Source organism: Coffea eugenioides, chromosome 9, assembly GCF_003713205.1.
Source record: "Coffea eugenioides isolate CCC68of chromosome 9, Ceug_1.0, whole genome shotgun sequence".
NCBI classification, from domain to species: Eukaryota; Viridiplantae; Streptophyta; class Magnoliopsida; order Gentianales; family Rubiaceae; genus Coffea; species Coffea eugenioides.
In genome coordinates, this window is record NC_040043.1 from 8,763,640 (window position 1) to 8,834,625 (window position 70,986).

The 70,986-nt window shown below is 34.7% G+C and overlaps 5 protein-coding genes and 2 non-coding genes across 13 annotated transcripts; 4 read left to right on the plus strand and 3 right to left on the minus strand.

Moving 5' to 3' along the window:
* Positions 1 to 3,370: 3,370 nt before the first annotated feature.
* On the minus strand, positions 3,371 to 8,121 carry LOC113783621 (B3 domain-containing protein REM8-like). 7 transcript variants are annotated; one of them, XM_027329810.1, is made up of 8 exons: positions 8,075 to 8,121; positions 7,889 to 7,925; positions 7,701 to 7,741; positions 5,630 to 5,928; positions 4,411 to 4,513; positions 4,025 to 4,316; positions 3,818 to 3,942; positions 3,371 to 3,711 (listed from the first exon to the last, which is right to left on the minus strand). In XM_027329810.1, the coding sequence occupies exons 4-8, from the start codon at positions 5,902 to 5,904 to the stop codon at positions 3,436 to 3,438; spliced, it is 1,071 nt and encodes a 356-aa protein (XP_027185611.1). In that variant the 5' UTR covers positions 5,905 to 5,928; positions 7,701 to 7,741; positions 7,889 to 7,925; positions 8,075 to 8,121; the 3' UTR covers positions 3,371 to 3,435. The 7 variants fall into 7 exon arrangements, 6 of the variants coding, with proteins under 6 accessions (XP_027185611.1, XP_027185614.1, XP_027185612.1 ...); XR_003469929.1 differs by lacking the exon at positions 8,075 to 8,121 and having other exon boundaries at positions 4,891 to 5,928; positions 7,889 to 8,068; XM_027329813.1 differs by lacking the exon at positions 8,075 to 8,121 and having other exon boundaries at positions 5,630 to 5,799; positions 7,889 to 8,068.
* Positions 6,942 to 7,090, minus strand: LOC113748508. The gene has a single exon (XR_003464364.1). It is a non-coding gene; the product is annotated as a small nucleolar RNA snoR135 (small nucleolar RNA).
* Positions 7,419 to 7,551, minus strand: LOC113748499. The gene has a single exon (XR_003464356.1). It is a non-coding gene; the product is annotated as a small nucleolar RNA snoR74 (small nucleolar RNA).
* Positions 8,122 to 9,007: 886 nt separating the features above from the next.
* Positions 9,008 to 14,039, plus strand: LOC113783339 (ribonuclease H2 subunit C). Its single transcript, XM_027329444.1, has 5 exons — positions 9,008 to 9,234; positions 9,345 to 9,437; positions 11,547 to 11,722; positions 11,981 to 12,051; positions 13,590 to 14,039. The coding sequence occupies exons 1-4, from the start codon at positions 9,060 to 9,062 to the stop codon at positions 12,041 to 12,043; spliced, it is 507 nt and encodes a 168-aa protein (XP_027185245.1). The 5' UTR covers positions 9,008 to 9,059; the 3' UTR covers positions 12,044 to 12,051; positions 13,590 to 14,039.
* Positions 14,040 to 16,752: 2,713 nt separating this feature from the next.
* LOC113783241 (protein PHLOEM PROTEIN 2-LIKE A9-like) lies at positions 16,753 to 18,525 on the plus strand. The gene is made up of 3 exons (XM_027329327.1): positions 16,753 to 16,884; positions 17,321 to 17,409; positions 17,878 to 18,525. The coding sequence occupies exons 1-3, from the start codon at positions 16,828 to 16,830 to the stop codon at positions 18,233 to 18,235; spliced, it is 504 nt and encodes a 167-aa protein (XP_027185128.1). The 5' UTR covers positions 16,753 to 16,827; the 3' UTR covers positions 18,236 to 18,525.
* A 16,072-nt stretch (positions 18,526 to 34,597) lies between these two features.
* LOC113783248 (protein PHLOEM PROTEIN 2-LIKE A9-like) lies at positions 34,598 to 36,317 on the plus strand. Its single transcript, XM_027329333.1, has 3 exons — positions 34,598 to 34,686; positions 35,085 to 35,179; positions 35,661 to 36,317. The coding sequence occupies exons 1-3, from the start codon at positions 34,630 to 34,632 to the stop codon at positions 36,028 to 36,030; spliced, it is 522 nt and encodes a 173-aa protein (XP_027185134.1). The 5' UTR covers positions 34,598 to 34,629; the 3' UTR covers positions 36,031 to 36,317.
* A 20,749-nt stretch (positions 36,318 to 57,066) lies between these two features.
* On the plus strand, positions 57,067 to 64,772 carry LOC113782139. Its single transcript, XM_027328049.1, has 6 exons — positions 57,067 to 57,540; positions 59,140 to 59,210; positions 60,542 to 60,675; positions 61,688 to 61,776; positions 64,102 to 64,180; positions 64,276 to 64,772. The coding sequence occupies exons 1-6, from the start codon at positions 57,211 to 57,213 to the stop codon at positions 64,770 to 64,772; spliced, it is 1,200 nt and encodes a 399-aa protein (XP_027183850.1). The 5' UTR covers positions 57,067 to 57,210.
* The last annotated feature ends 6,214 nt before the right edge of the window (positions 64,773 to 70,986 follow it).

Consider the following 70,986-nt stretch of genomic DNA (forward strand, 5'->3'; position numbering starts at 1 on the left):
AGCCAGCAAAACTGTCCAAAACCTCAGAGGGGGTTTCTAAAATAATCCCTTTCTTAAAATACTGTTAACAAAAAGTCGGCAAAATGAATTGAGTGATGGGCCTGTTCTTCATTTAGGGGCACCCATATTGTCAACATTGACTCCATGGGGTCCCGCATATACTACATGTCGGGCTGCAAACAATGGGTTTGAATACGAACTCTAGTCGAGCTCGGTCAATATCGAGATTGAGTTGAGTTCGAGGTCAAAAATAATAAATTCGTTAACTCGCGAGTTCGATTATATATTTTTTATTATAATAATGAAATTACATATATATATTTCTAATATTTTATTATTTGTTAATAAAAATTATTATTTTATTTATTTTTAAAAATAAAATAATTATTATTTTTTATTTTTTTAATTCAAGCTCGAGGTCAAACTTAAGATTCTTCGTAAAATTAACTTAACACTCAATTCGATTAGATCAAAACTTGAGTCGATTCAACTCGTTTACACCTCTAACTACATGTAACATCCAAACACTTTTTTTTCAATTTTGAATTTGTTTTTGAAATGTTACTTTATTTTTTTTTTAATTTTCGAAATAGGGGGCCGCACGTACTACAAGTAGTCCTATATTGCAAAGGAGCCCCTCCAAGAGGGGCCCTTCTCAATAAAAAAAATGAATAAAGAATAAAATAGGGGGCTGTATCATACAACTTGTATGTACTGCACACGGCCCCACTCGGTTTTAACTTATGCATTCACAGAAATTTTTAACTCAAGTTCGGTGTTTTCCACATTTTGTTTTGTTGACTCCACGTTAATGTATGTACTTTGCGTAATAAAGACTTGATTCCACGTTAATGTACGTACACAAAACAGTTGATTCATATAATTGTTTTCCACATGTTTTTGATTGATTCCACGTGGATGTACGTACGTAATTAGTTGCGGCAGCCGCCTATTTATTTTAATACTCTCTCCGTCCCATTTTGATAGTCCTGTTTTCCTTTTTCATCTGTCCCAAATTGTAGTTCACTTTCCAATTGAAAAAATGTAGTTGTATTTTAATTTTCCTAAAATGCCCTTATTCAATGTAAGTTGTTGTTACTATAAACCTATCCCATTTAATGAGAGTTGATTCTTTTTTTACCAGCAATTCAAGTTCACATAAAGTTGTACTCTATTTAATGTGAGGGTATTTTAGGAAAATAGCAATCTAAATTTACTTTTCCAACAAAGTTAACTACTTTTTCTTAAACTGTGTGAAAAAAGAACCAGGACTATCAAAGTGGGACGGAAGGAGTACTAATAAGGCCTGATTGTGCGTGCCCACTCTAAAGTATTTAAGGGTAACAAAATTTGAAGGATTGTTTATGAGTTGAGTTTTATGTGTAAATATATTATAAAGAGTATCTTGATGCATTGTTTTGGTTAATAAAGGGAAAAAATTAGTTGTAAGAAAAAGCAAGTTTTAACTCATAAATAAAATAAAATAGATAGGAAAAGGGTATATCATGTTTGGTGGTAATTCCAGTTAGTTTTATACAGGTTTAACTGATGCTAAATATATTAAGACAATTTAAAATGTTGTTAAATATTAATGTATTAATAAATAAAAGTGAAAGAGAAGAATGTACAGTACGTTTGGCAGCAATAATAATCTTTATCTTTGTTATAAGTTGGATTCAATTTTAAATGTTTTTTCTGTCTTTGAAATTACATCTCTTTTATTTATATGCAATAATATAAATTTGAAATAATTTAATAGACTTTTCAAACTGTAAATTTTGGAGAAATATAATTCAATTGGAGTACCATTTATATGATCATTTCAAGTTATATTTGACAAATTAACTTAAGTTTTAATCGGATTATAGCATTATTATTATTATTATTTGAATTTATATTTATTTCAAGTTATATATAGTTTGAAAAGTCTATTAAAAATATTTCAACCTTATAAAACAATAAACCAATCCGAAATCCATAAAGAAAATAAAAGAGAAAGCTCAAAAATCATCCATAAAACAATCCCTTAGTTAACATTATAAAACAATCCCAAATCCATAAAGAAAATAAAAGAGAAAGCTCAAAAATCATCCATAATGCTACAGGTCAGCAAGGGAAGTTGCTACGGTAACTTTGCATCTTTGCTTATCTTATAGTAAGATATTGCAAAGCGTATTTGCTGCCCTTCAAAATATATTGTATCAAAACTTGGTCACTTCTTCTTTTTTTTTTTTTTTTGTTGGAAAAAAGGGAAAAAGGAAAAGAAAAGAAAAGAAAATGATGGATCTTGACCGTGCAGCATTATCACACTTCTTGCTAGACATAGACGTGTCTTTTGTCAATGTGCAGGAATCTGAGAAATCGTTGATGCCGTGTAGCATTTTCACACTTGCAAGTGACGACTTGGATCCATATCCAACTATCCATCCAATTAATCCAAGTTATAATGAATTTGGATGAGTCAAAAATTTTTAAATGATTTTAAATGGATAACCATTTAAATTCACCTAACCTTATCGATTCAAGTAGATTACCCCCCGTAAAAAGTCAATAATCCAAAGAACAGCACTTCCACAACGGATCAGAGGCTTGTGTCTTAGTGGTCCATGAGTCTTTTAAGACTTGCTTGCCATTTGTTTGCTTTAACACAACAATTTCATCCCAAAAAGGAAACAATACATGTTTGTCTGACACAGAAACTTGACAAGAAATAAAGCAAATTAGATCCTTTACAATGTGCTTGGTTGTATATATGTCAAGGCTAAAAAGATTAGGATCTTTGACCAGCTTCATTTCCACCTGTATATAGTTCTCAATTGCTGTTAATGGCCACCCTGAAAATGACCCACGGATGCAGGTGATGAATCCCAGTGTCCCCTAGTGCAGAACTGGTAGTGAACGTTGCCGACATACTTGACAAAATTACCAGAATAAAATGCTACTATATCCTTTTTCTTCGTATAGAAGAAATACCCATCTGATTGGAATTTATATGACTGTAACAATGGGAACACTCCTAGATGTTGCAGTTGGAGTGGAGCAGTACTATGTTGAAGATGAACCTTCAAGAATGATGGAGACATGCTTCTAAAATTTCCACGTACCTGAAAATTTTGGCCAATTGTTTTGGGAAGTCGGTTTGAAAATGAGACCCCTCGGAGATGGTAGAATTCTCCTATCAGGCAATTTCAAAGACCTAGTCAATAACAATTAGAAACATACTGGCAGGAGAACGCCGCGCATGCGCGAATGTAATGATGCCCAGTAATGTCCAGCTGAGTAATTAATTTTTTAATATTAATTAATTCAAAAAAAAAAGTAATGTATTAAGGATCGCGGGCCAGTGGCTGCATAGTTTAGCTAAGTAGAAGCGAAAATTACCAGCAATGTATTTAATTCGTAGGTATATTACACAGCATAGTTCAGCTAAATTCGTTAAGCATGTGAATAAATATTAAATGTGTGATACCAAGGAAAAATCTTTTCAACTCCGGTATCGTCGAAGATCAAAGCTGTAAATATATTTTCAGATTCCGGAACAAAGACAAGAGTTTCGTTGTGCTGCAGTTGATGCTCAAGAATGAAACCTCTCCAGTTTTGATGAAGGCGTTCATGTTTTACACCTATCTGAGTACTTTTATTTCCAGTATTGATAAGTAACTTGGGAGTCTTGGAACCATTGATGAAGTGATCAATAAAGCGTGGAATTTTCTGTCATGAAGAGGTGCAGATCAGAAGATATGCAGAAACAAAAGGAAATTGCTTCCAAGAAAGTTGAGACGACAAAGAGAATGCAGGTAAACATGGAATAGCTTACCAAACTGTTTGGAGTTGCAGAGTTAAATATTTGATAAAAGCAAATCGAATCAGATAGATCCTGGCAGAAATTCGGTCTCAGCGAGGAAGCAACTTGCTGTTGTCTAGTAGGTGTATGGATATCATCTGCAATTAGTGATTATGCGTTAAATTAAAAATTATATATGATATGGATGAGGATATGAGATAGATACAGTGATATTTTGACCTCGTGATGCGACGACATTCATGTGCAACAGGTCTGGTAGGGGAACTGTCCAGGGCAATAAAACTTGTTTTTGTAGTTCACAAAAGTGAATGACATCAAATATCAGATTCCCGCTATGTCGAAGCAACAACGTGTCATGTCTTTTAACAATGTTGTGTTCACAAAAAGCATCCCACCCTTCTTCGAATGAATGATCAGTAACTGTGATAGTCCATTGCCGCAGTCCAACCCTTAGAATGATTCTATTGCAATGATGCTGATGAAGCAACAATTCAAACTGAGTAGGTAATACCTTGAAAAAATGAGGCAGGAAAATAACGTCAAAGAATACCATGCTATTCAACTCTAAATGCTGCAATATAGGCGAACATGAACTAAAAGTTAACCTGTCCTCTGTGGATGCATTTGAGTAGAAAACAGCATGCTGGTAAAGAGCTATTTGTCGGATGAAAATTCGTTGGAGATACAGACATTGTTTCTGCCATTGATCTATTAGGAGGAAAGTTGAAGAATTGAAAAATCAGAAAAGTGGCTTGTTAATAGAAATTACAAGCACAAGTCTGGTAACCTTTAGGCCAAGTTTGGTGTTTGAAGGGGGTAAAAAACCAAAAACAAGAACGTCTAGTGTCAATTCATCTTAGATGCACATTGTAGCAAGTTTAACTGCATTAATGTGCCTGATTAAATGAGAGATGTAAATGTTCTTTCACAACAGCTGCAAAAGCGATTAATTGGTAATGTTTGATAAAGCAAAGTAAATGTACAAAACAGGATATGTGTCAATTTGCAGTGAAATAATCAATTCAAATTACAGAAAAAAAAATAGTTGCTGTGAAAATCAAAACTAGAAATGATTCTGTACAAACCCTGATCAATGGAGTCGCAGTCTTCTTGCCCATCCCCTCTAAATTCCTCGGGCACACAATGTTCTTCTTGCCAATTTTTCTTTAGGGACTGCCGGGCAGAGTAACAGTTAATTGTTCTAGTTTCAATGTAATTGTGCACCTAATTTTGGACTTTTGTGTCTAAACGTATATTAACTACAAAAACTGACTAATGATCTCAGGCGATGCAAGAACTGACTATGAACAACTACAAATCAAGGACGCCAAATATATGAACTACGGGCAAGCAGATAACTGACCTACAATATACATAGAAACATAAGAGTTCCAGATAACAGTATGAGCAATTTCAAAGACCTAGTCAATAACAATTAGAAACATAAGAGTTCCAGATTGCATGCACCAGATATAACTCAAGGTGTGGACGTATATTCTTCCCGTTTAAACACAAAAAAAATAAAATAAAATAAATTCTTGACTGGTTATAATGAAAATAAATAAGCAATTCGATAACCCACCAAAAACAAGTAGGCACTTAAACTGACAATCTAAGATCCTGATGCATGCACACATAGAAGCATACCAGAACTAGTAGACAAAGTAGAAGCCATGTGAAAACTAGAAACTTTTGCATTGTATGAAAGTCAGATGTAGGCCACATTCACCAAAATGTTAGTTCGCACAAAAATGAAGGCTTTAAAATTTAGCTAATAAACCTCCCATCACAAATATCCTAAGCAAAACTAGTCAAGTGACCTACTTCTTGCCAGCCTTCTTCTTTGAGCTAGTATTAGCAGACACCGGTTTGGGATGCTTCTCAGCTTCACTTGGGTCCAACCATTTGAGGGGATGGTGATTGAGAAAAGGCCAATTGGGAACAGTAATGAGAGAAGTCAATAGAACGCCAGCAGCATATATCAGCAGCATTATCTGAAATGAGCCCAAAACATAGCCTGAAATAAATGCCACCACAGCAGAGCTCACCAGCATTATCTGCATGAGCTGCTCTGCTAGCTTCTGCCCTTGCCAATCCATCTATCAATAGATAGCATAAGACGTCTATCACACAAAAAAAAAAAAAAACATTAAGAACGAGGATAGGAACTGGAGATAGATGACAACACATCCAAGAACGAAGTACACTAAGGCTGTGTGTGGTTCCCTGTCAAAATTGTTATTTTATCCAACAGAAATGTAGCTCAATTCCCTGGGACACAAATGCTATTCTAGCAGAGAACCACACGAGGCTTAAAGGTAAAATCCCATCTAATACTGCCCTAAAACAATTCGTTCATTCGAGGTTGGAAGTCAAATAAGTGGAATGCTTGCTCCAAAATGGGGAAATTTTCCACGTATCCGAGGTAATTGCAAACAAGAAACAGAAATTAAAGGAAAAAACACCAAATTTCTACTCAAATTCCTTCCACAATTCTCAGAAGTAGAGTGCTCTTCACTTTAACAAAATTGTAAAACAAAAAATCGTGAATTGGACTGAGCATATAGAATTAAGAAGAGGAAAAAAAGTGCCAAGAATTCTACACAGATATGATAAATAGAAAGAAGTACATAAACATGTATTGACATATAGCAGATAAATTGGGATCACATCAAAATTCAGATTGGCCCCCAATAGAGGGCGCCTAGCATACACACACACACATAATGAATCCGGAGACTGGGATCAAAATGGTAAAAGAATATCTTCATCTTGCACAGATTTTACATTATAAATTATGTACTGTTCCAAGGAAAAAAAAGGCGAACAACTCTAGCAAGGTAAGAACTCTAATACTACAAGAACTAAGATTCACATCTCTAGGCCCCAAACAAAAGCAACGACAAAGCAGAAATAAAAGTTGTAGTAAAAGGAACATAAAGCATAATAGTGGATCCAGTAGAATTAGTTACAACTTTCAAGTGCCCACTAGAAATTATTAACCATTCTCACCAGTATTCACTGTAAAACAAAATCAACGATATCTCCCTCTCCCAGGAACCTTTGAAGGCAACTAATGTTCACCAAGGATTGGAAAAGCTCATATGTCAGACTGGTTAGCAAGATGGATATATATAAATGTCGGGAAGATGATTGTTGAAGGTTTTCAACAAGATAAAGAAATACAACTGCCCATCTTCCCAAAAAAAAGATATTGCAGAGAACTCTTTCGAGCAAAGTGCAATGACAAATTAGCACAATGTCGATACACACAATCCCTGCTTTCTCTAACCATGAGATGTGGATACTAAAATCCCAACCCACATCGAAGTGAATCATAAAAGTATGTTAGGTTGAAAGATATGAAGACTTGTCATTTACTAAACAATTATCTTCCCCACATGCCAAGGGACAGAAAGCTCCCAATCTGCCAGCTTTTCTTCACTTCAAAATTGAGGGCTGTAAATAAGGTTGCAACAGTTTATCAATTTAAGAAATTAATACTAAAACATCCATGACAGACAAGCTAGTCTGAAGCCCACAAAATCACACTAGAAAACACAAGTTTTCCTTGGTTTGTTCTAATAATTAAAGAAAGACGACTATATAATCAAAATGTATCATCGTTTACTGAACCGTGGATCATGAAGCTCAGCAGGTTCACCCAATAACAATGCCAAGTTTTGTTCCCCTGAAGTTTACGAGAGACCCGTTCACATTAAACGGCAACAGGCCCCTGCTTTTTTCATCAGGTTACACTACCGACAAGTCCAGTCAAAAACTTAAATAGCCAAAAAAAACATACATATAGAGCAGGAAAAGAACTAAATGGCCATCAAAAAAGAAGATCAAAGCATCCATTTGTTTAAGTGATAAGAAAGAGAGCAATCGATACCTTGAAATGAACACGGAGATGAGATCCCCTAGCTTTGCAGGCTGCATTTTAAAAAATTTTAACAAAATTAGCACAAAATCCCTAAAAAATCGATGATAAAAAATTTTGAAACATATCTAAGAATGAAAAAACAAATAAAAATCTAGTTTAAAACCCAAAAAAAAAAGAGGGAGGAAAAGAGCAATTACACTTGGTAGGGTTATCGGGCTCGCTTTAGTACTTCACCTGAAAAAAGCACCCCCCAAAATACCAAAAGGCTGTTATAATTAGAGCATTTTGACATGAAAAATCAAAACCAAAGACGAAACTGATAATTACGCAAATTATTATAAGGACTAAAGCAGGAAGAAGCTGAGAGGAGGAGAGAGGCGAACCATCTTTTTCAGCGTGGGTGAAACGGATGGGAATATGCTTGTTTTTCAGCAGAAAGTCTTGTGGTGTTCTGCTGCACATTTTCTAAGGCTCCGTCAGCCCAAAGATTTCTTTCCAAAATTCCGGTGTACAATAAAGCATGTAAACGCAGCATTATGGACCGAACAAAGTCCGGTCTTATGGGCATTAACCTCACAGGACGAAGTACATATGGGCTGGGAAAAGGAGACCCAGAAGCCGAAACTAATCGAAATGGGCAATTGCCGCCAAGGATGGTTCCGCCGAGTCACTTTTTTTTTTTTTAGCAAGACTTATTGCGTTTGCATTTATTATTTGGACTAATCTTTTTATACTAAAAATGTAACTTTTGCATATACGTCATAAATATAATAACAGTGATACTATATACAATGTGTCCTCGTAGATATACTCTAATTGTTTTGTGAAATTTAAGCACTAGTTCCAAATACAATTTCTAAATCCCTTCTAGTTTTTGATTGAGGTTATCAGTAGGTTTGCATTTTTGTTATTAATTTTATAATTATTTCTTCCTTTTTATTTTACCAAATATTAGGTTATTTGGTAGATTTTACTTATTTTTTATAATTGATGTTGGTTGTAGGGATTTAGAGCAAAAAGGAATTAAAAGACGTGATTTTCACTGAATTTTTATACTAATCAAATGACGTGGTTCTAATTGTTCCTCTCTAATAAAGCGAAAAACTTGTTTTTATTTCAGTATTGGCCATAACTTGTAGTCCCAATATCACCCCAAGTGGACAGTGACTTTCACGTCGAAAATGTTTCAGTTGGTGGTGCCACCGTGGAAAGGATTTAATTGGATACAAAATTTAAATTAAATTACTAAATTAGGCTAAAACAAAGTTACATAAGTATAAAGTTGAATGATTAAAATGACCATTTCCCCTTAATAAGGGGGACTTGGGAAAGAGCAATTCTACCAGTGTTTCTGTTCATTATCAGGGAATGGACGGAGGAATTGACGGCGGCGGGAGTTCATCAACTTCAATGGGAACTGTCAATTTGAGAGGGAAAGGAGAATCTTTGCCGGATTTGACCGGTAAGGTTCATCAGTTGCCATGCTGCATCAAATACGATGGTCCGACCGCCGTCTCTCACTACTTCAAGCCCATACCCACCGGTATATGAAGTTGTTTATCACTACTATTATTGAAATTAACATTTTAATAGAGATTAATTGGTAGCAATTTTTTATCTGATTATTAATTTATAAAATGATGGTGATGATAGGGGTAGAAATTGATGGTTTGAGAGTGGAGGAAGCTTACTTCAGAGGCAGAAAATTACAGGGCACAACCGTTCCCCTTCCTCAAGGGTACTCTGGTAATTCTAACTCTTTGCATCTATTTTCCCATTATTTTTTTAAATATATTGAGTATATGTTGTGTCCCTAATTATTCTTGCTACAATAAGCATCATTGAAAAAAAAAATCATATTATTCTAAATGGAAAATGCAATGTAGTTTTGGCTGATTTATGGCTAAATGTTTTTTTCTTTGATTTTTTGGATATTACGCGGAAATGAAAGGACTTTATGTAGTGTATTTGTAGATAAGTGTTCTTGTTATTATCGGTTGGAGGTGTATATCCACTGAATATATTACAAAGTGTAACAAATTTTAGTTAAAATATGAAAAATAATGTTTGAAGTCAATTAGAAGATAATGCAGAAGTATCAAATTTGGATTAGCAAATTTCGAGTTCCTCGGTCCCCAACATGAATTAGATAGAGTCAGAGTTAGGCCTTGGTGCAGAGAGGAAATTTACGGATTCAGTAATGTGCAAGTTTATATTTGTTTCATCTATAAAAGAGGATTATCAGGAGGACAGAATAAAAGCTGAGGCTTACTGCACTATTTTGATAATTGTTGTACTAAGGAAATCTGCTGGATTGGTAGGTGGGAGCTTTTGGAGAGTTCTGGAGATTGTTGTGGCTGTCTGTTTACTGAAAGAGGAGTCAATAGTTGGAGTTAGAGCCAATGCTAATGATTATCATTGTTTTGGTCTTTTGTAATAAGTTGTTGCCTGTTGTTGATGGTGGTAAGAAAACTGGAATATAAAGTTCTCTGTCAAATTTGGTTCCAAGATTAGTGGCCTTTTTGGCAGCCCTGTAGCTTGGCAAGCTATCCTGTCTGCTTGCGGAAGCAGAAGATAAAGAAAAGGGAGAAATGTTATGAGTTGGTGTTACAATTGCAGAATAGATTACCCATTAATCATCTGTTATTACATTGTCCTGTAAACTGTAGCCCACTGCTGGAACTTTATTGTCTGGACATTCTGGTATATGTCAGAGAGTGTGATTGGCTAAATGCTGTGGGAGTATGAGGCTGAGAAAGTTGGTTTCTTTGTTAGCATAGCACCCATACTTTGTCCATTGGCTCATGGCTGGATACTTTTGCTCTAAATTTACTGGAACTTTTTTGGTAAAAACCTTGTGTCCAATGTTGGTTGCAAACAAATTCACTTGCTTATGAAACATTGGAAATCACCGTCCGATAGTGATTTATTTGAGAATATGACGTCCTGAATCAAAGTTTCTTTATAACCTCTGCATGTTTCTAAGAGGCACCAATGGTGTGTTAGAAATGATGCTTGTTCTTGCCAGTGTCAATAATAAATCCTAAAAAACCTGCTGAATGCTCTTCAAACTTAGAAGGGATGGAAACATCACTTCAGAGAACTATCTTAGAGGGCCTTAGTCATCTGGCCACATAGTAAGTTGTCTAATATCTTACTCCCAGAATTAGATGTGTCTCTCATAATCATCTGAGTTATTTTATGTGAACTTTAGGAAGATGTGTTCCGCTAAGGGCAATTGAAGTGTGAGGATTGGTTGCTAGCTTCTTCTTGTTGTAACAGCATGCATTCGTTGTTAACCAATATTTATGCGAAGATCAAAATAATCTTTTCTGTTCTGTAAAAAGGAAGCAAATCGTTGACAGCATAATCTTTAGCATAAGATGTGTGTACATCCTAATTTCCTTAGGTATGGGTTTTGTTGACTTATCTCCTGCAATTGTGGGTTGAGAAGAATTAGTGTTGTTTTCTAGTAGCATCTGAGCTTTCCTCTGATAGTCTTGCCATATTAAGAAGTGGCCTTGCTGCTATTTTCCTTGTCTAATTTCGATGCCATTTCAAAACATCAGTTGCCAAGTTATGGCTTTTATATTCTGTAAAAAGTTGATCTTGGCTACTTTGGTGTTTGCAACATACAAGATTGTAGTTGGCCAATGTATTCTGTAGTTTCCAAGAAAGATTTATGAAAATACTGGTAAAGGTTGTTGTAATTACCTTTTAGATTATTGATTTAAGAAATGCAAATATCTCTTGTATGCCCACTTCTTGTGCTTATGGTGAAATTGGACACTGGAATTTATGCATTTGACATTCTCTTTAACCGCTCTGAATACTCTTGGTGTTCATAATTTGCAGGGTTTGTCTTGGGAAAGACTAGTCTAGGCAAGCAAGCTAATATTCCCGAAGAAAATCCAAATTGCTGGGAAACGAAGGCAAAGTTTCAAAATGTAACAGTATGGAACCATGATAGTCTCCCTTCACAAAATGATGCTTTCTTGAGAGCTTTTCACTGGTTTGCTGTTGCAAAATCTGTAAGTGTTTTTCCTCTATTCCTGATCTTGAGAAGAATCAGCAATAAAGCTGGATACACATACATTGGTTGATAACAGTATAGTAGTAATATCCTTCTGCTTTTTCTTTTTCAAAATTTCCAATTTAGCATAGTTTTACTTACTCCATTGGACATTGTGCCTAGTTGCTGATCCAACTTGCACAAACAATTTCTTGAAAACAAGAGAAGAAGATTGCTGCAATGTTTGACCTCTTTTCCGATCTTTATATGAATGCAGCTACACCAACCTGTCACTGCTGAAGATCTTGAATCTTCATCCATCAGTCAGAAGCTGGAGTAACCTTTCAGGTGCAAAAACATGTCTAGTTGCTCTTTCATTTTATCTTCACTGGTGCATATGATGCATGTTTAGGTTTAATTTGCAAATTGAAGAATTTCTTGGGGTAAAATCACTCATTCACAGGCGTTATTCTCTGTCCCTGCCCCAATTAGAGTGAACTTTAATGTCTTTTAGGTTAACAAGCTCGCAATTAACTCATAAAGTGCTCTCTTGTCTGCTTGTGACCTGGTTGGTTATAGATAGCGCTGACCATTCCTGGGATTTTCTTGTCATGAAAGCCTCCTTTGATGCGGAATTGACCTATGCAGTTAGTATTTTCAGTTAATATGATGTGATCTTCTATAAGTATATTCTTACTTCTATCGTAGTTACCTTTCCTCCCAAACCTCAGGGCTTTTTAAAGCTATCTCTGAAATTGCACTAAACTTTATGAAGCTTCAATGGTGGTACTAACACATTCTATTGTTAAGGGAGTGTTACACAGAATTGTATTGATTCCAACTGGAGGTCAATATGATCTCAGGAATAAGAAACATATATATATATATATATATATATATATATATATATTTGAAAAGATCTTAGCGGAAGTAAGTTTGATTAATTTGTGTGGAAAACAAATCATGTTAGACCTCCCCACTTACTCAACACCCTCCAATCAAACAGAAGTATATATGCTCCAAAAGCCCTAGATCATGGAGTTCTTTTGGTAGAAATTTTAAGTGGAGTAATATAGGATTTAAAGACTTTTAAGATTACAAATATGATTATTCTGGTAATGAGGATTTCTTTTTTAAATATTTTTGAAGGTAAATAGATGTATTAGAAGTATAATGATAAAGACAGTGAATCAGTGGCTACCTTATTTTGTGGCATCTATAACCATATAAAGAATTTTGAAACTTATAGAAGATTCAAATCTCGAGTATCTCGAGAATATTGGTTTTTCCAAAGTGTTAGGCTTAAATTAAACTTCACAAATAACACTTAAGAATTAAACATAAAATACTACACCAAAATATTACAACCGTGGGATGCAACTAAAGACTCAAAGCTAGAACGCAAATTCACTAGGATCAACACCAAGATACTTGAAGCTTGGAGACTTACCTCACTTAGAGACTTCACCTCACAAATATTAATGTCCTAGGTCCTATTTATTCTATTACATTGTCAGTTATGATGTTTCTAGAAACCAAAAGATTATTTTCCTAACTTAAGTTGGTTAGGCACTTAATGGTCAAGTTTGAACGATTGAGGCGGTACTTGTTTTTTCCTAGAGAATTCTAGTCAAGCAACTAGAATATTCTATTTCCTCCAATATCTCTAGACTATTTGAGAAAGAGATTGTTGGTGACTTTCTCAACAGAGAATATGTTCATTGAGAATTTGATAGGCGCAACAATTACAGACTGATGTTCCATCCTCTGTAAAGGTCAAATGAACTTATTTTATAAGTAAAGTTTATTCCTCAAAAATACAAATGGATGTGTTCTACTTGCTACACAAAGTCCTCCACATTTAGTGAAAGTCTAGGTTGATGCAGGTGGCTATTTGAAATATGAGCTGCAGTCGTGCTATTTTGGGAATGCTGAACTGGATCCTGTTCGCAATGTGGCATAATCGCTCCAGAAGCCTGATGTTGTGCATAAGTGCTTGTAATGCGCCTTTTGTGGTATTCATTTTTTGTTATGGAATACTAATAACTTGTCAAAAGGACGACATGTAAGATCAGTGGGTGAGGCAAATTCTGCGGACTTGTAAGATCAGATACTGCAGGTACTGACAATGGCAAGTCAGAACCTAATCACTTTGTAGTTTGCATAGAGTAGGAAAAGAAAAAAAGAAAGATTCGTCCTTTCGAGTACTCTTTTGTTCTCTCTGGACAAGTTCGAAATATACTGTAGCAGCTTCGAAGTTGTCAAGTGAAATCAAATGTCATCCAATATGTCAGACTCTGTTCTTTTTGGTGCAGCACATTCACATAGTTCCCTTATTCAAATAGGCCACTATCAACAACCAAAATTCACGATGCCAGAATATTATGCCTTATCTGATGCAAAGTAAAGATGCTATATTTGGGGCTTTTAGCTTATATATATCAATCTGCTTTATTTTGTCTAGAAAGCTTGAGAGATTATAATGAATGTGCTTCATTTATCTGCATATGGAAAATGCTGCATACAGTAGTGGTTCTTTCTTTCAACTGTGAAAATTATGTTTACCTTTTTGTGTATGTAAAGCATGGCCAATGGTTGGTTACTTGCAACAAGGTGGTTGTATGATTTCCATATCACAAAAAATCCAATCAGGTCAAAGGTTCTGAAATCAATTTTAATGTCCATATTTATAGTGTTTATGCTGCCTCTGCCTATGAACATATTTAGGTCGAACATTGGGGGGTTGTCCTGCACTGATCAACATTAGTAATTTAATGTGTAAGGCTTATTCGACTCTTTGTGGCAATGTTTTTTTTTTTTTTAAGTTATCCTTTTCTTTGAACATATGTTCCCATAGGCTTTCGGCAGCACCTTCATTCGTCTAAGTTTGTGGCACACTTTCCGTACTTTTCTTTTTTCACATACATCAATGGAAGGTGACCGACAAATGTCAGCTGGATCAACATTTGGAGGTGAGGGAATAATATAGGGAGGTGAGGGAATAATATATTATACACACTTAATTAGAATAACATTTTATTTGACATGATAAAATATATAATGTACATTATTTATTTATTATAGTGTTAGGAAATACTAGAGAGATATATTCGGTGTATAGTAAGGAAATAGTGTAGGTTGATAATCATATATTTACACTATACACTTGATCTAATAGAGAAAATTATGATACAACATGACATAAGTGTGGGCTATTTGACACTTGCTGGAAGTAGGCTTCTTATGGTTTTCTTTGAACATATTCCTGTAAGATTTTGACAAGAACATATTATATAAGGTTTTAAAAGCTTTTGCTTCAAGAATAATGATGAACTTTTTTTTTTTCAGAATAATGGAAGTCAAAAATTAAAATTAAGTGTGTTTGGATTGTAAATTATTTGAGATATTTTTACTGTAGCATTTTTTGTGATGTGATGTATGTGAGATAAAAAGATAATTGGGAAGATAAAAAGGTGTATTGAAAATTGTAATGGTGATGTAAGCAAATATATTTGGGCAAATAATCTCCTGCCCAAACAATCAAATCGTTTGGATATAGTGCTGCTATATAAAAGTTTGTTCGACACAAATTTTTCTATTTTTATTTTTGTTCTTCTCATGATCAAATAATGATCAGCAACATTTGAGGCACTCGAATTAGATGCTAGGTGAATTAAGGTAAGAATGTGTGGAAATCACAAGAATTTGCTGTAAATGGTGATTCCACCGTGTGATGAGAGAAAAGGCCATGGAGATTGATACCAAGTACACAGAGGAGCTTTGGATATATTCTTTACGTGTTGCCTTAAAAATGTAGCTGCAATTCAATGTCTAGTGTAAAGAATCACTAAGTACTTCCAAACAGTCATATAACTCTTTCGGAATTATTGGAAAAATTACTTTGTCAACACGAAAATATTCCTAACAAAATTGTAAATGCCCCAAAAACCCTCATGGTATGGAGGAACATTACCAAATTATTACCTGCTTAAGCATCTTTAAGATTAATTTCGGTATGGAAAAGATTATCTTGGGCTAATGCTCTTTGATGGAAGTAATTGGATTTTCTTTTCTTTTCTTTTTATTTTTGATTTTTGATAAAATCGCATGGCATAGAATTTTATCAAATAACTATGTCCTCATGAAGAGTAGAAATTAGAAAAGCTGGTGGAAATGCATCCCACCTGGTTTCTGGGGAAATATATTGGGCATGACAAGCTAATAAATGAGCAACATTGTTAAGGGGTCTTGTGATCCAATTACTAACTTCCCAAACGGTAAAATGATAAAGCATACTGAAAATACTATAATTTTTTTTTTTTGGTTTAAAAATTCTGATTTAGCCCCAAAGCCTAAGCAATCTTTTCACTTTCTTCTGTTTCTTGCTTTATCAACAGAATAAAGTTTGGTTGTTTGGTTGGTGACACTTTAATTCATAGTGTATTTAAAGCCTAGTTCTCTCCATTCGAGTAAAATCATGACGTTAGGATTCAAATTGCAATCAACTGAGCGTTATATAGTCACACTTATTGAATCTTGAAAGTTGTCTGCGTAGACCATTTCACTAGACAAATCCTTTTTTAAAAAAAAAAAAAAAAAAACCTTTTCAATTGATATTGCATTAATTTAGATTTCTAAAATTAAAAATTTTTTTGGAACAAATTTAATACAATTCCCACGAAGATTCACAAGTCATGACGGTACAAATCCAAACACTCACAAAGAATTTAATCCGACTGCAACTAAATGAATTGTATAGCACTTAAATCCTAGATGAACAAGTTCACACCATTTACACCCTGTCTTGCGCCCATATATTCTTTACGTGTTGAGGGAATAAAACTATTGGCCTTCGTGGGGGCACTATTACTATCAGGCAACTTTCTTTATTGTGGTCTACAACTACATCCCTTGCTTGATTCCTTTTGGTCCTCGTTGTCATTCTTTTCTGCTCAGTGAAGCTGGAATATATCTTTTCTGTACACAAACATGCGTGGATTTGAAGATGCTTCTGATCATTTCCCACCTCCTTTATGTATGCATATAAAGAAGATGAGGTTTGACAAAAGAGGCTCATATCAATTCATTCTTTCTCAAAATTTTCAAGATTCCATCTGATTCAAAATGGCCTCAAGCAATCCTCATTATGAACGTGCACAGCAAAATGTTAAACCAAAGATGGTAAGAAGAATTGTCAATTTTTCATCATATCCTTCCTCTTCTGCTTCTTCTTGGCTCAGATATTCGCGTGTCCATTTATGGGAACATCCTAAAAGTCCAATTTCTCTTCTTTTCATACAATTTTTATCGACTAATGGCGATAATGCACATGATCAACGAAATAGATGATCAGCTATTTCATTATGTTTGTATGACGAAGTAGACGATTATGCTTTGCTTTCAATTGTGTTTTCTTGGAGAAATCAATTCATATTGCTAGCTAGACGATTTTTATAGCAAAATTTTTCAATTTAGAATGGGTTTTCTTTTACTTTTCTTTGTGAATATCAACAAGATAGACTGTTATAAGAAACAATACATTTAGTCAGAACAATAAAGGTACTAACAGGCGATAAGAAAAACAGAAAGTGCTCACAAGTGAATTTCATGTGGACAGGAAGGCGGGAAAGAGGTTATAACTGTTAAACCGAGAAATCTCAACATTGTTTGGGGCAATGATGACCGCTATTGGAACATACCCAACAAGTGAGTACCTTACAATGTTTTTTTTCCTACTCTCTTCATTTCTGCAACATATGAGTATTTGCAAACAACTATTGATTTTTATGTAAGATTTGCCAAAACACGTCCATCTATTGACCTTTTGCTTGTAGTTCCTTAGGCTTTTCATGGTACAAAAATTTCCCCACTTTATTTTTTAAATACCAGCCAACCACTCTTTTGCGCACTTGGTGGAAGCTCCATTTAGCTTGTTAATTGTGAAAGCAATCTAGAGCTCCATTTTATAGACCCAAAATCCAGTTCTCAATAAGTTCCTGCTATTAATTAGCCTTTTAATTTGTAGTAATGGATTCATTTTCTCCTTCTCCTTTGGTCATGTCAATAGTTTTCAACTAAACAGTCAAAAGTTAATTGCTAGTCTCATCTAATTGACTGTGGACCACATTCTTGTATGCCTAGAATTGACTCCCTGACAATGGACTTTCTATGCAGTGGTGACGATAAGCCTGCAGAGCTGCTACAAGTCTGTTGGCTTGAAGTAACTGGTTCTGTAGAGATTAATCCTCAAAAGAGATATGAAGTGAGCTTCAGACTATCTCTAACTCCAGATGCATTTGGTTGGGGTAGTTCTCTTCTCTACATTATGGTGAAGAGAGGAAACAGTGGGAAATTTGCTTGGAAAAAGGTATCCTTGGCTAATAAAGGGACAGATGTATTTCACATAATAGGAGAATTGGCGCAGGATGTTTTCCCAACAGACGAGAAACTGTACTTTGGTTTGTATGAAGTTTGGAGCGGGAAGTGGAAAGGGGGCCTCAAAATCCATGATGTGACTGTTAAAGAAATATAAGCTAGAGTGGAGAGTCAAATTCTTTTTTTTTTTTGTTCTTGGCAACCAATTGCTTTCATTTCTATTGATGTCCTTCATATCATAAACTATGATTTTTACATCATCGTAGTAGACCAAAAAAAAAAATTCTGTCTTGATGTAGTTTGCTATGGATATGTGGTTACAAGCTTGTGTATCTTCTAAATCGCTGGATTGTATTTTGAATAAGGTGACAATTGCTTCATGAGATTTTCACTTGATGTACTCTGTGACGAGGTCAATAATATTAAATTTGTGAGTTTTGCCAGCTTATATAAATTTCAGTAACATATGTTGACAAACTCTTACATTGGGATTTTTCTCATTCCTCAACATGAGCAAATTAATTAGATCACAATTCATTTCAATGATACAAATATGTTCATGTACATGCTGCACAATAGATTGTACACGCAAAATTTAACATGTAGTGGTCAAGCATCAACTGCTATTGAGTGCATGGTAAAAACCCCCACCCTCCATTCTCCCAAATGTCTCCTCCAATTTAGATTGATTGACCAGTTTTTGTGGCCTCTGTTCCAGGCCATTGGAACTGTTATAAAAAAATTTTGATTACAAGTCAATTGGCGCATAGGAATCTCTACTCAATCTGAATCAAGAGGGGAAGTCAGGTGGAGAATCTCAGAGCAGTTACTGGCCAGCTGAGCTGATAGTATAATCGGTTACTCAAATTGCAGTTGCATGGCATGTCTTAAGATGATATTGCAAGCACTTCATTGTAAAGGGAGATCTACACGACCTTATATTGATTCCAACTGGATACATAATCCCAAAAACAAGCACGTATCCCCCATCATATGGTTGGGTTAAACTTAATGTTGATGGGGCTGCAGCCGGAAACCTAGGTATGGCGGGTGGGGGCAGTTTCCTTAAAAACTAGCCAAGTGTTTGGTTTTGCAACAAGTCTTACTGCTGTGTTATGGGTACTTTGGAGAGGCCTACAAATGGCTTCAGATCTTAGTTAATTTTAGACATATTCAAGTGGTGCCTAACTCGTTAATGGTGGTTTCTTTAGTACTTCAAAGGAAGGAAAGTCAAGTTCATTCAAAACCCTTTATGGAACACAAGTGAGCTCTTAAGTCACAATTGGGAATGTGCTCTCAATCATTTTTAGTAGGAAGGGAACAATTTTGTAGATGTCTTGGCTAACATAAGTTTAAACTTGCAACCTAGTTTCATGATTCTTCCAGGTCTACCATCTGCTATAATGGAGTCCTTAGTAACGGATCTAATGGTTGTAGTAGATTAATTAGCTTGTAATGGGCATCTAGCCCTTATCTTGATGGGAAAAAATGATTTGTCCCTTTTTTTTTATTTTACAAATTCCATATTTTTATACGCTGATAATATATAATTTTTGGAGTACTTGAATAACAAAAAATTGGGATTTCTCAATTTTAAAATGGTGCGTGCATGTCCCTTAGGCAACTCAATCTTAGGTAGCTTAAACTTAACCTGGCTCACTATCAAAGGCTCTCATTCTAATTTTAGCTTTCGTATCATGGAATTTGGTTCACATTTTGTGGCATTTCCACTATAAAAAAGAATCCGTGATAAATGTAATGAAGATAAAGATGACGGTCAAATTACTCCCCTCATATTCTTATGCCCAAAAGGGTGAGCGAGTTCGGTTTGTGTGTTTGTCAATCGGATGGTTCAACTTGCTCTGGCCCAGGCCCTCCATGGGGAACTTGTACCCACAAAGCTCTCCTCCCTCCAATGGAAACTCCTATGTCAATATTTCAAGTGTGCTCGAATAAATTCTTATCCTATCCCTTCGTTCCCTTTTTGGGTCTATGTCTGTCTACTCGCTCAGTAGGGGAAGCAGTCCCTTGAATCCGCTCTTAGTGGTCTCATATTTGCTGGTCGAGTGAGCATGCCATAAAAAACTTGTACATGTATAGAGAGATGCCCTAAAACGGTTAGTGGCAGTTATAACTGAGTATTGAAATCTTATCGAATTTAGATGTATGTCACATGTGTAGAACTGCATTTTAAATTTAAATTAATATTACTTATTAAGCATTTAGACGGGTAGTGTATACACTATATGTATGTTGATGATTAATTCAAAAAAAAAAAAGAATTATAGATGTCCCGACAATGAGTCCTGTGTTCTTTAGGTAGAAGTTCTAAGTGGAGTAAATCTAAGACTATAAATTCAAAAATTCTGGTAGAGAAATATGTTTAAACATTAAAGTTATAATAGAGGCTTTGGAAGCATAATATAAAGGCAGCAATTCGACGGCAAGCATAATTTTGTGGCATTAACAATTCTCACCATTTAACGGATTTTGAAACTGGGAAAGTTTCAAATGCTGAGTAACTTGAGGATATAAACAATGAGAATTTGAGAGGGGCAAGTATTATATACAGTCATTACATTCCTCTTTAAAGAACAAATTAAGTGCGTTTAAAAATTAACCTTATTCTTTTAAGTACCCAATGGATGGGTTTTTGACGGGTATTTTACATACGTGCAAGCTAAAAAATACCGAATTACACCCGTTCACTGCAAGTATACAGATCAACTAGTAGTTTAGGGTATATATCGGGTCGATCCCACAAGGAAGAGTGAACAATTACCGGTATTACTAAAGCTTCTCTATTATTTAGACTATCAATGAATTATAGCAAATTTATCCTACTGAAATTATACAAAATAACAAATAAAAGCTCCTTAGGTTGTGGTATCCCTAACTACTCATGCAAGTGCTATATTTGGATCATTAATTACTACATCTAGGCTAATTATGGTGTAATTTCCTTATGCATTTGAATCCTACTTTCGTAGTGAATCAATTATACTTATAACTAATCCATACCTATTCTCATGGTTATGAAATTAGCTACAAGTTTATTTCTTCAGTGAAATTACATGAAATGAATCACTAAAAACCACATAGGTGCACCTCTACTTTCGTGAGTGTACTCCCTATGTTTAGCACTTCTTGAGCTAGTGTTAAATCTCAATTTCCATTGCAGAAACAACACCTTAGATAATCAGAATTAATGGTACCAGATTAATCATGATTTAAAGAGCCAAAGTGCTAAATAACTTGCTCAAAACATAGCAGTTAAATAGCCAAATGATTAACACTAACAATCATAGAAAGTTCAACCAAACCCAAGGTATAAACTTTAAAGACACATATTAAATATAAAATCCAGAACTTGTATATTAACTAAGTTTAGAATCAAGTACAAAAGATAAAGAGTTGGAAAGGAAAAATAACCCTTGTCACATGAGCTCTTTCCTTGCCTTCTTCATCTCCTTCTTCATCTTTGCCTAGCTAATAAACAGGAAGGATGAACTACTACTCTATACTAAACTAATCTAACAATAAGAGAATGGAAAAGCTACATTTTTGCAGACTCCAAGCTTCCCTCGTATGATTCTGAATGTCCTGCATATAAGCTGATGAAAAGTCCTTCCCTTACCAGTCAAAAATTTCTGCTATGATTCTCCAAATCTGAATTTGTTAAGGGAGTCAAAAATAATGGCTTTTGACTTGGAACCTTGGCTATATCTCTTCCTTATGTCTTCTGAAGCATGTGCAGCCTACGTTTTCTCTCCAACTCTAGCTGGAAAGTAGTGTGAAGATGAGAAAAATGGCTGAGCAAATTACAGAAATTCGGCTGCCAGACACGTTTTTACTTTTGACCTCACTTCAACTGCATTTTTCTCCATGATGAAGGCCGAACTGGCTTTTGTGTAAAACACAAAAGTTGTAGCCCTTTGAATTAGAGTTCCACTGCTTCAAGAATCATATAATTTGGAGATCGGTGGACGGAGATATGGTCAAAATACCATAGACTGGTCAATTCTGGGTTTCAGCTTTCGACCATCCAGATAAGTTTCTGTGTTTCGACCTTTTGACCAGGAAAACGGCTGAATTGGACTTTGATGTCTTCATACCAAATGCAGATATATCTCTTAGCTTCAAAATGGTACCAAGATCACCTTGATCCGATCATTGTAGCTCCTGATATAGTCAAAATACGAAAATATGTCTGAGTTGTCAAAGCTGACTTTTCTTGATTTTTTGTCCTCAAATTGCATTTCTTCCTTTTACACTTCATATTTTATTTTCCCCACTTTAATCCATCTTCAATCATCCAAATATCTTCTCAATGCACTTCATTTGATGATTGAATCATTAAACCTACAAAATATGAAGTTTTTCCCATAAAAATCCAACAAATGCAATATTTAGCCAATTTAACATAAAATGTAGATTTTTACCAAAACCTTAGTTATTTTAGTTATAAAACTAAATAATCAAACCAAAATTAACTAATAAAACACACTAAAAATACGTAAAATAAACCCTTGTCAAATACCCCCACACTTGAACCATTGCTTGTCCTCAAGCAATAAAAATACAAACCAACAATGATCCAAAATTTGAAAATAAATATATGTAGCATTTCAACTTCATTTCCTCAAAACAGAGTAAATAACCATTATGCAATTATTCAATTAAGTTCAAGTACTCATAATATCAAGTAAAGGAGAGCCAATTATACCATCATTATAACAAATTCAAATCGATTTTTCATCCTTACCTGATTTCACAAGCAAGCAACTCATATGGTCAATAATAATGCTTCCTAAACTCATGATCATCTTTTAATTCTGTTTAAAAAGATATTTATTAATTACATATCTAAATATTACTTAAGACGTGAGAATGCCTTTTGACGCGAGGATCGACATTTTTAGATGAAGATCACCGGTTACTCAACACTTCACATACTCAAGTTGCTTTGCATACTCTTAATTCAAGTACCGTTTTACGCGAAAGTCGACATTTGTAGATGAAGACTCCCGGTTACTAAGTACAAGAATCATTGGAGTAGAAGAATTTTTATTTATTTTCTTTTTTCTTTTGTTTTTTGTTTTTCTCTTTTTCTTCATTTTTTTCATTTTTCATCATTTTTTTTTCTTTTTTTTTTATAGCAAAGAGAATAATAAGTTTCTAAAAAAATAATCATGAGAAGAGTATTGCACTTATTGACCATATTTATCACTTAACTTATAAAATCCAATAAAGAGAAGAAATTTCATCAAATATGCAAAAAAAATATAGGCATAATTTTCTCCACTTTAAAAGATATACTTTCCTACAAATGCAAAAATTATAATCACATAATAGTCATTTCCAAGTTAAATGAGAAAAGAAGTTTCCAAATCACATATATTTATCTCAAATGTAGAAGGAATTTGAACTACTAATGGTATGGAACTTGTTACCCCTTGGATAAAAATCGAAAAAATATGAAACTTTTTGGGGCAAGTTTGCAATTTTGGACAAGATTTTAGAAAAATTTTGAATTTTAACACAAGTCCAATATTTGCAACTAATAAGTCAATCACATACAATGTATATAATCTCAATTCTTCCCCCCACACTTAACATACACATTGTCCTCAATGTGTAAGAAGGAAAATCAAGATAAAAAAATAATACTCCCCTATTGTTGTGATTGAATATGAAGCTTCAAGGTATGTTGTTCGCTTGTCTTTATCGCTTCATGAGTTCCATTTGGTAACCATTAGTGATATAAACCTAAAAATGGAAAATGAGAAACAAAAGTGATAACAAAGGCTTAATAAACATATAACGGTGATCCGTAATTCCCTAGCCTTTGTGGTGGTGATGTACCAATAGAAAATACACAATAAGCAACTCAAGGTACAAGAAAATATATGAGGAAAAGAAGAAAAAGAGAATCAAGGAAGCTGCATTTTTTAAAAAAAATGCTCAGAACACGCGAGTAGAAACGCGCCTTCAGATCGCGTTTTGTAGGCGCGTTTCTTCCCAAAAGTTGCAGTACTGAAAACGCGGTTCTGTGAGAAAACGCGACTTGAAGTCGCGTTTTCAATGGCGCGTTTTCATCTTTGATCCAGGCAACAAAACGCGACTTCCATCAAAACGCGACTTCAAGTCGCGTTTTGAAGGCGCGTTTTCTGTTCTGCAGATGCAGAATCGAAAACGCGATTCTGTAAACACGCGACTCAGAGGCGCGTTTTCTTGAGAAACGCGTTTTCTGCTGCGAATTTTAGCAGAAATTCAACTTTTGAAAATTTACAAATAATACCCCAATTTCCCAAAATGCATCATAGATCATTTGTTTGCTAATATACTCAATGCATGCACATGTAAAATGATCAAAACATGCATTTTAACCCCTTGTAACGAATCAAAAACAACAATTACTCAAATCGAGGGGTTGAGTTCCTTGATCAAACTTCGCCTTTTTCACCTCATTTGGTCACTTTTGCTTTCATTTCCAATACCTATAAATGAAAAATAACGAAATGACTCAAACACATATTTTAAACATAAAATCACACCAAAATAACATAAATAACCAAAACATTGGGTTGCCTCCCAATAAGCGCTTTTTTAAAGTCAATAGCTTGACTATTTCACCTCATTTTTCAAGGAGGTTTTGTTAACGAATAATCCACCATTTTATGCCTTGGTGGATCATTGTAAGGTGACTTAATAGAAAAAGCCACATGATCTAATGATATGAGAGATGGAAGTGACTTACATATTCCAAGTGTTTCATAGATATTACCTTGAATATGCACCACTTGAGAACTTACCAAAGGAAATGTCATGAAAGTATCTTGGGCAGGAATATCTTTAAAACCTGTACTTTTTATACACTCCTCAAGAGGGGTGAAAAATGAGTCATTAAAACTTACCTCTTGAGGTTCAAAGTTAGTTCCAAAGATATTATTATGTGAAATGGACATTTGCTCATTGAAACACAATTGAAATTCATCATTTTCATCAAAATGTAACCCATTTTCACATACAACATTCCCACCATTCATGCTAGGATCATTTTGCAAATTATTAGAAGAAATAACTTCACACAATACATGTAATTGATCTTGTATTCTACCAAAGTGAGAAGCCAATTCATCTATCCTTTCCTCAATCCTATCAAAACGGTCGAAAGTCACATTAGCTAATTTTTCTATAGCTAACTCCCAAGATGGTTTTGATTCATATTGGACACTTTCAGGTTGGTAATCATAAGAATATGGAGAATCACTATATACACATTGATTATCCCAACCATAAGCATTAGCACTATATCGATCAAAACAGGGATTGTAATGCTCTAATTCATCATAATAATCCACATTTTGTGCTTGCATACATGTGTTAGTAGCATGATAACCTCCACACAAGTCACAAATCACATGATAAGAATTAAAAACATTAACATTCCTCCTCTGCTCAATTTCATGCATCATGGTGTCCATTTGAACTTGTAACTTAATTACATCAAATTTTGCCTTTAAGCACCTTAAACCATCTTCAAAAGACATACATTCAGTAAATTCTTGGTTACCTCTATTAAAGGAGCTTTGCACTTGGTAATCATCCATTACCAATCTTCCATTTCTCAAGCATTGTCCTCCAAATTGTCCTACCCTTCTCATCACCTAAAATTGCTTTTAAACAACTTAAGAGCAAAATTAGTAAGAAGAATAGGTGATAAAACACATACACACATAAAACACAAAAAATAACATTCACAGTATAACTAATAATATGTCTAAACTAATAAAGTTGCTCTTCACACCGATATTGCCAAATCTTCCCCGGCAACGGCGCCAAAAACTTGACGGGTATTTTACATACGTGCAAGCTAAAAAATACCGAATTACACCCGTTCACTGCAAGTATACAGATCAACTAGTAGTTTAGGGTATATATCGGGTCGATCCCACAAGGAAGAGTGAACAATTACCGGTATTACTAAAGCTTCTCTATTATTTAGACTATCAATGAATTATAACAAATTTATCCTACTGAAATTATACAAAATAACAAATAAAAGCTCCTTAGGTTGTGGTATCCCTAACTACTCATGCAAGTGCTATATTTGGATCATTAATTACTACATCTAGGCTAATTATGGTGTAATTTCCTTATGCATTTGAATCCTACTTTCGTAGTGAATCAATTATACTTATAACTAATCCATACCTATTCTCATGGTTATGAAATTAGCTACAAGTTTATTTCTTCAGTGAAATTACATGAAATGAATCACTAAAAATCACATAGGTGCACCTCTACTTTCGTGAGTGTACTCCCTATGTTTAGCACTTCTTGAACTAGTGTTAAATCTCAATTTCCATTGCAGAAACAACACCTTAGATAATCAGAATTAATGGTACCAGATTAATCATGATTTAAAGAGCCAAAGTGCTAAATAACTTGCTCAAAACATAGCAGTTAAATAGCCAAATGATTAACACTAACAATCATAGAAAGTTCAACCAAACCCAAGGTATAAACTTTAAAGACACATATTAAATATAAAATCCAGAACTTGTATATTAACTAAGTTTAGAATCAAGTACAAAAGATAAAGAGTTGGAAAGGAAAAATAACCCTTGTCACATGAGCTCTTTCCTTGCCTTCTTCATCTCCTTCTTCATCTTTGCCTAGCTAATAAACAGGAAGGATGAACTACTACTCTATACTAAACTAATCTAACAATAAGAGAATGGAAAAGCTACATTTTTGCAGACTCCAAGCTTCCCTCGTATGATTCTGAATGTCCTGCATATAAGCTGATGAAAAGTCCTTCCCTTACCAGTCAAAAATTTCTGCTATGATTCTCCAAATCTGAATTTGTTAAGGGAGTCAAAAATAATGGCTTTTGACTTGGAACCTTGGCTATATCTCTTCCTTATGTCTTCTGAAGCATGTGCAGCCTACGTTTTCTCTCCAACTCTAGCTGGAAAGTAGTGTGAAGATGAGAAAAATGGCTGAGCAAATTACAGAAATTCGGCTGCCAGACACGTTTTTACTTTTGACCTCACTTCAACTGCATTTTTCTCCATGATGAAGGCCGAACTGGCTTTTGTGTAAAACACAAAAGTTGTAGCCCTTTGAATTAGAGTTCCAATGCTTCAAGAATCATATAATTTGGAGATTGGTGGACGGAGATATGGTCAAAATACCATAGACTGGTCAATTCTGGGTTTCAGCTTTCGACCATCCAGATAAGTTTCTGTGTTTCGACCTTTTGACCAGGAAAACGGCTGAATTGGACTTTGATGTCTTCATACCAAATGCAGATATATCTCTTAGCTTCAAAATGGTACCAAGATCACCTTGATCCGATCATTGTAGCTCCTGATATAGTCAAAATACGAAAATATGTCTGAGTTGTCAAAGCTGACTTTTCTTGATTTTTTGTCCTCAAATTGCATTTCTTCCTTTTACACTTCATATTTTATTTTCCCCACTTTAATCCATCTTCAATCATCCAAATATCTTCTCAATGCACTTCATTTGATGATTGAATCATTAAACCTACAAAATATGAAGTTTTTCCCATAAAAATCCAACAAATGCAATATTTAGCCAATTTAACATAAAATGTAGATTTTTACCAAAACCTTAGTTATTTTAGTTATAAAACTAAATAATCAAACCAAAATTAACTAATAAAACACACTAAAAATACGTAAAATAAACCCTTGTCAGTTTTACTTGCCAAGATTTTCATTTCGTCCCATGCTACATGAAATCCTCGACGACTAATGAAAGCCTAGGTTGATGCAGTTGTTCATTTGAAGATTGAGCTACAGTCATAAAGTGCAGTCATGCTATTTTCGGAATTATGATCTGGATCCTGCTATCAATGTGGGAAGATCACTCCAGAAACCTTGTGATGTGCATAAGACCTTGTAATCGGCCTTTGGGTGTGGATGCTGTTTTGGACATAGACTACTGATTAGGTAAGAAAAAGAGAGCAGTTGGGAGAGGCAAATTTGGATACAGGGTATTTGTACTACAATGAAGTGTAGACACTAGTAAAAACAAACATAAATGGTAACACGATAATATGTAAAAAAAAAAAAAACCGCAATAAATTTTCTCACCTTTCTAAATTGATACCAAAACTTGGGTAGATACATTTCTCACCTTAAGCAATTTATGTCCAACAATTATGTTAGTGTCTACACCTTTTTGGTTAGTCTAATAATGTTTATATTATACGATACAATTATCATTGGCGATTATAGAAACTCTTGGTTTGTAAGGGTGCAAACGAATCTAATCAATTCGAACACTCTAGTGTTCAAACTTGTTGAATTATTTTAATGAATTTGAAATTTTGTACAAACTTGGCTTATTTATTTGCCAAACCAAGAGTGAACAAATTTTTTTATCAAATTTGAATGTTATCGAATATAAAACGTTGTCGAAATTTGGTGATTAGTTGGCAAAACCAAATTCGAACGAGTTTTTGCCAAGTTAAGATTGATTTGAGTATCTGAGTGATTTGATTTTTTTTTCACTCCTACTTATCTGGCAAATTCTGTCAACCTATAAGATTAGTATGCACCGACGGAAGAGGGGCTCATGGCCAAGATTTGGCTAAAAAAAATTATAAGATTCAGATTTTATCTTGTATCTTATTTTTAATAACATATGTGAGACTTATAAAATTTTGTTCTAGAATTACACGTTATTGAAAGTAAGTTACACTATGTGCAAATAGAGTTACGTCGTACGCAAATACAAATAACTTTCGCGAACGGTTCCTTCCTGCCCCAGATCCTGCACGGACAATGAGAGTTCAGAATCTCAATTTGTGGTTTGCTGAAACCTTATGACGTGTATAAGGGATTGTAAAGTGTCATTGGCATGCTATTTTCGGATATAGATTACTGACTTTGTCAAAAGCCCATTTTTGGATATAGATTACCGACTTGTCAAAAGGAATACGGAGCAGAGAGAGAGCCAAATTCTGCCAACTTGTAAGATTAGATGCTGCATGCACTGACAACGACTCTCCTGCTTCTCAATTTGTATAGACACTGAAAGAATAAATACAAACATTAATACAATAAATGTAGAAATAGCACAAGAATATATAAAATGTAATAAAATTTCCTTATTTCTTTTAAAAAAATAATTTTGTTGTCTACATTTATTGCTTTAATTATACAGTGTAATTGTCACTGACAAATCCTCGTCCTTTATAATTTGAGGAAAGTAACACCATTAAGATTGGTCCCTTTAAGTACTCTTTTTTTTTGGCCCCGCGTAAATGGTCCAGCGGCAGCACCTCCTCCTGGTAAATCTCTAGGTCCCAGGTTCGAGTCCCTGCGCTGCTGGATTCCTCCGCGCACTTACCGTGCTTGGGTCGGGTTGGGGCGCCAAGGCCCGGGCCGCAGGGGATTAGTCGGGCCCCGTAAGGATTGACCCGGACACCCCTGTGTCGACAAAAAAAAAAAAAAAAAGTACTCTTTTCTTCTCTTGCTGTGGGCAAGTTCAAAAGACACTGTAGCAGCTTCAAGTTGCCAAGTGAATAAAATGTCAGACGTTCATTTCATTTAGTTGCAGCAGCACACGTAGGCCACTAGCAACGATCAAAACTCAAGATGGTAGAATTTGATAGACAGCAACAATATCTACGATCAAAACTCAAGATGCATATTCCAAAAGTTTTTGCATCAAGAGTATTGATAGACAACCACAATATCTTCGATTACCAAGTGGACTTTGGACATGTATGCCTGTTAAAGAAGGTACTATTTCCGTACTTATCTTTTGTTACATACATCAAGAAAAGGTCACCGACAAGGCTTGGCTAGATCAGCATCTAATTGAGTGTGGGAATATTAGGAAGGTAATGCGCAATGAATAATGAGTAGTAAAGGTGGCTGGGTAAGTTACAAAAACTATAGGATAGAAACGTAAGGTATGTGTATTTATAGAGTCAGGGATTAGTAGGGAGACAGGATAAGGAGGCAATCATGTCTAATGCTAAGAGAGAAAAAACTTTACTTCTTCACTTTTTGGGATATGTAAATGCAAGCTGGAGAGGGATTTTGTGGCGTAGCTTCAGTCTTTTTGTTTAAATAAAATGAAATGAATAATATGAGATTACTTGAAATAATTATTATAGTACTTCTTATGTTAATGTATGTGAAATAAAAAGATGGTCGAAAAGATAAACGATTGATTAAAAATTATGTTTGTGATGCAAGTAAAATAGTATTCGGAATAATTTTGCCATCCAAACATATGTCTTCTCAAAAGTGTAATTGCATAGCTTGTTATGTTCAAATTTTAAACCATGAGTTCTCTACCTATTGATTTTTTTTTGGTATTCCTTTTCCAATGTCCGTAGGAGTATAACAAATTACAAACTACTCATTTTAGACTAGTAAATTATTCAGATGTGACTGAAACAAAAATCTATATGCTTGGTGATTTGTTTAATTAACTTCTTACATCATCAAAGCAGGCTAAGATTCTAGATCAAAATTTCAGTTAGCATCCTATGCATCGTTGATATGTTAATATGTGGCTAGAAAATTGGTGGACCTTCTTAGTTTTTTGGTAAATGAATTCTAGTACTTGATCTAATAATAGAGAACTTGATGATTTAACATGATATTAATGTGTGCTTTTATGGTTCGCTAAGCTTTTGACAAGAATATGACACTGTTAAGGTTATGAAAGTTTTTGCTCCAAGAATAATTACGCATTCTTTTTTAAAAAAAAAAAAATCAAGAACAATGGACGTTGAAAAACAAATGCACTGGAGTCAAATCGTGGATACAGACCTGCAATATACAGCTAGGCTAACGATGTGTGGTTATTATAAGAAGTTTGCTCTAAGGTGATTCCACCGTGTGATTAGATGAAAGGACTTGACCATTTTGATGCTTCGTACAGTGATGAGATGTGGATATGTTCATTTCATATTAGTTGTAATACTGTGGCTGCAATTCTTTGAATAGTTTAAACAACCTCTCGTACTTTCAGACTACGTAATTTGGAATCTTTTGGACGATTACTCACATTTAGAACTTGAGTTTATACTTGAATAGTTGTTAAGAATTAACATAGTTGATTTGTGCAAAATATAAAAGAAAGTGATTGAGTATGATACTTTTTTTTTTCAGTTTTATACAAAAGAACAATTTAGGATTTTGGGAGAAAATCTAAGTTGTTGGACTTATACTGTTATATAAACAATATAGGAGAGGTATATATAATTTTCAAAACCTAAGGGAAGCTTTCTGTAATTGTTAAAAACCTCGGGGGATGTTCCTGATCTAGCAAATCCTGCCAATTGTCGAAGTTTCTGATCCTGCCAATTTGTAAGATTAGGATGCCCCGGCAATGACAGTTTTCAGAATCCTTATGTGTAGCTTGCGGAAACCTTTAACCTTTTGATATGCATAAAAGCTTGTAAAGTGCCTTTAGAGGACATAGAATACAGATTGTCAAAAGGAAAAGAGAGCAGTGAGAGGCAAATTCTGCCAACTTGTAGGATTAGATATATAACTGCAGGCACTCACAATAACAGCCCAGAATCTTAATTTGAAGTTGGATGAAGGGCTCTACAATTGCTAGCAAGAATTGCACCGTGCAATATAGATACAAGAAGAACAAACGTAAACACTAAAAATAATAAATACAGACATTAACACATTAATATACAAAAATATGCTTATAAATTTTCTCGCTTCTTGAAAAAATTATTTTAGCTTCCACATTTGTTACTTTAACATCTGCATTGCATGGTGAAATTATCATTGACTGTTGTGGAGTACGTACCTTCATCCTTTTAGGGTTTGCCGAAAGTAGAACCAGAAAGATTGGTCCCTTTTAAGTACCGTTTTATTCTCTTTGTGTGGGCAAGTTCAAAATACATTGTAGTAGCTTCTTCAAGCTGCCAAGTGAAATCAAATGTCATCCAATATGTCAGACGTTCGTTTCACTTTGTTGCAGCACAACAAAAACTCACCATGCAGAATATAATGCCTTATCTGATGCAAAGTAAGGGGGGTGGGCTGTATTTGGGCTCTTTAGTTTCTATATCATTTGTTTATTTCGTCTAGAAAGCTTGAGAATTTATCTGTTCTAGAATGTGTTTCACTTTGAAAAATACTACTGTTACCTTTTTTTGTGTATATATATATAAAGCACGATCCCAATAGTTTCATGCAACAAGTCTTTTGTAGGATTAATATCTTATAAATATCCAAAATTAAGGCTTAGTAATTAATCTTCAGCCAACCTTTCCAATTTTTTAAAGTAGGCTAGGGTATTAGATTAATCTGATACTTTTTTCGAAACGGAAGAAACTCACACACACATAATTAGATTAGAAACACTCGTAAATTATACTTATTAAATCTAAGTAGGAGCCACAGAGAACCCGCGTCCAGTCAATTAGTGATAAGACGAGACTTCCATGAAACTTAAGTCCAGATTGAAAAACCCACACACAAGCGAGGTGGGACGGAAAGATTAATCTAATACGTGTACGGCTTATTCGACTGTTTGTGGCAGCTGTTCAAGTTCAAGTTGCTTTACACCTTCCCATTTGCTTTCAACGCCGCCCTCATTGGTCTAAGATTGTGGGCATTTTTTAAAATTTTTTGCTGCAAGAATATTGAGGGGGTGTCAAATAGAGTTGATAGACAACAATATTTTCGATAGAGTTGATAGACTTGATGATTTAAGCATGATATAAATGCAGGCTATTTGACACTTGGCCGCCGTAGTGCTTTTATGGTTTTGTTTAACAAATTCCACTAAGCTTTTGACCAGAATATGACACCGTTAAGGTTATGAAAGCCTTTTGCTTCAAGAATAATTACGCTTTTTTCTTCTCAAGAGTGATGGACGTTGAAAATTAAAAGAAACAAAATGCATTGGAATCAAATCGTTGATATAGGGATGCAATATGCAAAGTTTGTTCCACATGTCGTGTACGTCATTGTATATTTTGATGTCAAATCTGTGATCGAATAATGATCAGCAACAATTGAAGCCACTCAAACTAGTATATATTTTAGGCTATGCTCAAAATGGTGATTCCACCGAGTTATAAGATAAAAAGAGGCCTTTGAACATTTTGATACCTAAGTACAGGGATGAGACTTGGATATGCTCATTTCATATTAGTTGTAATATTATGGCTGCAATTCATTGTAGAGTTTAAAGAATCACTCATACTTTCAGACAGATATATATATATATATATATATATATATATATATATATATATGGTTCATCTTGATTTACTGAAAAACTATTTTTTCTCCCATGAAATTATTTCTAACAAAATTGTGAATGCCTCAAAACCCTTGTCACATCATATGTAGGAACATTAGACATCAACCACCAAGTTATCCCCTGTTTAATTGGGCAACTTTAAGGTTGATTTGAAGAGATTATCAAAAGGATTATTTTGGACTTATTTGCATGTCCGGGCCTTGCAGGAATTATAGCCTTTCAATTTACCAGTATTTTGGTTTTAGAAAACTGATTTGTCCCTAATGCTGAGAATTCGTTCATTTCTTCTTTTTTTTTCCCTTCCTCGTTTAATCAACAAAATGAAGCTTTTTTTTAATATATAAAATGCAAATTTCATTGATTAAAAAGTTATTAAAAATCGTTCAGTACGATTTGATCTATATCACTGTCCTAATAGTAGGTTAAATATGCACTAAAAATTATAAATTTGTAATTTAACAGATACAATAAATCTGAAAAATACATGAAATTTCAAAATTGTGTTCTAACATATCGCTGTATCTCCCTTCTATTTATGTTGCAAATATGAAGTTTTTTTTATCATTACAATGAACTGGTGCTTAATCTTGTTTGATGGCATGGTTCTACGTTTCCGTGATTACAACTACAACCACTAACAATATCTATTGGATTAACTAAAATCTTGCAATTAGTCAGATTTTAATTCACAGTTTTTTATAACCCACATTCTTCATTCCATATTCTTGTTGAATGAGTTCTTGTAAAAGTTTTTCTTTTTCCTTTTTTTATTCTTGTCGCAAGGATTCATAGCCCAATGAGTTTATTCTTACAGAGGTCACGAAATTACAAATCCAGATATGTGCAATGAATTTAGTGCGACTGCTGCGAAATGAATTGTAATGCACTCAAATCCTAGATAAACAAATTCTAAGGAGATAAAATTCATGGCATTTACACCCTGCCTCGAGCTCATATTATTCTTTACGTGTTTAGAGAATAAAACTTTATTGGCCTACGTGGGGCAAAGTCAGCTACTTTCTTTATTGTGGTTTACCAGCTCATTTGCTTGATTCCTTTGGGCGTTATTATCCATCTTTTGGCTGAGTGAAGCTGTCATTTATCTTCTATACTCAAGCATGCATAAAGCTTTAGATTCTCTTATGTATTCGTTTTCCACTTTTCCTTTGTGATATAAATAAGATGAGGCCGATAAGAGAGGCTCAAACCAATTCATTCTTTGTCAAGTTTTTTTAAGATTCTATTTGATTCAAAATGTCCTCAAGTAATCCTCATTATGAAGCAGATCCTAAAGCTTTTCGTCGCACCAAGGTACGAGGATTTGTCAATCGTTCATCATATTCTTCCTCTTCTTCTTCTTGGCTGACATATTTGTATGCGTTCATGGGGATATCCTAAAAGTACATTTCATCTTCTTTTCGTGGAATTTTACGAACTAATGATGATACGTGCATATGATCAAAGAAATAGATGAGGTATTTAGTTATGTTAATCGGAGGACTAGGATGAAATTGCTTTGCTTTCACTTGTTCTTTCTTAGAAAAATCAATTGATATTACTAGCTATTTTTAAAGTGGAAACTTCGAATTGAAACTGATTTATCTTTTCTGTTTCTTTCTGAATATCGATCAGCAAGATAAATTTTCATACGAGAGATTATACTTAATCGCACCAATAAGGGCTATAACAAGAGAATTTCATGTGGGCAGGAGAACGGGCGCGATGTGATCATTGTTAAACCTAGAGCTCTCAACATTGTTTGGGGGAATGATGACCGCTATTGGAACGTACCAGGTCCAAGAGAGTGAGTCCCTAACAAATTTTTAGCCAATATTTTCTTTTTACCTGTGATTTGAATATTGGTAAAGAACTATTTATTACCATTCAAGATTTTCCATATATGTGAAGGAGTAAAGTTTCTCCTAAGATGTTAATCATACATCGAAGCTTCAGTTTGTAGTTCCTTAGGCTTTATATAGTTTATGGAGTAGTTTATACTTCCTTAGGCTTTATTAGTTTATAGTTTCTTGAGTTAATCATAAGTCTTTTTTTTTTTTTATATCGTGCATCACACATTATTTATCATCAATCTTTGTACATCATTATGACAAGTACATATTTTACATCGTCTAGAATTGAGTCTGCCTTGTAGACTAAACTTACCTAAGTAGTATTACGTAAAAGAAAAACAAAAATACCTAAACATTAATATTTTTCCATGCAGCATAATGGCCAGTGTTCTTGTGTGACTAGAATTTCTCCCTGACATTGGACTTTCTTTGTAGCGATGGCAAGCCTGCAGAACTGCTGCAGGTATCTTGGCTTGAAGTAGCTGGTTCTGTGGATGCTGATCCTCAAAAGACATATGATGTGAGCTTCAGGGTGTCTCTAACTCCAGATGCATTTGGATGGGGTAGTTATCCTATCTACATTATGGTGAAGAGAGGCAAATTTGGAAAATTTGATTGGAAAAAGGTTTACTTGACAAACTGTGATGGCATAAATCGAATTCACTTAACAGGGAAGTCAGTTCAGAATGGTAGGGAAAAGCAAGGCTCGACAGATAGAAAACTGTACTTTGGCATGTATGAAGTTTGGAGTGGGAAGTGGAAAGGTGGCCTCAAAATCCATGATGTGACGATTAGGGAAGTGTGAGAGTGGTGAAGAGTCGGATTCTGTCTTTCCAATGGCATCAATTGCTGCATTTCTATACATGTTTTTCATATCATAAAGGATGAGTGAGTTTTGATTGTTCAGAGTAGACCAACAATGGCAATAAAAAATACCGCATCTTGATGAGTTTGCTATATATGGGTATATAGTTACAGACTTGTGTATCTTCTGGATCACTAAATTGTATTTTGAATAAGATGACAATTGTTCATGGAGCTTTACTTGATGTAATCTCTGATGAGGTCAATAAGAACAAATTCTTGAGTTTTGCTGCCTGTGTTTCAGTAACATATGCAACCAATTAACCTCTAATATTGGGATTTCTCAATCCTTCAACATGACTAAACTAATTAGCTCACACTAGATCATTTCAATGGCTCAGATATGTTCATGTATACATCGCAATAGATTGTACAAACCGAACGGTGCTCAACCATTAATGGGGTCTGAGTGCATGTAATAAATCTAGGATCCATTATACCAAATGTCGCCTCCAATTTAGAATTGACCAGTTTTTGTGGCCTCTGTTCCTGTTGAAAGAAGCTATTTCAGTAGTCAGCGTTGATCAGCTGTCTAGATAGTACGTATCATAATTTACAACGATTTATAGCTCCTTTTTCTTTATTCCTTTACTTTATCAAACACCTCCTCCTCATTAAAATGTGGCCAAATGAATAGTTACCATTTGTACAAACAAGAATCCCCTTTATTCTCCAAATATATGAAATAAACTTGAAATTTTTTAAGGAAAAATTATTTGATACTGGTGAAGCAAGTAAGTGGGTTAAATGCTTCAACTTCATAGCGGTTTTCGAATAGGTTCCGGGAAAGTCAGAAACCCCATGTAATCAATTTAACTTTTAGATATTGACAGCCTTGAGACTAAACTTGTTCCCAACAATCATTGAATGATGTACATTTTGATTTCACTTAATTTTCACTCAGATGTATTCTCTATGACTACTGAAAAGTTTAGGGCAAAATACACTTAACCCCCTGTGACTTAACGATTTTTCACATAGCTCCCTTATAATTTTAAAAGTTATATATGATCCCTCACAGTTTAGATTAAAATGTTAAAATGATGAAAATGATCATTTGAAGCGGAACCCATGAAAATGTCGACATTGCCATTGTTTAAAAATTAAAATAACTGAAGTGACCAAAATATACAAACATAATATGTATGACACTCTAACCCCGTATAGTTTTATATTTTACCATATAATCCCCTTATGATTTAGTAATTTACCAAATAACCCTCTTATGGTTTTCAAATTAGATACATAACCCCTAACTAATTTTCAGTTTTACATAGGGGTACTTTTAACATTTTAGTTGACTCCTTTATAAAATATAAATTCCGTCATTTTGACACTTTAATTCAAATTATGAGAGGGTTATGTGAAAAAGCGCTAAACCACAGGAGTAAAATGTATTTTGCCCAAAAGTTTAATTGTTGCATGAGACCATGAAGGCAGATTCTTGCATTGTCTTCCAAGTTGTTTATTGGTATTAATCATCCTGAAGTTGCAGAAACTCTCTAGCTTTAAATAAAGCTGTGGACATGGCTCATCTAAGAGGGGTTGCAATTAATGTTTTAAAGCTGCTAAGAATTATTCAGAAAACTTCTTTGTATCAGGGTCTATGTTAGAGGATGTTCAACAGTCCCTCAATAAACATAAATCAGTTTAGTCTAGAGTAGGTGGGTAGATATGACAATGGAGTCGCTCGTTCTCTAGCAAGGCATGAGAAATTGATTGATTCTCAAAATGTATGGGAATTCAATGCTTCAACATTTTTTCAGCCTAGCATTAGGGCTGATCTTTTAAATATGCCTAAATAAATGTTAATTTTTCATCAAAAGAAAAAAAAATGAATTAGTTTTCTCATGAGCTATATTATCGTTATTATTATCTAGCTTTATTCCCATACTATGCACGAGAGCTACAAATAGTTAAAAATGATTTACACTTTAAGATAGAGTATTTAATATTGTTATTATCAAGCACAGAAAAACTATCTAAGATCTTTATCATTACTTGTAATTCGGTGATTGATTATTATTTGTTTGTAATTGTAAAGATTTTGGATAGACTTTTACCTTTTTTTTAATGTTAAAGTGGTGTGGATGTGATAGAAGCATTTGAAATTTGAAACTATTATGGATGTTGTAGAATTCTTTCTTATTTGAAGACATAAATGATATGGTGTGTATTATATATTGTATAATAAAAATTAGGGAGAATTAAAAATAATTGTAAATTCTTTAAAATTAGTAAGAAAAGATTCTAGAAGTTTTTAGCTAGAGAATAGTATATAACTAGTTTTGTTGCCTGTGCTAAGCATTGGAATTACAAAACGATCAAAAGTAATTTAAAAATTTAGAATAAAATAGGGATTTTTTTGACATTTAAATTTATATCCAGTGGCACGCCCGGAGTTAAATATTTGAATTTAATTAACAAATAATCATTGCATGTCATCAATTAAATTTATTAAATAATAAAATAGTTAAATAACCTAACGAAATGACACGTTAGAATATCAAAAGCTTTCTAGAATACTCAACTGGTGAATAGGTATATAGATAGATATGAATTATGGTTTTGGGAGATCATATCCTCAAATTAAATTTACCGTTGGGTGATAAAATTAGTGTTTTAGACCATTTGGATTGTAATAATCCAAATACATAAGGTATAAATCATTATCATCATGCAAAAATAAGGAGAACGGACATAGAATTTTCCTACTATTGACCTATGTTATGACCTAAAGATGCTAGATAAGTATACAAAATAAAGGGTAGACTTGAACCCAAATTTTGCCTCCTGAATTGCATATACTTTCACTTACAAAATATGAACTTTTGCAGAAAACTAGACACTAGACCTTTTTTTTTTTGGGTAAGTGAAAAGATTTGAATAAAAAACTTTTTACTTACAACCCTTCCCACCTAACCATCTAACTTAATCCTATCCCCAATTAGACACTGGACCAATCTCTTACTTTTACACTTAATAGAAAAATCAATAGTTATTGAATTCGATTCAACTTGACGGTTAAACCATTTTGACCCAGCGAACCAACTACTAGGACGAGTTGGATTCCTAATTTGATTGGTTCAACTATCAACCCAGGTGAGTTTGAACCTTGGATCTCTCCACTTATTGTGTAAAGATTTTAACATTAGGCTAAGCTTACATTCATTTACTAAATGTCCCTTCAAAATTTTTTTTGTATAATTAATTCAACTTTCAAACATAAAGTATTATTATTATGTAACAATAGTTGATAAATTATAGAAATATTCTTCAGGTAACATATTAATAAAAATGGCATTCTATTTCCTTACAATATTTTTCCCTTAAAAGCTTGTTGTTTTACTATATACCATAATTTATTTTAATTACACGATCTATATTTGTAAAGTATGATATAAAGGAACTGGATCTTTTATTAATGTTTATATATTCATAATATATTTTTCTAAATGTAATAATTAATATTTAAAAACACTTCATCTATAAATTCTATTTTAATGACCCATCAATTCAATTACCAACTCACTAATTGCGCCAATGACCCATTACTCAGTTCTTTCCTTACCAAGTCGAGTTTAACAGCTATGGAAGAACCTATTAATTATAAACATCAAAGTATCTAATGAACTACATTACAATATCTCAAATTTATACTTGCTTTAAATATTTTTTTTTCTTTGTCAAATGTCAGCAACTATAGGAAGAAGGGCTCAACTAAGTTAAGCAAAGGGGCTAGAGGTTGGACTTCTGACAAGTGCTCAACATTATGAACACGTTTTTCAAGTTCTATATCTTCCTAACCATTATCTCAAATACATTATACCATAAAAAGTATTTGTTGTTATTTCAAAAAAAAAAACTCCAAATAACATCTATCCAAATTTTCAAATTATTTGCTTACATTATAAATATATATTTTTTGAAAAATCGTTCAAAACATCCCTCAGATTTTGTAAAATAACTTTTTTCATCCCTCACTTTTAAAAGTATACTTTTATACCCCTTACAAATTTACATTGGTCAAATTTGGACCCTATCTAGGTTTTCCATTAGTTTTTGGTTGGATTTCACCACGTGCCTTGCACATGATTATTTTTTAAGGACAAAATTGTCAAATCAAAATTTACATAATCTGTTCCATAGTCTCTCACACTTTACAAAATGAAATTTTTTTGTCTCTCACATTTCACAAAATGAATTTTTTTCATCCCTCATTGATCATGTGTACGAATAATTTTTTTTAACTCATATGTATATATATATATATATATATGTCAATTTGTTTCACTTGAATAATACGAATAACATATAATATATCTTTATTTGATTTTCGCCTGAACGTACTGTTTAGGTGAAATTAAAAAAGATATCTACAAGGTTTTAAAAAAAATTGTTAACTTTTCACTCATGTTCATGGTGAATTCAAATATATATATATACAGGTTTAAAACAAAATTGTTAGATTTAAACTCATATATATATATCTATTGAATAGCATATGTACAACTACAATTAATCTGTTTAGGTGAAATTAAATAGAGATACATTACATACTATTCATACTGTTCAGATGAAATCAAATAGATACATACATGGATTTAAAAAAAAAAATTCGTACACATGATCAATGAGAGATGAAAAAATTCATTTTATGGAATGTGAGGGATGAAAAAATTTATTTTGTAAAATGAGGGACGAAATAATTCATTTTGTGAAATATAATGGATTATAGATAGATTATATAAATTTTGATTTGATAATTTTGATCCTAAAAAATGATCACATGCAACGCACATGATGAATTCTGGCAAAAATCAGTCGGAAACCTAGGTAGGGACCAAATTTGATCAATATGAAATTTGTAAGAGACGTAAAATTACACTTTTAAAAGTGAGAGATGAAAAAAGTCATTTTACAAAATGTGAAGAATGTTCAAAATGATTTTTCCTATATTTTTCAATCATTTTTTTTATCTTTCTAATTATCTTTTTTTATTTCACGTACTTTTATCACGTCATAAAAAAATTGCTAAAGTGATTATTCCAAAAAAGATTTCAAAATAATCTCCTCTTTCTCAACATTGACTATAGACCTTGGAGGGGTTTGACATATTAGTCATTCAATTGAGTATATTCCTATTCACCCATAAATCTATTTTCATCAATATTCCATGTCCAACAAGACAAAGCTAGGTTCATAGGGATTAGGGGCAGGAGCAGTCATTAGATGGACCGCTCCTGAACGGTCTCCTCACAAGGTCCAACGAATGGACCACAATAAGCCACGACAGAAAGGCTTCAGTAGGGACTAGAACGACGTCGTGCTGAGGAGAAACGGGAAAAAAAAAAAAGACTTGATGGATCGTGTCATGAAGCGTCGGTCTATTCCCGTGCAACTGAATAGTCAAAACGAAAAGATAAGTGACACTCCTTCCCAAATAATCCTCACATATTCGTTTGCACAATTCTACAAAACAGAGAAAGAAAGAAAAGCAAGAGGAAAATAACATTGCAGAATTGAAAATTGCCAGGTAGTAGACAAGGGATAGCAGGAAGTAGTAGAAATAGAGTGGCTGCGAAGGAAATCATGGCGAGGAGAAGCAATAACTAGTGGCAGAAGGAGAGAGTTTAAGATTGGTACTCAAATATCAAAGGGCTTCAGAAAGGTGAACAGGAATTGTGAAGTACAAGGTTGGGAGATTCGAAGAAAAAATAAAGCAGAAAAAACACAGGTAAGAAAACAGCAATGGTATCACATAAATTGTGGATCAATTTGACTTGTAGTTGTCTTTTACTGTATACATCGTTGTGAACAAATGGACTGATTATACTTGTTGCAGTTTTGGTTGAAGTAATTGTTTAACACAGTGGAAAATGGATAATACGCTGGAACCTTCGGTTGCACATAATAGGTATTATAATTACCAACATAGGGAAAGAAAAGTATTGAAAATTTTGCACACCAAGTGCTTGCAAAATCGCATGCATGGGTTGGGGATTGTTATGGTTATTGTGCATGAAGTTGGTGTAGGTTTTGTTACATAACAGTGCCTGAATGGAGATTAAACATGATATAGGCTTCTAAGATGGTACATTCTGTTGAGGGAGACATACAAAGTGAAGTGAAATGGTTACAAGATATTTCATTTAAGGGCGCCGTTTATAGCATGTTGGAAATGTATTAATTTGTGTGAAAAAATACTAACATGGAATGAAATTGTTATGCAGATGTAAAGTGAAATCTCTTAATTGAATGAAGTTAAATCAAGGTCCGTCCACCAAACAATAAAAGGAAATAGAATAAAAAAGTATAAAATGAGAGGGGTTAGGGAGATGAACATGCGTACAAACCATGAAGATGCCTCATTTTTTTTACTTCATACTATAAACACAAGAATGAATAGAAAAGAAATGAATAGTGGATTGCATCGAACTTGATAGGTAGGAGAGTATTTTGAATTTCAAGAATGGTAGGTAGAATAAATAACAAACTATGTAGTTTGGCATACTTAGTGTTGAAAAAAGGTAAGAAGTCATGATAGGTATTGTGTTTGGACATGAAGTTTGATAACTGTTGCATGCAATGAGTCAACAGTGACACCATCAGAAGTGGTGTGTGAAACTGTCACAAAATTATGCGAATTTGGCACCCTGTGTTTGTTACTTTATTGGAATTATACAATAGCACGAGAAGTAGAAGAAAAAGTCGCTTGCATCGAACATGCTAAGTAGGAGAGAAGATTATAGGTTGATAATGGCAGGTAGAATGTATGTCAAACTGTGCAGTTTGGCATACTCAATGTGGAAACAAGTTTACAAGTCTTGATAGGTATTGTGTTTGCACATCATGTTGGATAACTCGTTTATGCAACGAGTCACTAGTGACACCTTCAGAATGGTGTGTAAAATTGCCCCAACATAATCTGAAATTGCAAGAATGTGATTGTCACTCCACTGGAATTATATACTAGCACAGTGCTTAGATAGACAAGTTTATTGCATGGAACTCAATAAGTAGGAGAGTAGGTTATAATTTGACAATATGTGGCAGAAGAAATAACAAATTATGAAGTTTGGTATACTCTGTGTAGAAAAACGGTTACGAATCTTGTTAGTTATTGTGGGTGCACATCATGTTGGATAATTGTTACACGCAGTGATTCAGTAGTGACACTATTAGAAGTGTTCTGTAAAATTGGCTGAACATACTTTGAAATTGTTCCACGGGTTTGTTACTTCATTCGTATTGTTGAATAACGTGATAAATAAAGGAGAAGTTGATTGCATCGAACTTGATAAGTAGGAGAATAGATTATGATATGACTAAATTAGGCATAATTGACTAGAAACTTTGCACGGTGGCAAACAAATTGTGAAAAGAAGATTACTAGTACAGTAATTGTTGTGGTTGGATATTATGTTTGATAGTTATTACACACAGTAGGTCAGAAGTGACAGTAATAGAACTGCTCTGTAAAATTACATCAACATACTATAAAATTGCTTGCCCCCGTGTGCTACTTCATTGGTATTGTACAGTAGCATGATAAATAGAAGAAGAAGTTGATCTCAATCAGAATTTGATAGGTAGGACAACAGATTATGTTGATTAGTGCTAGTTGGAATAAATAACAAACTACGAAGAATGACTTACTCAGTGTGAAAAAAAAATCTTACAATTTGTACTATAGCTAGTGTGACTAATATTTGAAACTCATATATTATGCTTAGTAGTACTTCATCGTATATTATGCGTGTGGCTGGAAATGAAATTTTGGAATTAAAGTGCAATTTATTTGTAAAAAAATATTAGTTTAAGTGTGAAGAACGCGATCAAGAAGCTCACGTCAGGAAGCAGACAGAGAAGAATTAGTTGAAACAATTGGTGGAACAAAACACGAGACACCACCCAAATCATTGAATAGGTAAGTGGCCAGTGCTTGTGTATGGTCATGGCAGGTTGGATTTATCATCATTATAATGCATTACAATGTTGATAATGCAGGGGTCGGATGAGAAGAAAATAAACCAATAAAAGGAATAATCGTTTAGGTGGAGAGAAAGAAATGCAGACAACAGGAATAAGCGAGGTCGCAGAACCAATCCCACCATTGAATCCATGGATGAAATTCAAGCAAGATCATTGAATTTGAGGAAAAAATAATGTTACTAAATAACACAAATAACTTTGGAGTTTTGAATGTGGACAGGAAAGAATATCAACGCATGGTTTAGACGAAGGGTGTTAAGGTGACAGAGGTATGCTGGCCTAACAAAATAAACACTACAATCATTCAACTGATGGGCAGGCTAAGGAAAAAATAGTGAAACGAGCAATTGTTTTAGGTTTAATTTAACGTGTCTTTACACTTTGTTTATTCAATGCAGTACAATGACATTGTCCGTGCAACATATAATAAGTTGAGTGAGGAAGATGTGAGAAAGTGAAAGTAGGAGTATTTGAAAGAGAAAGAAGAGTACGAGAAAGAAATGGAACGTCTTGTAAAATCGATAGTGCGAAAAGCACGGGTTCAGGTTAAGGTAAATACACGTTATGATTCATCAAACACTTCATGAAACTCTATTCGTGCCTAATGCATATATCTAAAAAATGGTATAGAATCAGAAGTACACTATCCGTTGTTCACCAAAGCAGATGTTATGTTTAATTTCACGAATCGATGAAACAAAGAAGCAGCAGATTAGAGACATAGGGTTTGGAGGGCTGCTAGACATACAGTCTCATTGGATTCCTAATGGCATAGTTACCTGGCTAGTCGATAACTTTAATCCGATATTGAGTTGTTTCAATCTACATGAAAATGGTGTGCTACCTTTAACATCAAAGGATATTAGTTTAATCCCAGAGATCCCAAATGAAGGTCCCGTTCTAGTTGGAGACACTAATACTAATAAGGTTGGGGGAACCGGACCAAGTCGCAGAACATACAAATGGAAAGAGCTGCCGAATGAGTTGGTAGCCATGAATGTAGGGGAAGAATTCATACGACTATTTATTGCATTTGTTTGTGGATGTTTATTGGTTCCAAGCACTAGAGCCGAGCACAAAATAAAGCTTTGGACCTGTACGCAATTGGTTGTTAAGGTGGCGACATTTAACTGGGTTGAATATGTCAGGATCGTACTATACAATAAGGTGCTAGAGGTGCAAAAAAAAAAAGAAAAACAGCACCAATACGTTGGCGGATACATCTTCGTTCTGCTGGTAAGATTAGGTACTAGTAGTCATGATTGAAGTCTGCTTTAATGGTTAGATGATGCAATGATAAATCACTTTTGCGTGTATGTAAACTATTGTCTGCATTTCCATGTTATCTTCAAGTTATGTGAAGGATTGATTAGATTATGCTCAAATGAAAGCATGTACAATGAGGCATACACTAAAGGAAGACTATAATTGAATTAATTGCTCTATTTTATTGTAGATTCATTATCTTGATCGAGTGAAATAACTAAAAGTATAAAGTACCAAGGACTATACCAAGAGCAAAGGCATGGACAAATGCTTTGATCTCTGAAAGGGATGCATTGGAGATTAAGAATCTTAGGGCTTATGGAAAAGAAAAACTGGTTACCTGTTATTTATTGTTTAACACATATCATATAAAAAATTTGTGTATGTAGTACGTGGTTTGCATATTGAAATGGTTGGTTAAATTTGATGTTAAAAGTTGGACCACATGGTCCGGTAGAGAATGAATATGGTGCGTGGCCTACTGAACTATCCCCTGATTTGGTAGGGATGATGATAGATTGCGGGCATGCTGATATTAGTGTAAGTGGGCCTGTTCCATGGCTAATGAAATTTAATCAAATATTGACGTAATCACTGCATATTAGTGTCAACAGTATGGTTCAATGTAACGTACACGCTTGTAAAACATACAGTTACATGTTAATATATAAAATCAATCCCAATATTATAATGAACAAATAAGTTATCTTCAATTAAGTATCCATAGTGTAAAACATAAATGTAGTGATCTTTTGAATAATCATGTTATAAATAAATGAAATTGCAATTTTCATTGTGACCTTTTTATTACACATAATAGAACTTGCACTTAACGTGTTATGCCAGTAGTACAACTGTTAAATTAGGAACTTTCACTTAGACACCAGGTAATTGTATTCATTATGTATTCCATTCTATTCTTGAAAGCATGTGAATAGCTTATGGATTGGTAATGTCATCATGTAACTGCAGGTTGAGTTAAATGAGCTGTATAACATTGCTGTTAGTAGCGAATGAAGGATATTAAAGATTGCAGAAATGCTCTCTTCTCATACGAGAGCAAAAGCTGCATCGTCTGGGACTGAAGCATTGGACAAAAGAAAAAAATCGCAGCAGGAAACACATACAATGCATCAGGGTCCTAATAGCGATGAAGAGTTGGAATATCAATCTGCGAAAAAAGGGGGCAACGATGAGGATGATGATGCTGATGAAATTGATGAGGAATGGTCGGAAGAAGATGAGCGAAATGCAGAGCAGTATGAGAAAAGGAATGGTGGTGAAGGTAATAGGGCAAGAGCAGCAGCAATTATAAAACCTAACAGTGTTTGTGGGCAAGAGGAAGGCCATGACTGTAGGAATTCAATGTCCATAACCCAAAATGAAGGTGACGAAGTACAAGGAAGAAGGAACACTCCTGCCATTGGCGCCGATGAAAATTCGAGGACAAATATTGAAGTTAGAGAACTCCCAGAGCTGAATGAAGTTGTAATGGAGATGGACAATCCAATTTATACCTCATCAGTCATGCCTGATAACAGTTATCATGAGTATGAATACAAGACCAAGATGACAACAACTGAGTAAGAAAGCAAAAAACACCTTCAAGAGCAAGACCAATAAAAGTCAAACATCACAAAACTTGCTAGAGAAGGTCAATGTACGGTGCAACCACCTTTGATTGCAGCTGCATCGACTTCACATCTGCATGAGCCACATACACCACGTAGGTTGCGGTCATATGGTTGAAAGTGAAAAGGTTGGTATGCTTGTGGATTCATAAGGTTCTAATTGAGTAGTATTACTATAAAAGTTATTGACATACAAGTATGTGTTTATACCATAATGCTGCTACCTATATTCGATTATTTTGTCATGATCGAAAACTTGTAAGGTTACTGTTATAACACACCAATATTAGTTGCATGAACCACGAACTAGACAAACTGGATTGAGATTAATAAGAATATGTGACTTTATTATTGTTACATCCAGATAAGCAGTGCATGTCATGTTATGTTAATTTTAAGAAAAAGTGTTAGTTACACTGTGTTTGAAGAGTGTTACGAAATAGTTATTGGAAAGTTACAATTGGTTTACAATTTGTTACACAACAGGAGATATGTTTTCATAACAAAATGCATATTTTTTGCTTTTTAGGAGGCCTTGAGATTGAGATAAAGTACAAGTCTACACATGCAACAAAGAAGAGCACCGTTCTGCGGTTAGTCGAGTACATTCTACCAGCACATGTGACAGTAAGCTTGTACGATAAAAATTTAACTGCATATGCATGGCACCCGGACAAAAATTCCAAGTTTCCTAACAAAACATTAATTCTGACGTGATCCTACCCCACGACGTAACACTGATTAGCAACATGATGTAACACTTATCAAGAGTCTCGGTACTATCGCCTTGACGCTTTGTACGTAAGGATTCTGTATTCACATGGATGTAGTTCAGGCGCTTCATGTGACTCTGCAGCTTCCAATCCCGTGATCTACTTCTTGGCCTGGTATGCATAGGTTAGACAATTTTTGCCTATTTGAGGGTCCTGCGCACTATAAAAACTAGGGTTGCAGTTGTATATTCTTTGGTAACAAAAGTTTATTTGTCTCTTTTTTATTCCATTTAACACTTTCCATTTCATTCCACTTGATACAAGGGCCATTTCATTCATTCTGCAAAAAGGGGGGTTTGCTGTATGGAATTTATTTTTTATTGTCTTCAACCCCCCTACCGCTTCAATTGCAGTCTCATCACTGACCCACATAGTTTTGAACCATGTTCTTGGGAGCCAAATGGCAGCCAATGGGTTGCATGATGTTCGGGAAGATCTCGCTATTTTAATGAAATGTTCGAGAAGGTCTCGCTACATCAATTACTTTGGAGCTCCAAACGATCATCTCTATATTTTCATTAGACACTTAACTAAGTGTCTAAGAGATTTTATGTGTCGAGTACAGGGATTATTTTTTTGGCCAAGGGCAATGGTACAAACAAGAGAAGACAAAAGGTTCATTGTCAAGATTTGTCCAAAATAATGTTCAGACTGATTACATCATCGAGGTCGTTTTGCACACCATGTATTAGGCCTACATTAATTTTGTCTTATAGTTTCACAATGTTGAAACTATATTACACTATATTTATATAATGTTACATCCTGTACATATTGCACAAATTCAGTCCTTACAGATTGCATGATAATTTATGTTTAAGACCCTTGGTTACATTAAATTTATATAGACCGAAGTATTATTAAACACATATATTTTCTAAAATTTGTCTTCTCTAGTATGATATTGCGAGCAGGGTTGAAAAATTTTTCGATAATGTATTTATACGATGTTTTACGAAATTGGAAACTATGTTTAATTAAATATCATTTTTACTAATTTAGAAACATAGAACAAAGTTTATTCGGTCTCTTGACCCCCATATTAAATGCCGTCAGTGATACTATTACCATAAGGATCATCACAGATCCATTATTTTATCCTCTCACCAAGCAGTTTACCTAATGTTTAATCTATTCTCTCGTTAATAGGTGGTTGTCATGTCTTCATCTAGCAATGTTGGGGGCGGATCTACTAAGTTAAGGTACCAATATCGCCGCTGTAATTGTGAAAACAGAGCTGCCGTAAAGATCGTCGACTCACAGAAACCAACCAAGGGGCTGCTATACTTCGTCTGTGAAGAAAAGATATCTGATTTTTTTGCCTGGTGTCATCCGATAGGGACGGATCATGAACAAGTTCAGACTTACTACTGTCCAAGCTCACCTAATCCACAAGAAATAAGCAGACAAAGCTCCTTTGATAGTCCATGTCTGCTTCTTTGATAGTCCCGGAGGAAGGCTCTAGTAAGCTTATTCCTTGTGGATTAGGTGAGCTTGGACAGTAGTAAGTCTGAACTTGTTCATGATCCGTCCCTATCGGATGACACCAGGCAAAAAAATTAGATATCTTTTCTTCACAGGCGAAGTATAGCAACCCCTTGGTTGGTTTCTGTGAGTAGACGATCTTTACGGCAGCTTTGTTTCTACAATTACAGCGGCATATTGGTACCTTAACTCAATAGATCCGTCCCCAACATTGCTAGATGAAGAAATGACAACCACCTATTAACGAGAGAATAGATTAAACGTTAGGTAAACTGCTTGGTGAGAGGATGAAATAATGGATCTGTAATGATCCTTGTGGTAATAGTATCACTGACGGCCTTTAATATGGGGGTCAAAAGACCGAATAAACTTTGTTCTATGTTTCTAAATTAGTAAAAATGAAATTTGATTAAATATAGTTTCCAATTTCGTAAAACATCGTATAAATGCATTATCGAAAAAATTTTTCAACCCTGCTCGCAATATCATACTAGAGAAGACAAATTTTAGAAAATATCTGTGTTTAATAATACTTCGATGTATATAAATTTGATGTTATCAAAGGTCTTAAATATAAATTATCATGCAATCTGTAAGGATCGAATTTGTGCAATATGTACATGATGTAACATTATATAAATATAGTGTAATATAGTTTCAACATTGTGAAACTATAATACAAAATTAATGTAGGCCTAATACATGGTGTGCAAAATGACCTCGAAGATGTAATCAGTCTGAACATTATTTTGGACAAATCTTGACAATGAACCTTTTGTCTTCTCTTGTTTGTACTATTGCCCTTGGCCAAAAAAATAATCCCTGTACTCGACACATAAAATCTCTTAGACACTTAATTAAGTGTCTAATGAGAATATAGAGATGATCGTTTGGAACCCCAAAATAATTGATGTAGCGAGACCTTTTCGAACATCTCATTAAAATAGCGAGATCTTCCCGAACATCATGCAACCCATTGGCTGCCATTTGACTCCCAAGAACTTGGTTTAAAATTGTGTGGGTCAGTGATGAGACTGTAATTGAAGTGGGAGGGGTGTTGAAGACAATAAAAAATAAATTTCATACAGCAAACCCCTTTTTTTGCAGAATAAATGAAATGGTCCTTGTGTCAAGTGAAATGAAATGGAAAATATTACATGGAATCAAAAAGAGACAAATAAACTTTTATTATCAAAGGATATACAACTGCAACCCTGATTTTTATAGTGCATAGGACCCTCAAATAGGCAAAAATTGCCTAACCTATACCAGGCCAAGAAGTAGATCACGGGATTGGAAGCTGTAGAGTCACATGCAGTGGCTGAACTACATCCATGTAAATTCAGAATCTTTACGTACAAAGCGTGAAGGCGATAGTACCGAAACTCTTGATAAGTGTTACGTCGTGTTGCTAATCAGTGTTACGTCATGGGATAGGATCACGTCAGAATTAATGTTTTGTCAGGAAACTTACTTGGAATTTTTGTCCGGGTGCCATGCATATGCAGCTACATTTTTATCATATAAGCTTACTGTCACATGTGCTGGTAGAAACGGCTGACCGCAGAACGGTGCTTTTCTTTATTTGCACGTGTAGACTTGTATTTTATTTCAATTTCAAGACCTCTTAAAAAATGAAAAACATGTATTATATATGAAAACATGTCTCCTATTGTGTAACAAATTGTAAACCAATTGTAACTTTCTAATAACTATTTTGTAACACTCTTCAAACACAGTGTAACTAACAATTTTTCTTAAATTTAACATAACATGACACGCACTGCTTATTTGGATATAACGATAATAAATTCATATATTCTTATTAACCTCAACTCAGTTTGTCTAGTTCGTGGTTCATGCAGCTAACATTGGTGTGTTATGACAGTAAATCTACAAGTTTTCGATAATGACAGAATAATCGAATATAGGTAGCAGTATTATGGTATAAACACATACTTGTATGTTAATAGCTTTTATAGTAATGTTACTCAATTAGAATCTTATGAATCCACAAGTATACCAACCTTTTCACTTTCGACCATATGACCGCAACCTACGTGGTGTATGTGACTCGTGCAGATGTGAAGTCAATGTAGCTGCAATCAAAGACGGTTGCACCGTACATTGACCTTCTCCGGTAGGTTCTATGATGTTTGATTTATTTTGGTCCTGCTCTTGAAGGTGTTCTTTGCTTCCTTGCTCAGTTGTTGTCATCTTGGCCACGTATTCGTGCCCATGATAACTGTTATCAGACACGACTGATGAAATATAAATTGGATTGTCCATCTCAATTACATCTTCATTCAGCTCTGGGAGTTCCTTGGCTTCAATATTTGTCCTCGAATTTTCATCGGTGCCAATGGTAGGAGTGTTCCTTCTTTCTTGTACTTTGTTGCCTTCATTTTGGGTTATGGACATCGAATTCCTACAGTCATGACCTTTCTCTTGCCCACAAACACTGTTAGGTTCTATAGTTGCTGCTCCTGCTCTATTATCTTCACCGACATTCCTCTTCTCATATTACTCTGTATGTCGCTCATCTTCTTCCGACCCTTCCTCATCAATTTCATCAGCACCATCATCCTCATCGCCACCCCCTTCTTCCGCAGATTGATATTTCAACTCTTCATCGTTATCAGGACCCTGGTGCATTGTATGTGTTTTTTGCTGCGATTTTTTTCCTTTGTCCAATGCTACAGCCCCAGACGATGCAGCTTTTGCTCTCGGATGAGAAGAGAGCATTTCTGCAATCTTTAATATCTTTCGTTGGCTACTAACAGCAATGTTATATAGCTCATTTAGCTCAGCCTGTAGTTACATGACGACATTACCAATCCATAAGCTATTCACATGTTCTCAAGAATAGAATAGAATACAGAATGGATACAATTACCTAGTGTCTAAGTGAAAATTCCTAATTTAACTGTTGTACTACTGGCATAATACGTTAAGTGCAAGTTCTATAACATGTAGTAAAATGGTCACAACGAAAATTGCATTTTCATTTATTTATAACATGATTATCCAAAAGATCACTACATTTATGTTTTACACTATGGAATTTAATTAAAGATAACTTATTTGTTCAATATAATATTGGGATTGGTTTCATATATTAACATATAATTGTATGTTTTACAAGTGTGTACGTTATTTTGACCCATACTGTTGACATTAATATGCAGTGATTACGTCAATATTTATATAAACTTCGTTAACCATGGAATAGGCCCACTTACACCAATATCAGTATACCCGTTGTCCATCATCATCCCTACCAAATCTGGGGTTAATTCAGTAGCCTACACACCATATTCATTCTCTATCGAATCATGTGGTCCAACCTTTAACATCAAATTTAATCAATCATTTCAATATGCAAGCCACGTAATACATATACAAACTTTTTATGTGATGTGTGTTAAACAATAAATAACATGTTGCCAGTTTTTCTTTTCCATAAGCCCCAAGATTTTTAATCTCCAATGCATCCCTTTCAGAGATCACAGCATTTGTCCATGCCTTTGCTATTTGTATAGTCCTTGACATTTTATGTTTTAGTATTTTCACTCGATCAAGATAATGAATCTGCAATAAAATAGAGCAATTAATTCAATTACAGCCTTCCTTTAGTGTATGCCTCATTGTACACGCATTCATTTGAGCATAATCTAATCAATCCTTCACACTAACTTGAAGAGAACATGGAAATGCAGACAGTAGTTTACATACACGCAAAAGTGATTTATCGTTGCGTCATCTAACCATTAAATTAGACTTCAATCATGACTACTAGTACCTAATCTTACCAGTAGAACGAAGATGCATTCGCCAACGTATTGGTGCTACTTTTCACTTTTTTTTTGTACCTCTAGCACCTTATTACATAGTATGATCCTAACATACTTAACCTAGTTAAATGTTGCCACCTTATTAACCAATTGCGTACAGGTTCAAAACCTTATTTTGTACTCAACCCTAGTGCTTGGAGCCAATAGACATCCACAAGCAAATGCAACAAATAGTCGTATGAATTCTTCTCCTGCATTCATGGCTATCAACTCATTCGGCAGCCCTTTCCATTTATATGTCCTGCGACTTGGTCCGGTTCCCCTAACCTCACTAGTGTCAGTGTCTCCAACTAGAACGGGACCTTCATTTGGGATCCCTAGGATTAAACTAATATCCTTTGATGTTAAAGGTAGCATACCATCTCCATGTAGATTGAAACAACTCAATGTCGGATTAAAGTTATCGACTAACCAGGTAGTTATGCCATTAGGAATCCAGTGAGACTTATGTCTAGCAACCCTCCAAGCCTTATGTCTCTAATTTGTTGCTTCTTTGTTTAATTGATTCGTAAAATTAAACATAACATCTGCTTTGGTGAGCAACGGATAGTGTACTTCTGATTCTACACTACTTTTTAGATATATGCATTAGGCACGAATAGACTTTCATGAAGTGTTTGATGAATCATGACGTGTATTTACCTTAACCTGAACCCGTGCTTTTCGTACTATCAATTTTACAAGACGTTCCATTTCTTTCTCATACTCTTCTTTCTCTTTCAAATACTCCTCCTTTCGCTTCCTCACATCTTCCTCACTCAACTTATTATATGCTGCACGGACAATGTCATTGTACTGCATTGAATAAACAAAGTCAAAAGACACGTTAAATTAAACCTAAAACAATTGTTCATTTCACTATTTTTTCCTTAATCTAACCATCAGTTGAATGATTGTAGTGTTTATTTTGCTAGACCAGCATACCTCTGTCATCTTAACACCCTTCGTCGAAACCATACGTTGATACTCTTTCCTGTCCACATTCAAAACTCCAAAGTTATTTGTGTTATTTAGTAACATTATTTTTTTCTCAAATTCAATGATCTTGCTTGAACTTCATCCATGGATTCAATGGTGGGACTGGTTCTGTGACATCGCTTATTCCTGCTGTCTGTATTTCTTCCTCTCCACCTAAACGATCATACCTTTTATTGGTTCTTTTCCTTCTCATCCGGCCCCTGCATTATCAACATTGTAATGCATTATAATGATGACAAATCCAACTTGCCATGACCATACACAAGCACTGGCCACTTATCTATTCAATGATTTGGGTGGTGCCTCTTGTTCTGTTCCACCAATTGTTTCAACTAGTTCTTCTCTGTTTGCTTCCTGACGTGACCTTCTTGATCGCGTTCTTCACACTTAAACTAATGTTTTTTTACAAATAAATTGCACTTTAGTTCCAAAATTTCATTTCCAGCCACATGCATAATATACGATGAAGTACTGCTAAGCATAATATATGAGTTTCAAATATTAGTCACACTAGCTATAATACAAATTGTAACATTTTTTTTCACACTGAGTAAGTCATTCTTCGCAGTTTGTTATTTATTCCAACTAGCATTAATCAACATAATCTGTTGTCCTTCCTATCAAATTTTGCTTGAGATCAACTTCTTTTTCTATTTATCATGCTATTGTACAATACCAATGAAGTAGCACATGGGGGCAAGCAATTTTACAGTATGTTGATGTAATTTTACAGAGCAGTTCTATTACTGTCACTTCTGACCTACTGTGTGTAACAGCTATCAAACATAATAACCAACCACAATAATTACTGTACTAGTAATCTTCCTTTCACAATTTGTTTGCCACCGTGCAAAGTTTCTTGTTAATTATGCCTAATTTAGTCATATCATAATCTATTCTCCTATTTATCAAGTTCGATGCAATCAACTTCTCCTTTATTTATCACGTTATTCAACAATACGAATGAAGTAACAAACCCGTGGAACAATTTCAAAGTATGTTCAGCCAATTTTACCGAACACTTCTGAATCACTGCGTGTAACAATTATCCAACATGATGTGCACCCACAATAACTAACAAGATTCGTAACCATTTTTCCACACTGAGTATACCAAACTTCATAATTTATTATTTTTTCTGCCACATATTGTCAAATTATAACCTACTCTCCTACTTATTGAGTTCCATGCAATAAACTTGTCTATCTAAGCACTGTGCTAGTATATAATTTCAGTGGAGTGACAATCACATTCTTGCAATTTCAGATTATGTTGGGGCAATTTTACACACCATTCTGAAGGTGTCACTAGTACTCGTTGCATAAACGAGTTATCCAACATGATGTGCAACATAATACCTATCAAGACATGTAAACTTGTTTCCACATTGAATATGCCAAACTGCACAGTTTGGCATACTTTCTACCTGCCATTGTCAACTTATAATCTTCTGTCCTACTTAGCATGTTCGATGCAAGCGACTTCTTCTTCTACTCCCCGTGCTATTGTACAATTCCAATAAAGTAACAAACACAGGGTGCCAAATTCGCATAATTTTGTGACAATTTCACACACCACTTCTGATGGTGTCACTGTTGACCCATTGCATGCAACAGTTATCAAACTTCATCTCCAAACACAATACCTATCATGACTTCTAACCTTTTTTCGACACTAAGTATACTAAACTACATAGTTTGTTATTTATTCTACCTACCATTCTTGAAATTCAAAATACTCTCCTACCTACCAAGTTCGATGCGATCCACTATTCATTTCTTTTCTATTCATTCTTGTGTTTATAGTATGAAGTAAAAAAAAATGAGGCATCATATTCATGATTTGTACACATGTTCATCTCCCTAACCCTTCTCCTTTTATACTTTTTTATTCTATTTCCTTTTATTGTTTGGTGGACGGACCTTGATTTAACTTCATTAAATTAAGAGATTTCACTTTACATCTGCATAACAATTTCACTCCATGTTAGTATTCTTTCACACAAATTAATACATTTCCAACATGCTATAAACGGCGCCCTTAAATGAAATATCTTGTAACCATTTCACTTCACTTTGTATGTTTCCCTCAACAGCATGTACCATCTTAGAAGCCCATATCATGTTTAATCTCCATTCAGGCACTGTTATGTAACAAAACCTACACCAACTTCATGCACAATAACCATAACAATCCCCAACCCATGCATGCGATTTTGCAAGCACTTGGTGTACAAAATTTTCAATACCTTTCTTTCTCTATGTTGGTAATTATAATACCTATTATGTGCAACCGAAGGTTCCAACGTATTATCCATTTTCCATTGTATTAAACAATTACTTCAACCAAAAATGCAACAAGTATAATCAGTCCATTTGTTCACAACGATATATACAGCAAAAGACAACTACAAGTCAAATTGATCCACAATTTATGTGATACCATTACTGTTTTCTTACCTGTGTTTCTTCTGGTCTATCTTTTCTCCAGATCTCCCAACCTTGTACTTCACAATTCCTGTTCACCTTACTCAAGCCCTTTGATATTTGAGTACCAATCCTAAACTCTCTCCTTCTGCCACTAGTTATTGCTTCTCCTCTCCGTGATTTCCTTCGCAGCCACTCTATTTCCAATTCTGCAATGTTATTTTCCCCTTACTTTTCTTTCTTGCTCTGTTTTGTAGAATTGTGCAAACAAATATGTGAGGATTATTTTGGAAGAAGTGCCACTTACCTTTTCGTTTTGACTATTCAGTTGCACGGGAATAGACCGACGCTTCATGACACGGTCCATCAAGTCTTTTTCTTTTTATTTTTTTCGTTTTTCCTCAGCACGATGTCGTTCTAGTCCCTACTGAAGCTTTTCTGACGTGGCTTATTGTGGTCCATTCGTTGGACCTTGTGAGGAGACCGTCCAAGAGTGGGACCGCTCCTGCCCGGTTCAAACACCGGATCATCCATTTTTGCATTCGGTGAAAGAGGAAAACATGTGCACATGATGCACGCTAACAAGGTTGAATGCTAGAAGCCATCTGTAATAGCAATAGTACGCCTTACAACTTTCTTGGTACTCTGCAGACAGGGCACAAGGGACATAAAATCCGGAAAAGTTAACCAAGGGGAATCATCAACTGCTCCTGATGGGGAAATCATTTCTGCTCTCACCCACTTTGACACCCTCCAAATTTTGTCAAAAACATACATCAATTCTACCCCGTAATTATCCTAAAGTTTCATACTTTAGGAGTTCCAATGCAAATTTGGACTCCTTCAGGGGTTGCAGAGATGGGTTTTGTAGCATACCATCTTTTAAAGCAATGCCCACAAGAAGATTATGCAGCAAGGCCTCTGTATTTTCTGAAGTTTCAAATCAAAAGCAGTTCTTTAAAGTTGGTGCTGAGTCAACTGGGCCAATTCCTTCCAAACAGCTTCTCCAAGTTGTTCAAACTGCTGCTGAGACTGGTGCTAAGGTTTGATTCCATATAACTCTTGATTTTTTACGACTTGTCAATTGTGTAGAAAAACCAGTCTCAAGGTGAATATAGGATCAGTGCTTTATTGTCGTTTCTTTCTTGGAGAAATTAGTTGTTTGGCAGCAGTTAATTAAGTTTGTTGGATGTGAGATTTCAATTGATGGCTCTATCTGTATCTGCCGATTTTGCCCACTATCCGTTAAGTTGTTAATGATGTAGAATTTTACCTGTACAGCATTTCCAAGGCTAGCTGTGGATTCAGTAGCTTTTTCTGTTCTTTAAGGAAATTAGTAGCCTTATTACCATCTAAACTGGAATTGTTTAATTGAAAGTGATATCGAGTTCCTTTACGTTGCCACTAGGGAATGAGGGGATGATATCCATTCCCAAAGTCAATTATTAGGTGTTACAAAAAGTGATGGATGGAATGGCCAAGAAAACCATCTCGTGTTTTCTGGCAACTGTACTGTTATAAATTGTTGATCGTAAGTCCTTGCAACTTTTAAATGCACCGAGGCCTTTATAACAATGCCAAATAGAAGAAAATTTTGACTGCAAAAGTTAACCCTATGAGGCCTTGCATGCTTTTATAGAAGGATTCTCTTAGAAGGTTTCCCAATAATTTTTGCCAAGGTATTTTCTTGATCAAGGTATGGTTAAATAAAATTGCTTAGACCTGGATTTTAATGTCTTTCTATTGGAGTGAATTAAGAGTATTTGGTAAGTGTAGCAGACAGGACTGGAAAAATAAAAAGATGATCAGGACTCTTAAGAGTTGATGGGATACTGCTTTGTAAAGATGTAACGTGAAGACATGCTTACCTGTGGGCGAAAAAGAAACAATCTGTATTTCATGAAATAGCATTGATTGGTTCTGGTAATAATCTTGTTCAGATTGTTGCTAATATGGGCTTGTTCGTGCAGTATGATAGTTGGAATAGATACGTAAGCCTGAAACATTGTTATAATTAAGTTAATTTAATGATCTTATATCCATATTTGTCAAGTTAGTAATGATCCAACAGAATATATTATTTTCCTTTTTTGTTTCATGCCATTTTTGCGTTTTAATCTCTTTGAGCGACTGAGTCATTTGCATTCAAGAATGCTTTGTTGGTTCTATTTGTGAGATGCAGGCCAATATTTGTAAATCCTGGATGTAGGACAGAGATGGGGAAAATTCCACCAATCTTAAAATTTTTTTTTTTTTTTTGGCATCAAGACAATTTTTTTATACATTGTGGTTTCAATGTTCTTTCAATGGATGACCATGAATAGAATTAATCTGCTATTTTTTTTTCCCAAAATGCAGTTGCATGGCATGTTTTACGTTGAAATCCTTTTGCCTCTAGATGACTTTACCATTGCTTACAGATGAATCAGTGAAAAAATGCTTCTGATCTTCATTTTCAAAATTTTATTTTCTTCCGCTTTGTCAACATCAGTCTATAATCCCTGTCATTATCCTTCATTCTGAGCACATAGGTTCCGCTTTCCATTGTTTTTAATTGCTTTAAATCACTACTATTTTCTGATTTCTGAAGAAAAGCAAGATCATTTCTGGATATCTAATTAAGCTTTCTTAATTCATTTCAGGTTGTAATGGATACTGTGAACAAGCCTCGAACTATTGCCTACAAAATAGGACTCAGCGATCTGGTGACTGAGTAAGAATTATAGAGTACCTATGCTTTTGTGCTTTAGACCTCTGTTAATAAAAAATTATGCATATTTAAGCAATTCTTTTGATTGTTTAGTTACTATTTGAAATTGATTGTGTTATGATTGGTTGCTTGTTTAAGAGTTGCTAAAACTGATGTATATGTTAGGTAGTAAGCATATTTTACATTAGGATCACAATGCAGTTATTTTTATCCAAATTCCATGTCAAGCTTACCCTAGTGGGGTGATTCTTGATGCATGTATTACACATATCCCTTTTGTGTTTAAACTATATCATAACTGGAGGGCACAGGTGCAGCTGTATGATATCTTAACGTCCTTTTTTTTTTCTGGGAGAAATGCCGTTTATCATGCAATCATAAAATTTCTATCTTTGTAGTGTGTGTTGTACCCATGCGTTAACCTCTATCATGATTAACCTATCAATACTCCCTGTAGAGAGATGCCGTTGGATTGAACTAACTTATTTGTGATTTTCTGGCTGCTTTCGTTTATTTATAGCTATTGTTATTGGCACCTTGACTTCCTATCTGCACTTTGTGCCCAACCACGAAAAGAATACATAAACATTCTTCTTACGTTGTTCGCACTATGATTTCCATCCATTCTGTTCACCTAGTTATGGCTATTGTTTTCAACATAGACCAAAATGAACTCAAAAAAGTGTAATACAGCATTTCCAGTCCAAGACTACTGAAACTCTATCACTGGGGTCTTCCTAATCCACCAAATCAAAATTTTTTTATGTATATACATAAAATGTTAAACATTCTACAGGTGAAATATGTGATCTATTCTAATTTAACATTTTCTTTTTTGATGTCTTTCGTCTCTTTGATTAAAAAAATTGAATTTGTTTAACCAGACACTGATCATCTTGTTAATGCTTCAGAGACCAAATTCGTTGAACAATTTCATATTTGCTTTGGCAATTTCTTATCCTAAAATGCATCCGTACTAGATATGCTTTGTCTTATTTCTGTACTTGATCTCAACTTTCAAAGTTGTTATCTTTCTTGATTTTTATTTTTTTGTTATTTGTTTTCTAGCTCTGGTTCTTCTGCTGTTATAGTTATGTTTCTCTACTTTTGACATGCTATATTACCCTCACTTCTATGCATTTTCTGCTTAGGGCATGCTTTATTATTTAGATGAAAGAGTTTCTCTTTAATTGCTCAGTATCTTTATCTTAATTTTACAGTTTGTATTATTGCATGTCAGTTCTACAATTCTCTTATATTCCTATTGTCATTTTTTTGAAGCAGTCTTATTCCTAATTTTGCATCTTTATTTATTGTATTGAATTCTTATCCAGCACAGATAAAATGAGTGAGGCTGCTATTCTAGATGTTGTCAGGAATAACTTCCAAGATCACCTAATTCTTGGTGAGGAGGGAGGGCTCATAGGAGATTCTTCCTCTGATTACCTTTGGTGTATCGATCCTTTAGGTTTGGCTCATAAATCTGTTAATTTGTCTACATACAGATTTACATGATATTTATCCTGAATTCCTTATCTTTATGGAACTTGACTAGACTATTGCAAGCTACTTGAAGTGGTTTTCCGTATGGTTACCTATATCTTTCCTGACAGTGCGGTCACTTTACATTTTGGACCATCTTCTTGTGTCTATGTGATAACATCATTCCATCTTTTGGCTTATCATTTCCATTGTGTGATGTAGTTTGTTTATCTAATTTTACTTTCCTGTTTCTTTACTTGCTTATCATGTATAAGGGCTTGTTCTCAACAGCTTAAAACAAGTTATAAGCTGTTTTAGTAAGCAACTTGAGTTGCATTTGGAAACATCTTTTAGCTTTTCAGAAAATGAAAACAAATCCATACTTAGAATTTTTATAACAAATTCTCAATATTAACTTGTTTATTAATATCACAAAGCTGCTTATACCTTATTTTGAGCTTTGGAGAACAAAGCCACAAACAGAGTTTGCCTGTGATGTTGTCAGACTGCAGCATAACTTGGCTAGAAATTGAGCATTAGTACAGTGCTGGGCATAAATTTTATATTCACCAACCCCAGAATCTAAGTCTTTGCAAAGAGAGCCTTGAACCGGAGCATTCCATCAACAAGAGAGCATGCAAAAATTCTTGAAAGCATGAAAACTGACATGCCTTGGTGGAATTCGTAAAATATTTCTTGCTGATTTATTCCATGAATTCTAGTACCAGCGTATTGAGTGTCATAGTTTTGAGGGCTCCCTGTAGGAGTAATTTGAATGCTTCATTTGAAAAGCTTTTAATTTTTCATTGCTCAAATACAACTATGTTTTCTAGTTAGTTTGGCTTTTTGCTATCCTGTTCCACAGACTACTTAAAGACGTAGTAGCATCTGTTCTTGGTGCTATATTTTTATTTTTATTTTTTTAGTTCTAGGTGCTGCTATACTGCTTTCTCTCTATATGAAAGGATTATTCAGCTTACCTCTTTTCCACAATGTAGATGGGACCACAAACTTTGCACATGGTTATCCTAGCTTTTCTGTGTCTGTTGCAGTATTGTTTAGAGGCAAGCCAGCTGCCGCCACTGTGGTAAGCAATGGAAGAGCTTATTCTATCGCATTGACATAAGCTTATTTTCATTTGTTAAGTTGGAGTTACTAGATTAGCACATGGTATCTTTCTTTATAAATTTGCTCATTTGTGTCAGCCTAACATTTTTTAAACATGTGTTTGGTACAGTTAAATGACAGTTTAAGTCATAGGCGCACTAGGTTGTGTCAGAACCTGAATTATGTGTTTGCTTAGTAGCAATTCATAAACCTGAGAGACTAAGCTGTAATTTTTGAAATACACCACTGCTTTGATCCTTATTTTTTGTGTATACCACATAAACTCAAGTTTCTTTCATATTCTGACCCGTTGGACTTGGCAGCTATAAGTAGGCTGCCTCCATTTTGACTGAAATTGAATCAGAAAGGCTGCCCCATGGGGGGTTTTTTTTTTTGGGGGGGGGGTGGTGTTATGGCTTAATCAGATATCAAAAATGAGAGGGAGAGTATCAGAGAGTAGGGAGAGAAGAGAATCAGAAAAGAAGACAACGAAAAGACAGTGGAGAGAGGAAAATGGGAGAGATTGTATTTGAGAAAAGAGGAGAAATTACATCTGACAATAGCCTCCATGATACATTCAGTTGCTTATTTATGAAGCTAGCTTGACTATACAATCCAGCTACTACAGCAAAAACGACTAACTGAATTCCATCTAGCTGTAACTAACTCTACTATGTGGCTACAAAAACTGATTCTGTCAACTGTCTAACTAACGAGCTAATCATCTGATGATCAAGGTTGAGGATCACTGATTGATCAGCAGAATCCATCACGGGCCATAAGAAGGGGAGGATGAAGAGAATGAGAGAATGAACCTGGAGATAGTGCGATGTATAGTCAAACTAAATTAGAGCAACCAAATCAAAGTTTAAGTGTTAAACTATTTAAAGTTTTAACTCCAGTCAAACTAATTTAGCCTCCACCTGCCTGGTTGAAAAATAGATTTTTAAACAAGCTTGTGCTTCATGTCTTGATTTTCGTCTAGATATTTTGAAAAAGATCTCATTAATCTCAATAGGAAAGAAAAAAAAAATCATCAAGAATGACAATTTCCAATGCTAAATCCACAGGAAGACTTAACATAAAAAAAAATTTAGTTGATGAATCAACTGGAATGTTAATAAAGTTTTGAAGGTGGCTGTCTATGACTTCTGTGGCTATAGCCATGCTGATTTGTATCTTGACTGAATCCACAGGTAGATATCATTTTTCTGAAGCTAAATTTGAAAGGAACTGCACATGTACTTCTTGAGTGGATTTGTCTTCTCTCTAGACATTTTTCAGAGGAGCTTTTACGGGAAACTTTGTGGACATATTGTGAAGTTGAAAGCTAATGAAGCTTTTTCTTTGGTGGCCATCATGGTGATTCTGTGGGTTATTAACGGGTTTTTTAAGTGAAATTTATGTCAGTGAACTCACCTTCTTACGAACAATTTGGATAGGAACCTTTGGGGGGAATTTCGGATGTATCCTCATTGAAAGAAGCAACTTGAGTCGGTATCCGCCAATTAATACACCTTTACTGAAGCAACTTTTAAGGAAAACAAAGATTTTAATCCTATTGCCGACATAGCAATCATACACCATTGTTCCATCTATTTAAGCAATAGCAAGTAGGCAAGTCACGGAATTTACTAGTATTGTCACATACTCTCATATTCTCTTGCATTAGTTGCACAAACTGTATGCATTTCTTTGCTTGTGATCTGCTGGTAGCAAGTAGTGAGCCATGGCTTACTTCATTTCTTCCCAAGACAGCCAGTTCCTCGTGAGTTTGTTTTAAGAGTCAGTAGGTAGGATAGCTCAGAAGTAAGGATAGGGTTGTGGTTAGGAGTAAAGTCCGAGTAAAGTCTTATCTGGGAAGAGTCCAATTTCCATTAGAACTGGGCCATTGATCTTATATTCTTTAATGGAAAAGCAATTAAATCACTTAGCATTTGATGCACCAAATTATCTTACAAAAATGTTCCGTTATGATCACAACTGCCATTGGATAGAAAACTAGAGCACTAAGATTTTTTTTTGTTTTTGGACAATGTTGTAGCAATCCAAACAGCATTTTTTTGGCAATAATTTGCCTTGATAGCAGAGAACTTTGCAGTCCAAACATTACGAACACTTGCCATCGAGACCTAGCCTTGGATGAAAGCTTTTCTGATGACCTACTCTGACTTAAAGTCTCCAATAAGGTTTGGCCTTTTCTAGCTACATCATAGCTGCAGCATCATTTCTCCCCCAAAAATCAAACACATCGTCAAGCTAGGTTCTGAACCTAAAATTCCAGTTTCACTACAAATTTGCTTAGGGTGAATGTGCCTGTGCTTTAAGCTTCAGTGGCTACAGCCCTATGGGTACTTCATCTGTTGAGCACTGTGTCTCCATGAGTATGTGTGTGTAACCACAAATGCCCCTTTATCATACAACCATGGTCGTAAACACAGGCAGCACCAGGAATCATTTACTTACTCCTTTATGACAGTATGTGATTTTGGACCATGGCAATTTGATAAGCATGTTACTTTTGATGGTAGGTCTAATAAATATACTCTTTTGCACAATGGTAAAATGATGGCCTTAACACCCCTCACACCTTCACAAATGTACGAGGACCAACTTAAGTTGCAAAGAGAATGTGACTTAGACCGCCAAAAGAGAAAGCAAAAAGGGGCCGAATCTGGAAATTGCTCAACATCGAATCTTGAGCATTCGGCCAAGGACAAAAATGTTGTCCCTAGTGTTATAAATGATCAAGCATTAGTTAAGTCACACACTAGGAAACAAAACATGATAATAAAGGCTAAAGACGTTAGGAAAGTTATGTACTCTGATCAGCCTTTGTTACTTGTGATATGTAAGTATGTGCTCTTGAATGTTGATGAACTTGATAAGGCATTGCCTTCGAGTGTAGTTGCTTTGTTGCAGGAATTTGAGGATGTGTTTCCTGACGAGATCCCTGATGGACTACCACTCATCTGAGGGATTGAACATCAAATAGACCTTATTCCTGGAGCACCTCTACCCAATAAGCCCGCCTATCGAATGGGTCCACAAGAAACGAAAGAATTACAATGGCAAGTTGATGGCTTACTAGGTAAGGGTTGGGTTAAGGAAAGCTCGAGCCCATGTGTTGTTCCTGTTATTCTTGTCCCTAAGAAAGATGGTACTTGGTGCATGTGTACTGATTGTAGGTGTGACACCCCCACTTCTCCCAAGGGCGAACCCAAGGGTATCCCCGGGACGCCTGCCCAGCTCTCGCCAGGACTCAAGACAATTCAATTCTAACTTAACGATACATACCAAATAATACAAGTCTACAATGAAGAGAAGTCGCTTCCTTAACTGAACATCCAAATCTTACATCATGTTCTCAAAAGATACATCAAGTCCCAAAATACAATCATTAAAAGTCGACTAAACATTTACAACCAAGATTCCAATCAAAAGTATAACCTAGTCGGCTTTTCCAAAATCTTCCAATCCAACCTGTTAAGGAAAACAAACTAATGGGATGAGCCAATACTCAGTGAGGCCAAGAAACACACATGCAAGAACATAATCCAAGTAGTAATCACAATTTAGCAAGTAAAACAGTAGTATTCAAGTAATTAACAATTCGAGTGAGAAAAGTAAACAGAAACAATTCAAGGATATGGAAGCTCTCAGGAGCTAAGTTCCACTTGCTTTGCCAATGCTCCATCAATTACCTCCCCGTGGTGACACTGTCAACCAGGTCGGCATTTAGTCCGTAGAAACTTCACTTACTCGTTTCCCGTTCACCATTACATACCCCAGCGCCGAGCCCGCTCTTCTTTTATATAAGGCGATACTACTCGAGTATGCCAAGCAAGATCTCTAAATAGATCAAGCTTATGTTTTTCTCATGGTTTACCAAGGTTCCCAACCAATCCTATGCCGGCTAGAGTCCAAGATCGGCCAATAAGATTTGGGCGTCCCCCACTATTACCACTAAGAGTCGAGGAGATTCACTCCAATCGACTTATGCAACCATAGCATAATTAATCATTGAAACACTTCACTTAAATATTCACTTCAAGTAATTCAAATACACTTCACTTAAATGAGAACGAGTGTGATAAAGTACACACTCGACTCGACATTTTCAAAATACTCAATCACTAATAACAATTAAGCACGTAACAATTTTTCACACACTTGACACTCACCAATCAAAAACAAGGAAGTAGTGCCCAATTGAGGGTTTAGGCATCCACTGTGAGATCCTCTTGAAGGTTCCCTTGAGTGCCTGAGCAAATAATAATTAACTATCACACACTATCGCTTATAAGTCTCTTGTTAACAAAAGAGATCGTACACTTGTACAATCTAAGAAAATGTCATGGAATAGAGCTTTACTTGCTCAAAATTCAAGGTTCAAAAGTGGTGTTTAATAACGCAAGGAAAAACCGATTTCCTTCATAAAGGCAAGTCTAAAATGGTCATTTAATATCGAAGGGTAGTGAAGAGTTTCTAAAAACTCAATTCCCTTCAAGTTCAAAAATTTCAGTTTTAAGGAGCAATTTTTGAAAAATCATATCTTACGCTCTGTAGGTCCAAAATTGAAAAACTTGGTACCGTTGGAAACTAGTTCCAAAGTACTGAAAGTTCTTAGATGACACTTTTACAAGATTCTAAATGGAAAACACTCAAATTTCAGCTTAAACTGGCTGATTCGCACTACAAGACAGTTTCAATCTTGGGTTTCAGTAAATTTTGGAAATTCAGTAAAATTCACAGAAAATGAACTAGCCTCTCAAATTGACAGAACTATTAGAGTTCCAATCAAAGTTTAAACACAACAAATGAAACTAGAATCGGAGTTTTGAGCGTCAAGATATAGCAGCTCAAAGTTGGTTAAAATTAAGGACTGTTCGGTCCATTTTCCAGATTTGGAAGAACAACTTCGGTATCTTGTTTGTATATCAAAACAGTCTTAGAATGACACAAAAATTGGTACAATTCAACTTCCATAGGATAACTACTCCTCTATCAAATTTCACGTAAAAACTCGTACGGGAAGGTAGTTAACAAAACTACCAAAGTTCAAGGAATTTCCAAGACAAATCTGTCTTCTAACTTCCTTTTCCCTTTTCAAACATTTGGCCTAATGAAATCAACTCAAATCTGGTTCATTTGTGAAACAAAGGTCTAAAAAACATTTAATATACATTTGGTAGGTGGTTGACATCAGAATTTTCAAAACAACAAGTCCCAAGTCAAGCTAGGCCATTCGGCTAGCAAAAATTAGAGTTTTCCAGATTTGGTACAGTTCGATATTTAGACCACATCTCACTCAATTCAACTTGAAATTGAGCATGGTTGCTGGTGTTGGAAACTAAATTCAAAAGGGTACATTTCATCAGAAGAAGTCATTATGAAATTCAGTTTTCAAGTAAGAGAAAATGGAGCCACAAGTTGCAGCTTCTAACTTCCTCTCGGTTGGACTGACAGAACAGGGCAGCCGACTTTGATCAGTCACTACAGATGAATCACTTCGAATTAGAAAGTGCATGATACACCGTTAGAAAAATATGGATGTCTAGTTTCAAATTCCACAAACGGCACTTGATTTTGACATCTGAGAAGAGAGTTATGGTCGTTCAAAGATGCCCTGTCCAGAACACCTGGACACCGTTTTCCAGATTTGAAAATTTTCAAAATTTCAACTTTTACCCAACCAAATCAAATGATTTTTGGTGGAAACTTTCCACACATCCTACACAATATATCTACATCAGATTCAAGGTCATTTGAGCATCAAAAATTTGAATCAAAGTTTCAAGAAAAACAGGGCAGATTTTCGGCCTCTTCCTATACAATTTTCCTTTGGTTTTCCTTTCACTTTTCCAACAAATCTCATCTTGTTTATTACATAACTAACACAAACAACACTTATCATCATCATATCAGTCCTATATCATCAAGGTGGGATTTCATAGAGCCCACTCCAACCATTTAAATCCAAACAACAACAATAACAATGAAGCTACAAGCTTCCTAGAAAAGATCAACCCACTAAAGCCAAGGTTAGATGGTTGAATGATTACCTCCTACTCCTTTGAGTGAAATCAGAAATTTTACACCTCTAAAGCCCAAGAAAAACTGTGAGAAAGATGTCCTCCACCAAGATTGAGTTGCTCTCCAAGTTGTTTAGGTGTTGTGTGAAGGATTTAAGGTGAAGTTGTGCAAGAATGGAGCAAGGAGGATGATGGGCTTTCTCTTCTTCTCCCTTGGAGAATTTCGGCCAGCAAGATGAAGAGGAGAGAGAGGATGATCTGATGAGTGAAGCTTCTTGGAGAAGCTTGGAGGGAAAATAAAGTAAGAGCCACCCAAAGTCAACTAGGAATAGTGTTTCCCACGCGCGCGTTTCGTGTCCGTTTTCTCTCGGATTTGTTTCACTTATGCACTAAACCTCTAATGTACTTCATTTAACATTATAATTATTCACTCTTAGTAGTCTAGAATAATTTTCTTAAATCTCCATTTAACCATTCCGGCTCGATATACGCGCAATTTCAATTCGCGCGCGATAAGGCGAACTTTAAAAGGAATTCATGTAACGATGATATAATTAACTATCTCTAGGGTAACTAATTATAAAAATGACTATTTTAGAAATAAAACATGAGTCCTCACAATATTAATTCCTCAAGTCTCCAATTCGTCGCGCGGTACGACTTTCGAGAAATTATCGACATACGTGTAATAAAACTTTATTTAACTTAATCACATCTAATCTCTCAATTAACTCTTCTTAGTCCACTATTGATCATCCTTAATTCTCCAAAATCATTGCACTCTCAGATTGACTATCATCTCGAAGATGTGTATTTGTTATTCCTTAATAAACGAGCTTTCGAAAAATTTAAATTTGTTAGCGAGACGTTTTACAAGTATAAATAAGACATAGTTCCATAAAAATGAATTGAAAATGGTTGAAATAAATTATTCAGAGAAAACAGGTGAATAAATATTTAAATAAGCCAATAATATGAGATAAAATGAGAAAATTTTCGGGTCCTCACAGTAGGGCTGTAAATGCTATAACTATTAAATACCGTCACACCATCCCTAGGTTAGATGATATGCTAGATGACCTTGAAGGTGCTGTCATCGTCATGAAAATTGATCTAAGGAGTGGCTATCATCAAATTAGGATGAAAAAGGGAGATGAGTGGAAAACAGCCTTTAAAACGAAACATGGCCTTTATGAGTGGTTAGTCATGCTTTTTGGGTTGACTAACGCACCTAACACTTTCATGAGATAAATGAACCATGTTTTAAGGCACTTTCTAGGTAAATTTGTCATTGTTTACTTTGATGACATTTTGATCCATAGTCGAAGCATGCATGAACACATGGAGCACTTGAGATTGGTATTAGAAACACTTCGGAAGGCGAGCCTCTATGCTAACCTTAAGAAGTGCACTTTTTGTACTAATGAGCTTGTGTTTCTAGGCTATGTTGTTAGTTCACAGGGCATCAAGGTGGACGAGACAAAGATCGAAACCATCCAACAATGGCGAACGCCAAAGACCGTTGCGGATGTGCATAGTTTCCACAGCCTGGCTGGATTTTACCGACGTTTTGTCAAAGACTTCAGTACCATTGCTGCTCCATTAACCAATATTTTTTTTACTGATATCATTTCTCAATATTAGATGACTCAAGACCATCTTACCTTTAGTATTTGTATGCTAGGCCATGTTAACAAAAAGCACATTACTAAATTACATCAAGGTGAAAATTTAGACCAATTTAGTTATGAATCCTGTGAAACTTGCGAGTCTTGTTTGCAAGATAAGTTTAGCAAGTCACCATTCATGGTAATAGTGAGAGAATAAAAGAATTGCTAGAACTCATATATAATGATGCATCTTGATCTTATGACAACTTAAGCTTAGAGGTAGTTTTCCCTACATTATTGCTTTTATTAATAACTATTCAAAAGTAGATATATGCACTTATTGAAGTACAAATTCAAGACTTTTCAAGAGTTTAAGAAGTTGAAGTTTAAGTACAGAGTACAAAAACGGCTTGGTTAGTTTTAGATTACTTAGATTTTAAAAATGGCGGAAAATACTTGGACCAAGGGTTTCAAAACTGTCTAATGGAGAATGAAATTCTTAAGCAATTGTTTTCTATTAGACAATTATTGAGTGTCTTAGGAAAAAAATCACAAATTCATGAGATACTATGAGATTATAAGCCGTGCAAGTTTACCAAAGCTGTATTCATGAGATACGGTGAGATTGTACGCCATGCAAGCTTACCAAAGTCATTTTTGGAGTATGTCCTGAATAAAATTGCCACTTAACATTAAATCATATTCCATCTAAGAATGTTTAAACTATACTATATGAGATATAGAGTATATTAAGACACTAAATCTTCACATAAAAAATTTGGGATTACCCTACTTATGCAGAGGGCATAATCGAACATGTTGGTGCTCATGTCCAGTTAAAGTCGTCTTGTACAGTATTTTAGGAAACAAGAGGACACTATTTCTATTGTCCCAATGAACAAAAGTGTTTTTCAATAATAATACCAACTTTAAAAAATTAATTTTTTTCTAAACTAGTAGAGGTAAGATAGAACTTGAAAAAATTCAAGAGCCATAAGAGGATGGTAAACAGAGATGGAATTGGAGCTTGCAACTGATGATAATGAGGTGCAACATGAAGTTTCAAGTACACAAAGGTTTCGTAGGTCTAATAAGGGTATATCTAATTCAATAAGTGAAACATATTATGATGTAATTAGTAATATCAATGTTATTTATATCCTAATTAATGTGCTCTCAAGGTCACAAAAATTCTTAAAATTTCTGGTGCTTATTGTGATACATTAGTGGCATCCCAAAATAGAGATTTGCTTCAAATGTTATCATATATAAAATTCATCTTTAAATAACATAATTTTACAGCAATTATCCTTGTACCATTTCAATCACGAAAAGTGGCTCTCATAATGCCCATGGAGGATTCAAGCCTGCTTAAAGACACCATTCATTCAATATTGTCATCCTTTTAAGCAAATAAAAAAGAATAATAAAAAGGGTTAAAAACAAAAAGCCCCATGTGGTATATCTAATACACAGAAAAACCCCTCGTAGTTTTAAAATATACAAAACGACACCTCATGTTTTGAACTAAATTGTAAATTAACA

What these genes read in the sequence shown, in the direction of transcription:
- LOC113783621 (XM_027329810.1), bottom strand. Translation starts at nt 5,904, where the DNA reads ATGGATTGGCAAGGGCAGAAGCTAGCAGAGCAGCTCATGCAGATAATG. An exon ending in AAGAAGAAGGCTGGCAAGAA is followed by an intron (nt 4,514 to 5,629) that starts GTAGGTCACTTG and finishes TCCTCCTAATAG; the next exon opens with ATCAATGGCAGAAACAATGT. An exon ending in AATGCATCCACAGAGGACAG is followed by an intron (nt 4,317 to 4,410) that starts GTTAACTTTTAG and finishes CATTTTTTCAAG; the next exon opens with GTATTACCTACTCAGTTTGA.
- LOC113783339 (XM_027329444.1), top strand. Translation starts at nt 9,060, where the DNA reads ATGGACGGAGGAATTGACGGCGGCGGGAGTTCATCAACTTCAATGGGA. An exon ending in CTTCAAGCCCATACCCACCG is followed by an intron (nt 9,235 to 9,344) that starts GTATATGAAGTT and finishes TGGTGATGATAG; the next exon opens with GGGTAGAAATTGATGGTTTG. An exon ending in GGTTTGCTGTTGCAAAATCT is followed by an intron (nt 11,723 to 11,980) that starts GTAAGTGTTTTT and finishes ATATGAATGCAG; the next exon opens with CTACACCAACCTGTCACTGC.
- LOC113783241 (XM_027329327.1), top strand. Translation starts at nt 16,828, where the DNA reads ATGGCCTCAAGCAATCCTCATTATGAACGTGCACAGCAAAATGTTAAA. An exon ending in AAAATGTTAAACCAAAGATG is followed by an intron (nt 16,885 to 17,320) that starts GTAAGAAGAATT and finishes TCATGTGGACAG; the next exon opens with GAAGGCGGGAAAGAGGTTAT. An exon ending in TATTGGAACATACCCAACAA is followed by an intron (nt 17,410 to 17,877) that starts GTGAGTACCTTA and finishes CTTTCTATGCAG; the next exon opens with TGGTGACGATAAGCCTGCAG.
- LOC113783248 (XM_027329333.1), top strand. Translation starts at nt 34,630, where the DNA reads ATGTCCTCAAGTAATCCTCATTATGAAGCAGATCCTAAAGCTTTTCGT. An exon ending in AAGCTTTTCGTCGCACCAAG is followed by an intron (nt 34,687 to 35,084) that starts GTACGAGGATTT and finishes TCATGTGGGCAG; the next exon opens with GAGAACGGGCGCGATGTGAT. An exon ending in AACGTACCAGGTCCAAGAGA is followed by an intron (nt 35,180 to 35,660) that starts GTGAGTCCCTAA and finishes CTTTCTTTGTAG; the next exon opens with CGATGGCAAGCCTGCAGAAC.
- LOC113782139 (XM_027328049.1), top strand. Translation starts at nt 57,211, where the DNA reads ATGGGGAAATCATTTCTGCTCTCACCCACTTTGACACCCTCCAAATTT. An exon ending in TTGGTGTATCGATCCTTTAG is followed by an intron (nt 60,676 to 61,687) that starts GTTTGGCTCATA and finishes TCCACAATGTAG; the next exon opens with ATGGGACCACAAACTTTGCA. An exon ending in TGAGCACTGTGTCTCCATGA is followed by an intron (nt 64,181 to 64,275) that starts GTATGTGTGTGT and finishes CCTTTATGACAG; the next exon opens with TATGTGATTTTGGACCATGG.